General features: G+C 37.9%; 4 protein-coding genes and 1 long non-coding RNA gene across 7 annotated transcripts; 1 reads left to right on the top strand and 4 right to left on the bottom strand.

The window, feature by feature from the left end:
* Positions 1 to 2493: 2493 nt before the first annotated feature.
* LOC104445141 (anthocyanidin 3-O-glucosyltransferase 7) lies at positions 2494 to 5816 on the bottom strand. Of its 3 annotated transcripts, XM_039312361.1 has the most exons (3): positions 5757 to 5803; positions 4216 to 4431; positions 2494 to 4081 (listed from the first exon to the last, which is right to left on the bottom strand). In XM_039312361.1, the coding sequence occupies exon 3, from the start codon at positions 4038 to 4040 to the stop codon at positions 2643 to 2645; it is 1398 nt and encodes a 465-aa protein (XP_039168295.1). In that variant the 5' UTR covers positions 4041 to 4081; positions 4216 to 4431; positions 5757 to 5803; the 3' UTR covers positions 2494 to 2642. The 3 variants fall into 3 exon arrangements, with proteins under 3 accessions (XP_039168295.1, XP_039168294.1, XP_039168296.1); XM_039312360.1 differs by lacking the exon at positions 4216 to 4431 and having other exon boundaries at positions 5757 to 5816; XM_039312362.1 differs by lacking the exon at positions 5757 to 5803 and having other exon boundaries at positions 4216 to 4596.
* Positions 5817 to 7241: 1425 nt separating this feature from the next.
* Positions 7242 to 11644, bottom strand: LOC120293845 (serine/arginine repetitive matrix protein 1-like). Its single transcript, XM_039313618.1, has 2 exons — positions 11537 to 11644; positions 7242 to 8048 (listed from the first exon to the last, which is right to left on the bottom strand). The coding sequence occupies exons 1-2, from the start codon at positions 11642 to 11644 to the stop codon at positions 7242 to 7244; spliced, it is 915 nt and encodes a 304-aa protein (XP_039169552.1).
* Positions 11645 to 22854: 11210 nt separating this feature from the next.
* On the bottom strand, positions 22855 to 24471 carry LOC120294115 (anthocyanidin 3-O-glucosyltransferase 7-like). The gene has a single exon (XM_039314063.1). It carries the CDS (start codon positions 24398 to 24400, stop codon positions 23003 to 23005), a length of 1398 nt encoding a protein of 465 aa, XP_039169997.1. The 5' UTR covers positions 24401 to 24471; the 3' UTR covers positions 22855 to 23002.
* Positions 24472 to 33789: 9318 nt separating this feature from the next.
* LOC104457193 lies at positions 33790 to 34515 on the top strand. The gene is made up of 2 exons (XR_005550845.1): positions 33790 to 34057; positions 34144 to 34515. It is a non-coding gene; the product is annotated as an uncharacterized LOC104457193 (long non-coding RNA).
* Positions 34516 to 63443: 28928 nt separating this feature from the next.
* On the bottom strand, positions 63444 to 65098 carry LOC104446843. The gene is made up of 2 exons (XM_039313619.1): positions 63586 to 65098; positions 63444 to 63499 (listed from the first exon to the last, which is right to left on the bottom strand). The coding sequence occupies exons 1-2, from the start codon at positions 65096 to 65098 to the stop codon at positions 63444 to 63446; spliced, it is 1569 nt and encodes a 522-aa protein (XP_039169553.1).
* Between the last annotated feature and the right edge of the window lie 6991 nt (positions 65099 to 72089).

Here is a 72089-nt window from a genome sequence, read left to right on the forward strand (position 1 = left end):
GGGATTGTCCTTATGTCCTTGAGTATCTCTAACATACAAATATAGAGATTGGGAGATTCCATTGATTTTGACTTTTTAAATGTATGATCTACTTATTTGAATACTCGTTAGTAGATACAATGAATTAGCCTATGTAGTCTTCTTTTATATGAATATAAAGAGAACATCATTCTCCATAATGCATCCATAGGTGCACATGACATGATGTATCTGGACGGGGGGATTTGCTTATCCTATTCATCGGGGATCGTTGAGTCAAAAGATTTGACTAACCCTTTACTCTGAAAAATGAAACTAAGAGAGCAAAATGATTACTGACAGTGACGTTATATAATGTAAAAACTCTATAGTTTACTTGAAAAGAGAAAAAGAGGGTAGGTAATGATCACCGAGGAGTCTCCAAGCTCGTATAATTTTCTTCCTTTCCTCGTCCCCCGCAAAAAAGACGTTGTCAAGTCACCTCCATGTTCATATTTTTTTAATGCCTGAAGAGCGAAAGATCCACAACTAGCGGAATGTGATAATTAATTGTACATAATTTAGTCAATATATATTAATCATATCATTTTGTTAGTAGAGTACGATTTACGAACCGCCATCAAGTGTTTTTTTGTTTGTTTTGTTTTTGTTTTTGTTTTTATATAAATAACTAATGCAACTTCCTCGAGGAAAACTTCAACTTACCAAAAACCATTACAGAGTGTCTCCAAGTATCAGATTTTGCCTTGGTTAAGGCCCGGTGAATGAAGTGAAAAAAAAAAAAAAAGTTTGAATCCTATTACGATTGATAAGATATAATTTCCTTATCTTTTGATTCTTTATTTTGGGATATGTTATTCACAACAATTCCCTGGCCAGTAGCTCAAGTGTGTTTGTTTCAATTTTTGAGATATAATCTAAGTGAGAGATTGGGAGATTAATGCTATATCTATGGTATAAGGTTTCAAGGAAACACTCCCAGTGATGGTGTAGTTCAATCACTCCATGACGCCACAGGGGATGGCGGATCTGCACCCTACGACACCAAGGCAATTGAATCGAGACAGCGACTTCCTAGTTTAATTTTGGTCATCATCTAGATTTACGCAGTTTCCTATTTTAGTTTCCAAAATCTAAGAAATATTGCATGTATATCTCATCTAAATTAATTAGTTTCATAAATTCCATTTACACGTTACTTAGTAGTCATATGCTTTAGGGTCATGTCATAATTGCATCTCATGCATTGCGCACAGTTTAATTTCTAAAAAAAGAAAACACACAAATAAAAAATAATCTCACATAGTTGAAAAATTGGATTAATTCATATTTAACCATATTTTATGTCATTAGAATGGCATATAGGTTGCATTCAATCCAATTTAATTGACATAGCATACATGTCACTTAGATTTCATTTTAGTTCACAAATGCATGTTAATTAGGACATATAAATCAAATTGCATGTCATCTTAGATTAGTTCGTAATTATTCTATCCATAATTAGGATTAGTTTACTTATAAGGTGCGTTTTTTTTTATAGAAAATGATGATTTGGAAAACATTTTCCTAAAATGATTGGTTATATTACTTACAAAAATGAATAGACAATTTTTTTATTGTCCAAGAAAATGTTTAGACATAAACTTTTTTTCATTAATGAAAACATTTTTATTGACTAATTATTTCAAAAGATGAAAGTAATCATTTTTAAGAAAATATTTTTCTAAATTATTTATTTTCCGCAAAATAAACGGAGCTAGATGGAATTTAAATTCATGTCACATATCAATCATTTAAATTAAAATTTACATAGATATTATTGCGGTGGCTAACAATATCACCTAGAAGGGGGGTGATTTGGTGATTTTAAGAAAACTTGAATAACTAATAGAATTGTAAAAGCAAAGTTTGATATAAGCGGAATAACTTGACGTAAAAAGAATTAAGTTAATATAAGCAAGAACAAGCGATCATATCAAGTGCAATGCACTTCTATTAGATAGTAATATATAAGAGCAAAGACATAGAGAACGATATATGTAGAGCTTTATAATGGTTTGGCCCTTACATTTACTCATTGAGACTAATTGTCTGTTGGCTGGATTTCATTAGCAATCTTAGAAATTACAATAGTATGTGCCGCTTATAGTCAAGCACTTCTTCATGAAGGAGGTTCTACTTATACCCAAGTAGATAGATCTCACTATCACACACCTAAGCACAAGATATAATACCGATATACTTCTCAACTAGATTACACTTTCAATATGATCAATGAAAATATTCTTTCTATTGGTTCTCTTTTTCAGGATATGTTTAAATTGCTAAACCTCTATCAAGTATTGACTTAAGCCAATGATATTTATTTGTACAACTATAGTCTCAATTGTAAGGGTGAAGATTATTTCACAGTAACATGAACTATATACTTGTACCAACTGCCGAAAAAAAGCATTTGTTAAGGGCACGAAACCCATTTATAACTTAATCGAACCTGGAAAAAAAATTCCAAAGAAATCAACTTGGCTATCTATCATATCAAAAGATCAATTTAAATCTTCCACAAAGTAAAACAAACATCCTTTATGCAGACCGGTGTCTCCAACAAAGGATCACATCCCCACAAAGCATACTAAGCAAAATAGAAATGAAACATATCATTAAGTAGAAACCAAGTCCACAAGGGTCTTGAAATCAGCTTGAACACTTCCTCCGGGTCCGGAAGCATCCACCAATCTCTCTCTAAGCTCACCAGCCTTCTTCCTCATCTCCTTTCCGTCCTCACTTCTCAGCACCACCTCCAATGCCTTCACCATCCCACTCTTTGTAATGGTCCCTCCCTCCACTCCCACTCCAATTTTCCACCATTCCTTCACCAACCTTCCGTTCATCATGTTGTCCGTCCAAAACGGCTTGCATATCATCGGCACGCCCCCCGCCACGCTCTCAAACACCGAGTTGTACCCGCAGTGTGTCACGTGCACCCCGCACGCTGGGTGGCTCAACACCCGGCTCTGCGGGGCCCACGACACTATCTTCCCACGCTGCCCCGTCCTCTCCAAGAACCCTTCGGGCAAATGGACCATCATGTGCTCCTTCATAGACCATAGGAATGGGGTCCCGGTGGATTCCAGGGCCTCGGCAAGAGAGGATAGCTCGGTAGGCGACGGTACAGCTACCGTCCCAAAACAAACATATGCCACGGTCCGAGGGTCTCTGGTGTCTAGCCACATTAAGCAACCGGTAGGGTCTGAGTCTGAGCTTGTTAGCACCGGTGGTGGTGAGAAAGACACCGTGGAGCACCCTACGTGGAGGAGAATCTTGAACTTGGACTTGAGGTCTGCTATTAGAGGTGCCGGATTCGCTTCCACGTAGGAGTTCATGATGACGGCCGCGGCACATGGCAGCATGCGCCCCAACTGGTTAACGAAGTTTGGCACTGGCGACGTGGTCAGGTCTTGTTTAATATAGTTCGGGATATCTGACATTCTAAACAATGATAACCCTGGAACCATTTCCAGTGCCTTGTCGTCGGTCTCGGCCTCTGCCACTGCCATGCCGGCGCAGGAGGTTTTGTGGTAGAGTTGACGAAGGACCTCGGCGTGGACGTAAGCGGACAGAAAGCACGGAGACGGGACCCAGAACGTCACCCACGGAACGTGCATTTCCTCGGCGATTTCGCCTGCGAGAAGTAATAAAGCATCACTAAATAGACAACTCACCTTCTTCCTTGCATCTCGCTCCGCGGCATCAATGGCAGCTTGATAATTCTTCTGGGCTTGCATGCGGAACACATTCATTTGCTCTACCAGTTCCTCCTTCATCACTCCGTGATGACCAACCGGCAATCCATTGTCGATGTCATAGACCTTGATGTTGGGCGGCAGCTTGGCTCTCGACGAAGTGGGGAAGAGATCACGGTTGGACGTGGCCGTGCTTAAGAAAGAGAAGTGGACGTTCGTAACAGTTTCTGCCAACTTACGGAGGAGGTTGGCGAGGGGCAGGGGGTGGCAACCGAATGGAAAAGCAAGGATGGCGACGTGCTTTTCCGAGGACATTTTGAACCCAATCCAATCAAAATCTTCAAGATCACGAATATCTATGGAAAAGAATCGTCAAAAACAGGTTGAGTTCAATTTGGACGACCATTTTTATCAAAATACTTCCACAAAATCTGCTGAATATAAATGTATTTTGCAACTAATATATAAACACAAGAACAAGTTCACTTACTATCAACAAATTTCGAGCACAAAGTCACTTCCACAAACTTCTTTTCCCCGTGTTTTTCTTCCGGTTTCTTCTATGCCTCCTTTCAGTCTGTTTACTCTCTTCTTCAGTCCTGCTTCTCTCTTCTTTTATATTTGGCCGTGACCGTCTATTCTTTTTCTAGGACTTCTTTTTAAATCCCAATGCTACCATAGAAAGACCAGAGACACCACCCCTTTACTGTAAATTTACAAGTCCAACCACGTCAACAAAACTATATTTGACGTTCGTAAATTTATTAAAATGTTGTTCACATTCTAAGGACACTTGAGAAATTTGACAGATATTTCTATCTTACTATTTAATTTGACATTCGCAAATTTACTATAGTGCGAAAAATTTATTAGCCATACTTGTAAAATGTAGAAGTTGGTACACTATTGATTAATTTTTACTTAAATTGATGACAACCTACAGATCACACTTATAAAAATTAAAATATTATTAATTTATATGAAATCAATAATTTTATTACAGAGTTGATAACTTGCTAATTAATCAGCCGACAAGTAAATTACTGGTCATATTTTCTTTAAACCAAAAATATTTGAAATGGGCCGTAGAATTTCAGGCAGTTCATACAGGAACAATAACAACACAACCGCGACACCAAGACCAACCACTCATCGTCCCGCACACCCAAAAAGAAAAGAGAAAAAAAAAAAAAAAGAAACCGAACTGAACTGTTAGAAAAAAATTTCGAACCGAACTGAATGAGACCCAAACCGAATACAAACCGAACCGAAATTTCGGTTTGGTTCGATTTTCGTTTTCAGCTTTTGGTTTTTGGTTTTTCTTTTTTTTTTTTTTTTTTCGTTTTTCTTTATAATTCTCAGCGAGGCGTTTTAATCAACCATGGCCATCTAAAGGAGCCGAGAAAGTCAACAATCGAGCCGAGCATTTACCGAAATATTTCTTCATTTTCTCATCAATTTTGCATATCAGCCAAACAGCAAAAGACAACTAGAAGCTTAAATCGACATTCCAGCTGCAAAAACATCCCCCTCCTCCAATGTTTCCAGAGCTAAAGCAGCACGGGTATCACTTCACTATCACAGATTGGCAAACTAAACAGATAATCATGTCTAAATAAAAACCCGAACTTTGTTGGAAACAAGAACTCAACCTGAAGGTTGAACATCTGGCTAAATCTATTTTCAATATTTCCCCCAAAAAACAGATAAAGAATCCATCTTCATTGTGTACCACTCAAGGATCTCACCTAAATCCACAGAAAATCCTTCTGTACGGGAAAAGAAGAAGAGCCGAAGTAGAAAAACAAAAATCCGCAAAAATGGTACAGATCAGAGTTCGCATTGCAGCAGAAAAACAAAACCTTCGCCTCGACACCCACCAACAAAACATCTCAAAGAACAGAACAAATCGAGCAAAGCAAGAAAAAAGGAAAAAACCCTGATACCCTCTGCATGCGACCCAGCGACAGCACCGAGAAAAAGAGCAAAAGAGACAAAGATGAACGCAGAGCGATCAAAGGAGAATCTTACCGATTTGAACTAGCCCAGCTCAATGAGCAAGCAAGAGGCGTCGCAGACCTAAAGCCACTGGCGGCCCCTCAGTCCAGAGCAGAGCGTGCACAGGACATGCTCGGGCACGTGGCTGCTGACATGCTCGGGCACGTGGCTGCTATAAATTCTTCTTAGTCGCCGTTGCCGTCACAGTCGCAGAAGGAAGTCCTCGCAGAAGGAAGAGGGACGAAGGAGAGACTTGCAAAAGAAAGGGGCTCTGTCCCTCAATTGGTCACCGTCGCAGTCACCGATGCGCCGTCGCCATTGCACCTCCAAGCCAACCAAGACGAGACAAGAGAGGAGATGGAGTTGGGAGAGAATAAAATCGAATTTTTAATGGTTTGATTTTATTTGGTGGTTCGGTTTGGTTAACTAATAAAAATCGAACCTATAAAAAATATTAATTTTTAATGAGAACCTAACCTGACACCCTTAATTAATAATAAAGAAATGAACGAGCAGTCATTAATAATTTAATTGCATGAAAAAGGAAGCATTATTATGTCGGCCAACAGCACCAATTTTTCTCGTCCAATAAACGAATTAGATTCTTTCTTTTCTTATTTAACAATTTCAGTTGCAAATAATTACTATAATCGTGGCAAAACCAAGGGACTGATCAAGTAATATGTGTGTTTATCTTTCTTGTTCAAAATTTAATGTTGATACACCGCAGTTGCATATCTTTCTAGGGCCAATCATAGGAGCACAAGTATGTGTGTCTTCTGCATTTATTCTGTGTGTATGTTTCAATTTATAAATATTATAGCACGATTTTATTTAATAGTTAAAGTTTTTTGAACGATTAACAGTGATCTCATAAAATCTAATCTTATAAAATATAATCTGATAATAGAGCAAAATGTCCTTAGTTCAAAATAGAAACTACATTATCCTTCAATTAAATCAATTCATTAAGATGATTCTTTTAACACCGCATTCGTGGAACTTCATAACCAAATAAACAAAATAAAATAAAGACAAATAATTCATTAATTAAAGAAGAGACTGAATTTGATACTTATTGTACTTCATAGCCAAATTAACACATGGCATTCGTGAAATGTTTTTTAAGTTTTTTAATTTTTTAAATATTATTTAAATATTATAAAATTATAATATATTAAAAACGACCCGGGTCGGATCCCCGGGTTGAGTCCGACCCGGTTCGTTGAAAAGACGGCCCAAGCCCGGACCGAATCTAGCTGGGCCGCGCAACCCAGGCCGGCGGAAACCTAGCCGGGCTGGGCCTGATGTGCAGGCCCAGTCTGGTCTAACCTTTTAGAAAAAAAAAAGGAAGCCCACGTGCTAAACCAGCCCAAACCTGGCCCTGATATACCCGGCCCGGATTGTTCAAAACCCTACCCGGTTAGAGACCCGCACCCGACCCGGATTCTAAACCGCGACCGGATTCCTGAGAAAAACCCTACCCACATTCGACCCAACTCCGACCCGGCTTCCTCTTCACGGACCCAAATTCTGGGACCCTCGAGTCCGGCGATCCGGGGCGCCGGGGGGTCGTCTGGAACGTCGCAGGGCAGTGGTTCGGCGGCGGCGACGCGGCGGACGGCGGCTAGGGTTCCGGGTGGGGAAAGCGGCGGCGACGACTCGTCTGGCGGCTGCTGGCTTCTCGGAAAAAGGGACGGCGACAAAGAAGCTCTCACCTGATACAGCAGCGATGGGAGTGTGCAGCGGCGGACGACGGCGAAGATGGGCAGCTACGGCGTCGAGCCCAGGCGTTGCAGCAGTCGAGGTCGGAGGGCGGCGGCTCGGTGAGCAGCGGCGGTTCTGCTCGGTCGGGGCTTCTTGACGCTGCCGGTGGCCGAGGCGGACTTGCGGGCGGCCTTGGTGGCGTGTTGCTTCCTCGAAGCCTTGCCTCCGGTTCCCTCTCTCCCTCGGTTTGCCCTCTGCTCTCCCTCCGTTCCGGGTTCTGACGACCTCGTGGATCAGCAGCGTGGCGTCGCCGCTTCGAGCTGCAGGGGACGAGCAGGTTGCAGGAGCAGCGGTGGCGCGACGAGGAGGCTCGGGCTGCTGGCGTCGCGGGAGCGACGGTGGCGTGGCGAGGGGGCTCGGGCTGCAGGTTGCAGGAGTCGCGGCGCGGCAACAGGCGTGGCAGAGCTGGGCGGAGCTTCGGCTGCTGGCGTCGGCAGCCGCGACGGCGAGCCCGGTGGCCCCAGAAGAAGACCCCTCCTCTTCTCCTTTTTTTTTTTTTTTTTCCTCTGTCCACTCTCGCGTCCCTCCTTTCTGTGGTGCCGTCTGCCTCTCCTTTTCCTGTCATTTCCGCATGCTCTCCTCTCTGCCCGATTCCTGCTGTTGCCGCTTTTTGCTTTTTGCAGGTCTCCCGCGCGCGAGGATGGCTGGAGGAGGGAGAAGGCTGGCGCGGGCCGGGCCGGGCCGGGCCGAGGGGAGAGCGAGGCTGGGCCGGGCTGCAGCGCGAGAGAGAGAGAGAGGAAAAGAGGAGGGCCGGATTGGGCCAAGGCCAGATTCGGCCCGACCCTCTCCCTCTCGTGTCCCCTTTTTTTTTTTTCGTTTTTTTTTTTTTTTGTTGTTTTTACTTCTATCTTTTTTTTTTTTTTTTTGTTTAAAAATAGGTGTCAACAATAGCCAAATAAAAAAAATGCAATAAAGACAAATAATTGATTAATTAAAGAAGAAATTGAATTTGATACTACTTATTGTACTTTTTGATATTGATGTTGTCTTATATCCTATTTTTTAATCTAGCTATTCTATAGATAAACAGTTGAAACATCGATTTCAATTAGCTTGATTGAAGTTGCGAGACTTGACGAATAATCGTGCGAAGATTCTTCAGGGGAGATAAGCTCGTATAAAGTACTTTTGTCTCTTTCAATATTTGATCAATGCTCGCTCTCAAAATTCTAATGAAATAAAATCTCGACTCTTATTGACCTTTTGTATTAACTGACATTATGTCGTGCATGTTTGCATTTTGGGTTCTGTAGAAGCAACTTTTTTTTTTTTTTTTTGGTAAAAGTAAGAGATATATTAGCTAATGCAAAACGCAAGACAATAGTACAGCAAAGGAGGGGAGGAGGGGGGGGACCCCGGCACCACCTTGCAGTCAGAGAGAAAGTCGCAATGAGTGGAGGGATGCCAGGGGCGGGGGGAGGAGGGGGGGAGAGAAAAAGCTGCGAAAAAGATACATAGCAAGGGGAACACAAGCAGCGAAGATCACACAGACAACTGCGGTCTCAATTAAATAAGGAAGGGTGAGGCCCCAACTCAATTGAAGACTCCTATTAGCGGGAATATCTGGGATCTTGTCAAAAGTATAAGCCTTGTCTTTGATAGCTTTACGGAGGTGCTCTTTTAGCGCTGGGAAAGATAACCTTTGATTGCGAAATAGGATATTATTCCTCTCCTTCCAAATAAGATAACATAAGGCCCCAAAGGCAAAGCGAGCGAGGGAATGGTGAAAGGTAGCATCCGACAGGGTGATCAATAACCCATTGAGATTATCTTTCGCGCATTGATTACGCCAAGAAAGATTACAATTGGCCGCCCAAAAGGAGGCAAGGATGCTAGTAATAGGGCAATCAAAGAAAAGGTGGTCCACCGAATCTGCCTAGCCGAGCAAAATGCACAAGAAGCATTCGGTATTCGATATAAGCTAGCAACAAAACCTGGGTAGGCAAGCGATTGCGAGCTATCAACCAAAGGTGGGATTGGTAACGAGGAATAAGGGAAGAGTTCCACACAAGTCTTGACCAGGAAACCGTATGACCCCTCGGCCTTAGAAGGCTCCAAGCCGAGGCAGTAGAGAATACTCCTGAAGAATGGCCAATCCAAAGGAGATGGTCATTAGTCTCATTGAGGCTCGGTAGAGGATCATCCCAATTCACAATGGTGGTTACAACAGTAGAGGGTAGCGGCAATGATGTTAAGGCAGCTGCAACAGATGCGAGGCGAGGAATTCCAGAGCGATAAATTTCACGATCAGAGAAGAGTTTATATAGAGGCCCACGAGGGTGCCAGTGATCGAACCAAAAGGAAACCGAAAGACCATTTCCAATACGCCACTTAAAGTGATTCTGAATAAGATCACGGAGGCCAAATAACTTCTTCCACGCCCAAGAGCATGAGGTAGGTCTTGGGGCAATCCAGAAGTTTTTGCGCTTCAAGAAATTTGAGTGAATCCATTTACACCAGAGTGATTCCTTATCAGTAAAGAGGAGCCAAAGGTGTTTGATCATAACAGCAACATTGCTGATCCGAAGTGAGCGTATACCTAGTCCACCTTCCTCCTTGGGTAGGCAAACTTCTTCCCAAGCAACCTTTGCTCCGCCAGATCCCAGGTTAGGGCCTCTCCAAAGAAATTGCCGGAAGATCTGTTCAATTTGTTTAGTGACCGAGGAGGGAAGGATAAAGACAGTAGACCAGTAAACCTGAATAGAGTGGAGGACCGATTTAATTAGCTGAAGTCTACCAGCTAAGGATAGAAACCGATTGGTCCAGGATTGAACTCTTGCAGTTATTGCATTGACCAAGGAGATGCAATCTTCCTTGCCCAATCTAGATGAGATAATAGGTACACCAAGGTACCTAAATGGGAGAGACCCTAGATTGAAGCAACTTTTTCTATGTCTAGATTACTTTTTTTTTTTTTTTTTACATAGGAGTTAAAACTTCTACTTATTGTTAATTCATTACTTTCTTGTTTCTGTACGCATTGTCTGCTAAACAAAAGGAATAATAGAAAGAAAAATAATGACTCAAAAGTGGATACATCGATAATTGTTCATTAAATTGTATCAACTATTTTAAATTAATTATAGATGGTAATTTTAGTTTCAAAGTTTTTTTTTTTTTTTTATGACCCAAGGGACCTCGTAAGCCAACAAACTGGAGGGCAAACCTGGGGCGACGCTAGCGGAGGACCCACCACCCCGATGTCCCAATGTCACGCTTAAGATCTCGTGCGGCTAGCAGGATTCGAACTCCTCTCTTCCTTGCAAAAGATCATGGAAGCCTTATCCAACTGGGCCACTACAGCAAAGTGGTATTTAGTTTCAAAGTTTTGGCCATAAAAAGGGGAAAAATTCAAATAAGCGCATAAAATGAGGTCATTCTTTCAGAATAAAGTTTGAAGTGAACCTTTATTTAAAATAAAGGTTTGAAGTTGTTACTTTGTCTCAAATAAGAATCCGAGCTTGTCAGTTGTTGGTTGGCTAAATGTTTACCAGCCGGCAAGCACTTGATTTTTCGAGCAGCTGAAAAGAGGCATGTTCATCATAACAAAATTTGGATAAAGACTAAAAAGAAAAAGACCAAAAGAAATATGAGATCGGCACCACCTCCAGCAAACTCTCAAATTGTTTCATTTCTTCATCCTTTCTTCAATGCCACGAAGGTCCAATTAAACAAATTCGCAAAATAAGTTCTTAATATTGGTTGGGTTCTCTTGCTTCGTTTTCCTTTTTTGTACTCGTCTTACATGGGTTTAGTTCTTGAATTTCTGCAGAAGCATGCCCAAATCAGCTCGGGCAAAAGTGAATGGAGAGACCTAGCTTTGTTTTCGGCACATCCTATCTATTACTTCCTCTCCAACTTGATTGATATATAGGTAATAATAAAAAGAGAAAAGACGATTGACATCACCACAAGGACACACACAGACTCATGGATAGACTTTCTGCAAAAGATAAATGAAGGACTGAAAGCAGAGAGAAAAACGCAATCTCAAGTTCCTCGATTTATCGCTTTTGCTTCCCACGGCCATCTGCCACCCTAGTCACCTCCACACGAGCACAGGTAGTTGCTGGCGTCATCTTCGGCAGACTCAAAGCGAGAAGTTTGCGGCCATCCCCATGACTGCAGATCGGGAACTGAAATTTCCGCTTCATCTTCACTTCGATTAAGCCAAAACATTGATTGAGAAATAAAGAACAGTTGAGAAACAAAGAACAAGTGTGATGTTCTACGATACTTTCCAATAGAGAGAGAGAGAGAGAGTTGAAGATCTAATCAAAGCGGAAGCAAGGCAGTGATTTTGTAGCCTTAGTTCGTTAATTAGTGTGGTTTGTCTCCCGGTCGGTGAGCTCACACTTTTATTTTTATTTGAGACAAAGTGACAACCTTAGACCTTATTTGAGAGAAAGTCCACATCGAACCCTTTTAATATCAGTTGTGCCATGTAGGATGCCCAGCCGCTCACATGGACCATCTTTTATGAAATAATGCTATTTTGCAATTTTAAAAAAAAAATCTGAATTTTTTCTTTCTTATCCTATTCTTTCCTTCTACTATCCATTATTTTCCCTTCGTTGGTTGCCGGCCGGCGGCCACAACAAAGCCCTGAAAGCCTAGCCCGGCGTTTCTGAAGTCATCAACGTCCAAACTGAAGATTCTTTTTTTTTTTTTTGTGAAACTCACGTACTCGTCAAATCAATTTGGAGCCAAGCTCCATAACTCGAAGAAATCGTTCAGGAACAAGCTCATCAAGTGCCCTAACATGTACTTCGACGCGCACGACTCGTCGCCACATGCTTTCTGATAGCAAGGGTTATGACTCCCTCGCCCAACGTTGCTGATGTCCTCAACTTTGTACTTGACGATGCTCTCTCCGAAGCTCGAATACTTGTTGAACATACTCAAAGCAAGCTCTGGATGTCAATAACGCGCCTCTTGAAAGCGAGGGCAATTGACTTAAATTAAATTAAATTAAAATTAAAGGAACTTAAAAAAAATAAAAATGATCACTGCAGGCTTAATATGGGGCACGGTAAGGGGAACGAGCGCAGTTATGTTAATGCCAACCGGTCGGTTCGATTTTTTGGTCTCAATAATCGGAGAGGGTACGATTCCCCATTCAACCTTTAACAAAATTCAGGTACTTGTAAGTAGTAATATTATTATTATTCCCGTTTCAAATTAACTATAAAATCATTAGTAATAAGTTCCGTTACTATGATAATAGCTTAATGAATCTGCCAGCTATCGTGGTTTAGCAGTCGAAAGTGAACAATAATTAACCACCACTCTCCACTACTTTTTCATTATCTAATCTAGTAAGTCAATTGCCAAATAAAAATAAAATAAAATAAGCGATTGCATCTTTTGACGAGGAAACTGTTTACCAAATGAAAATTTTTGGCAGGCATCATCTGCCCTATCTAATGTACACGGTGCTTGTTATGCGCTTCTGATCTATATTCACTAAGAAAGTACTATTAGTCAGTTACTTTATTTATCTTGCGGCATATCTAAAAATAGGATTGCGTTAACTAGTATGTTTGGCTGTTTTAAAAATTAAAAAAGAAAAATTATAATGCAGTTACCATCGTCTTGCAATGAAGAAGACAACAACCATAGAGCACAACAATGTCGAAAATGATCTAATTATGTAGTTGCACTTAAAATATAGGGGAATTTATGAATGAGTACTTTTGGAAAACACTAGTTAAATAAGTACTATCGCGACCCTTCCAAAGTAGTCCGAAGATATGGGGTTAGAGGCAACGTTAAAGGTGGACTAACAGTTGTTGTGACACGCCCCGATTTTCCGAGCACGTGCCCATCCCTCATTGGTCAATTAAACAGCGACGTCCCAAGACGCATCGCCGACCCATTCATTTTAATGCATATGCAGAAGCGAATAATTAATCCCCAGACAACAACAAGTGGAATAGAAAAGCAGGACCATAATTCACGACAAAAACAAGCCTTTTATAAACAAATATGTTTATATACAATACCAGACTGTTTACAAAAAATATTGGCTCAACAAAAAGGGAACTGTCCTAAGACTCACTAGTAAGACACATTCGCTGATTCTTCGGTCTCCACATTCCCAGACTCTGGGGCTTCCGTCCTCCACGACCGCCATCTAGGGACCTGAAAATGCTATCCCACAACGGGATGAGACGATGTCTCAGCAAGTTCAACCCCCTAAGACCCAACTAGGAAGAAAATACACACCCCAAAGGCCGCCTAAGCACAAGCACGAGATAGAGGACTTACCTTTGCCTCAGATTCTTTCTACAAGTCAGTATAATTCAAATATTCACAAATCACATCAACCAATCAAATCAGATCGAATCATCGATCAATCGACTCAGTCGATTTCATGTCATCATGACCACTTCTCGATCAACCCACTCAATACTATCTATAATGTCCTATCAAATCAGGATTACTCACCCTAAGTTGAAGATAGATAGTATAGCTCGTTCAAAGCTAATAATAGAGTATATTGCTCGCCCAAAGCTGATGATAAAATATATTGCTCACCCAAAGCTGATAATAAAGTATACTGCTCACCCTAAACTGATATATCGTGGCCTTTAGGTTGATATAGTATACTAATAATACTCACCATAAGCTGCTAAGGTATACTGCTCACCTTAAGCTGATTTATTATAACCCGTAGGCAGATATAGTATATCGGTATACTACTCACCGTAAGCTGACATATCAAAGACCGTAGGTTGATATAGTATACCATCCTGACTATCTAACAAATTTATTATTTTTATTATACCCGATAAAAATAATTGTGTGTGGGTACACAGTTGGCCTTAGCCAAAATACAATATTTTCACTCTAGAAAATCCCACTAATTTCCACAGTTCAAAAACACAGTTTTAGAGTTGTAAATCGACACCTTGTGATTTTCTAATTAATTATTGAAATTACTAAATTTTGGGATAAATACCCAAAATTGCAAATCACACTCAATCAGTACAAAGTAATAGTCAATTAAATAAAAAGATTATACCACTGCAATCAGCATAAAATTCTGGTCACCGCCTATCCCGTATAATTTCCGGAAAATAAATAAATAATTAAATAATTACGGAAATTAATTATTAAATACTGAAAATGTACACTTAGGCCCGTAATGCCTAATTAAAAGCCAAGACGGATCCGGAAAATTTTTGAACCACTCTAGATAAATACTAGAGCTTATCTAGGCTCTAATTACACTATTCTAACCACTTAACATGCAATAACAATTAATTAAATTGCTAATCTATTCTAACTATCCACATAATCCATACTTAGTCTAAACTAATCAACTCTTAAACGTCATTAACTTACTAAGCAGGGATTAATGAGTTAAACTCACTTGATTAAAGATCCGCTCGGATCAAAACGATGGGGACGCGGAGGAGGTCCACAAACTCCAAAGCGGGACCGCCTTTCGAGGTCCGGAAGGCCACAAAAATCGGCCAAACATCTGCTTGGAGACCCACTGCTGTTCGGTGCTGAGCTTGGGCCGAGAAGGGTTGCTACAGGGCCGGTTGAGCTGGAAACGGGCTAAGAGGGCTGCAGTGGTCTCGGTGGGGCTACACGGCGGTAGGCGGTGGCTAAATGGCGGTTGACGGTGGCTTAAAGTGGCCTGGTGAGCTCCTGGACACGCGAGCTAGGCGGGACAGCAGCCAGGGACGCATGGCGACGTGCGACGAGCAGAGGCCCGCGGGGCAATGACGGCGACCGGTGGCGCGTGACTGCTTGCGGTGGCTCCGACGGGGCCGCTAGCTTGTTGGTTGGCTTTTTTGGGTTTTGTTGAGCTTCAAGCTTGGTGGAGAAAAGAGAGGGGTCGACGGTAGAGGGAGAAGAAGGAGGGGGACCGGTTGTCTTGGAGGGGATCACCTTGGTCTCCTCTTATCTCAATTGGTTTCCTCGACTTGGTCCCACCAAGTGTGCTGTCTTCCATAGCCAAATTCCAGCCACAACACTCCTTCTAGAAGCCATTGAAATGGTCCAAATGTTGTGGGCAAGGGGCATACGAATTTCACAACCTTTTCCCTCAATTCCTCCTCAAATCCTTCTTGAATCAACTCAAACCGACCTCTATAAATTCCATTATCGAACTCACGGTCAAATCGATATTTTTTTCTCACCAAAAGATCCCACTTGCAATCCAATTTCGAGATAAAAAACGGCCATCTGCATTTTCTGGACAAAAATGGCCATAACCCGACTTTTTCCCAAAAATCTCGATTTGCAGAAAACTCTTTGGAAACTAAGTCGACGTTTCTAAAATAACTCGTGACATGACAGAACGTTCAATTTTTGAAATCAAATTCAAATTCGCAATTAATTTCAATCTGGCGCGATTTTAGCGTGACCTAGACTATTAGGTAGCTTTCAGAAATTTTTAGTGCAAATGACCCGTGGTTGATTTTCTTCGAGCCATAATGAACCTCTTTGACACATTGGCAACTCTCGATTGTCGTGAAAATCTCAAGATTTCAAATACGAACATAGAGTACCAAAACGACAAAAAAATGAGTATAGTGCCAATCAACGAGAATTTTGTAATTTAGTGGAATCACCTACGTTTAGCCACACATCTCAGTCGAACCGACCGATCTCTGATTTCTAATCGATCTTCTTATGTCGTAATGATCTCTGTAGATGAGCACGGTTGAGTAACCGATTCATGGTCGAATTCCCAAGTCTATTGCATTAAAATTCCTTAAGGACTTCTCCAGGTAGTCTAGTTATCTCATGAGTGGCCATATCAGAGAAAAGCATTGTAGTTGCGTTGATGAAATGCCCAATTCATTCAATTGAAAATAGAACTGAATTTTCAGGATGTCACATGTTGGTTGGCATGAGTTTTTCCAAATCCTTATCTCGCGTAGCATTGGTATTTTCAATTTAATTGTACTAACCTTTGACAATTCAATGTGAATGAGTTGCCATAAGCTTATTGGAGTCAAACTAGAAACCAATTGACATATGAGAGAATAGCTCGCTTCCTAATCAATTAGAGAATCTAAATATGTGGACTTGATTACATTAGTTATCTCAACTAATGCCCTTCTGATGCCCTAAATCGATTGGTTTGTTATCTAAGGGTCTTTTGTTTCACGAAAAATTGGCAATTTCTGGAAAATATTTTCCTAGAAGTCATTTTCCAGGAAAATGACTATATTTTCCTGTTCAGCTGAAATCTGAACTTTGAGTGGAAAATATTTTCCACCATTCGTTAGCTAATTTTATTGTTGGGGAAAAATTATCAAAAAATTAAATTTTAATATTTTTAATAACAAAAAAATTAGTTTTATTTCAAGGGTGGTAGTGACTCTACTACTCATCCAGGTTTACTCCACCGCAAAGCCGCGCACGAGGGTTCCCTGGGTCACAAAAAAATTATTTTTTGGATTTTTTAAAATGAAATTTTAATTATTTGTATTTTTAAAAGATCAAAATTTTTATTATTTTTTATTAATTTTTCTTTTTTTCCTTTTTCTTTTCCTTCCTCCTTCCTCCTCCTTGTTCCTTCTTCTTCCTTCCTCCGCCGCCGCATGCTTAACGATGGCCGGGCCGCCGCGGCCGACCAAGACCTGCCGCTAGATCGGGCGAGCTTGAGGCTCGGCCGATCTCGCCCGAGCTCGCTGAAGGTTTGGCGGGCTTTGGCGAGCCGTAAGCTTGCTGAATCCGGCAACGGCTTGGGCTCGCTTGGATTGGGAGCCCGAGCTCCGCGCTAGATCCGGCGAGCTCGCGGCACACCATAGCCCGCTAAACCTCCGGTGAGCTCGGTGAGGCCCGAGCCCCGCCTAGCTCGCCGGATTTGGCAAGTTCGCCAAGCTTTGGCAAGGCCAGAGCTCCGCTCCAGTCGGCGAGGCTCGAGCTTTTCGGGCTCAAGCCAGCTTGACTTCCTCGATCAAGCTAGGCGGAGCCTCGTCGGCCTAGGGTGGAGCCCAAGTTGGCTCGCGGCCACGCCGCCGCCGCCGTTGTGGTTGGCGATCGACCAACTCTAAGGAAGAAAGATGAAAAGGAAAGAAAGAAAAGAAAAAAAGAAAAGAAAAAAAGAAAAGGAAAAAAAAAGAAAAAAGAAAAAGAAAGTATAAAAATAAAACAAAAATGTGTTAGTGAAAAGAAGGGAAGAAGTTATGGAAAATATTTTTCACTTTTGAAAAGTGGAAAATATTTTCCATTTTTGAAAAGTGGAAAATATTTTCCTCATCTTTGAAGGTTGTTTTTTCTAATGATGGAAAACATTTTCATTGAGTAGTTTATTTTCCGTAAAACAAACACCGGAAAATCCGGAAAACGTTTTTCTGGAAGTCATTTTCCGCAAAACGAACGGACCCTAAGTGTTGATACGGACTTTATCCAATTATAATTACTCAGGTTCTTTGTCCATTAAGTGACCATGCCATGGTCATGTGTAATCATTGGGGTCCTAATATTTACCCTAACCATTTCACTGAACTAGAAAAAGGCACAATCAAGAACCTGAAGGAAATTAAGAGCCCAAAAAGATTATTGACGTAATAAGATGTTATAGCGCCATAGTTTACTTGAAAAGAAGAAGGGGCTAGTTAAAGATCACGAGTATTCTCCAAGCTCGTATAATTTTTTTCACTTTGGCAAAATAAAAGTTGTCAAGTCACCGTCACGTTCAAATTTTTTTTTTAATTCAAGTATGATAAAAAAATCAACGATTAGTAGTATGTGATATTTAAATGTACTTTGTTCATTCTATATGTATTAATGATATCATGTTGTTAGAAGGGCATGATTTATGAACCGCCATCATGTCGTTAGTAGAGTACGATTTACGAACCGCCATCAAGTATAAAAACAGAATAACTAATGAAAATTCCTTGAGGACCGTTGAGTAAGAAACTTCAGCTTACCAAAAACATCATTGAAGAGTGTTTCCAAGTGTCATATTTTGTCTTGGGTTTGAGTAAAAATTGATTCCATAAGCAAAGTCATTAACACCGGTGAATAAAGTGGGGGAAAAAGTTTTAATCCTATTACGATTTGCCCCACATTTATTCTGTCTTCTTCTTTGAGGATGAATCCGATGGTGATTTAGTCCCTTATGATGCATCACTAATTTCCTAGTGTGATCGCATAAAACAATAATATTTGTCCAGTTTCGGATAAAATCACGTGGAATTACCTTTTTCTTCTCAAACAATGAGAAAATCCATCTTTAACTAGGGAAAGCGTTAGTCAAAATAGGATTGTTTGTACTTAATGGTAATGGAAGCAAAACCAATGCTATGCTCCTATATCTATACAAACAAATTTATCCCTGAACCGCTAATTTGACCATGGTTAAACTAGATTTGACTTTCGCCATCTGAATAGTGGATATGCCACCAAGGCATCCAGTTGGTTCGAGATTCCCACGATTCCCTCTCCGTGTCTCTTTCTCCCGCAGAATACTCGCTTTTCCTCTTGTTAAGAAAGTGATGCTAGATTTGCCGAAGTTTTAAATGCAAAGGTCGGCAATATCAAGAAGTGGAATATATGCATGGCCACGTGTGATCTGACAAAGGCGTGTAATGAAAGACCGGACGCAAGGTGGTGGGAGTAGTAAAACGGAAAATTGAGCCGAATTTCAATTAAATATGAGTAACTTACCCCGCGCATACAGGAAGGCCACGGGATTGAACCGGGACACGCACGCTTCGACCAAGACTCAAACTTTTCATTTCCTTCGCATTTCACTTTCGCGTAATATTTAGTTCCTATCATAAATTTTCATTTCGATGTACTGCGATTCCAGATTATTGCAGTTCCAGTCAATTAACATATCCTTACACTTAGTTCGATGGAGGATTCACGTTCCATCCAAGCCCCATTTGATCGGTTTGTGCTTGAGTATGAAATTATGGAATGATCTTCATTGCTTTTCATTCGCTTGAAGTCGGATCACCTTGGCGCCTCATTGTTTCATCGTCAAAACCTCTTTTGGCACACCCAAACGGATTGATTTTCTTCAACACAGAAACAAATTTTGATATACAACATTAGAGATAATTAGAGGATTCTTCATATTTTCCTTGATTTGGCATGTCCTTGATTTATGTAACTCCTTTTTTTTATTTTGGTCAAAGTAATAGTTCATTCATTTCTATAGAAATAAAAGAGAAAAACATCGCTGTCCAATTGAAAACCAAGACAAATTTCAGACAACTTCAAAACAAAAGCAGCTCTTGATAACTAAAGGAGTTATCCAAACAAGGTTAAGAATCACATTCAAAGAGCAGATTTATGATTTCTTCAAACTAAAAACGGTGGCCGATTACCAAATTCGTCTTTAATAATGATCATATACTGACATCCTCATTTATTGAGACAGCTTTAACTTTTAGTGGTGCATGCCTAGATTCATTGTTCCCAACATCATTGTCGTTTAGAAAAACAACATTGAATGAGGACATATTTGACATTTGTGAGAGCTAAATACTTACAAAACTCCTCTAATTTTCTTCAAAATTGGACTTGTATACTAATGAAATTTGAGAAAAGCGAAACCCCAAAATCATACATGCAAAAATCCCAAAATGTAGATTAGATTGGGATAGAAACCTCTCGAAATGGGTGAAAAGCTCCTAAATCTAGACTAAATCAAAAGAGAAAAACTCCACAAAATGAGAAGAAAGCAAGAAAAAGAGAATGGAGAACTAGATTAGCCAAAGAAAAAGGGAAAGGGGAGGGTAGGAGAGATCTGGCTCAAACCCTCCCCCATGGAGATTGAACCAAAAAGCTGTGTAAAAATTAAATCGAAAAGAGAAAATCCTAGACTTCCATAACGAAGGAACTAGAGCATTTTAATTTTTGGATTTATGATAATTGATTATCATCAATATTTCAATATATCTTGATAGAAATAATTAGGGATTGTCCTTATGTCCTTGAGTATCTCTAACATACAAATATAGAGATTGGGAGATTCCATTGATTTTGACTTTTTAAATGTATGACCTACTTATTTGAATACTCGTTAGTAAATACAATGAATTAGCCTATGTAGTCTTCTTTTATATGAATATAAAAAGAACATCATTCTCCATAATGCATCCATAGGTGCACATTACTTGATGTATCTGGACGGGGGGATTTGCTTATCCTATTCATCGGGGGTCGCTGAGTCAAAAGATTTGACTAACCCTTTACTCTGAAAAATGAAACTAAGAGAGCAAAATGATTACTGACAGTGACGTTATATAATGTAAAAACTCTATAGTTTACTTGAAAAGAGAAAAAGAGGGTAGGTAATGATCACCGAGGAGTCTCCAAGCTCGTATAATTTTCTTCCTTTCCTCGTCCCTCGCAAAAAAGACGTTGTCAAGTCACCTCCATGTTCATATTTTTTTAATGCTTGAAGAGCGAAAGATCCACAACTAGCGGAATGCGATAATTAATTGTACATAATTTAGTCAATATATATTAATCATATCATGTTGTTAGTAGAGTACGATTAACGAACCGCCATCAAGTGTTTTTTTGTTTTTTTGTTTTGTTTTGTTTTGTTTGTTTTGTTTTTGTTTTTGTTTTTATATAAATAACTAATGCAACTTCCTCGAGGAAAACTTCAACTTACCAAAAACCATTACAGAGTGTCTCCAAGTGTCAGATTTTGCCTTGGTTAAGGCCCGGTGAATGAAGTGAAAAAAAGAAGAAGAAGTTTGAATCCTATTACGATTGATAAGATATAATTTCCTTATCTTTTGATTCTTTATCTTGGGATATGTTATTCACAACAATTCCCTGGCGAGTAGCTCAAGTGTGTTTGTTTCAATTTTTGAGAGATAATCTAAGTGAGAGATTGGGAGATTAATGCTATATCTATGGTATAAGGTTTCAAGGAAACACTCCCAGTGATGGTGTAGTTCAATCACTCCATGACGCCATAGGGGATGGCGGATCTGCACCCTACGACACCAAGGCAATTGAATCGAGACAGCGACTTCCTAGTTTAATTTAGGTCATCATCTAGATTTACGCAGTTTCCTATTTTAGTTTCCAAAATCTAAGAAATATCGCATGTATATCTCATCTAAAATTAATTAGTTTCATAAATTCCAATTACACGTTACTTAGTAGTCATATGCTTTAGGGTCATGTCATAATTGCATCTCATGCATTGCGTACAGTTTAATTTCTACAAAAAGAAAACACACAAGTAAAAAATAATCTCACATAGTTGAAAAATTGGATTAATTCATATTTAACCATATTTTATGTCATTAGAATGGCATATAGGTTGCATTCAATCCAATTTAATTGACATAGCATACATGTCACTTAGATTTCATTTTAGTTCACAAATGCATGTTAATTAGGACATATAAATCAAATTGCATGTCATCTTAGACTAGTTCATAATTCTTTTGTCCATAATTAGGATTAGTTTACATATAAGGTGCGTTTTTTTTAATTTATAGAAAATGATGATTTGGAAAATATTTTCCTAAAATGATCACTTATATCACTTACAAAAATGAATAAATAAATTTTTTTATTGTCCAAGAAAATGTTTGGACATAAACTTTTTTCCATTAATGAAAACTTTTTTGTTGACTAATTATTTTAAAAGATGCAAGTAATCATTTTTAAGAAAATATTTTTCTAAATTATTTATTTTCAGCAAAATAAACAGAGCTAGATGGAATTTAAATTCATGTCGCATGTCAATTTTTTTTTTTAATTAAAATTTACATAGATATTGCAGTGGCTAACAATATCACCTAGAAGGGGGTGAATTGGTGATTTTAAGAAAACTTGAATAACTAATAGAATTGTAAAAGCGAAGTTTGATATAAGCAGAATAACTTGATGTAAAAAGAATTAAGTTAATGTAAGCAAGAACAAGTGATCATATCAAGTGCAATGCACTTTTATCATATAGTAATAGACAAGAGCAAAGACATAGAGAACGATATATGTAGAGCTTTATAGTGGTTCGGCCCTTACATTTACTCATCGAGAATAATAGTCTGTTGGCTGGATTTCATTAGCAATCTTAGAAATTACAATAGTATGTGCCGCTTATAGTCAAGCACTTCTTCATGAAGGAGGTTCTACCTATACCCAAGTAGATAGATCTCACTATCACACACCTAAGCACAAGCTATAATACCGATATACTTCTCAACTAGATTACTTTCAATACGATCAATGAAAATATTCTTTCTATTGGTTCTCTTTTTAAGGATATGTTTAAATTGCTAAACCTCTATCAAGTATTGACTTAAGCCAATGATATTTACTTGTACCAACTGCCGAAAAAAAGTATTTGTTAAGGGCACGAAACCCATTTATAACTTAACCGAACCTGGAAGAAAAATTCCAAAGAAATCAACTTGGCTATCTATCATATCAAAAGATCAATTTAAATCTTCCACAAAGTCAAACAAACATCCTTTATGCAGACCGGTGTCTCCAACAAAGGATCACATCCCCACAAAGCATACTAAGCAAAATAGAAATGAAACATATAATTAAGTAGAAATCAAGTCCACAAGGGTCTTGAAATCAGCTTGAACACTTCCTCCGGGTCCTGAAGCATCCACCAATCTCTCTCTAAGCTCACCAGCCTTCTTCCTCATCTCCTTTCCGTCCTCACTTCTCAACACCACCTCCAATGCCTTCACCATCCCACTCTTTGTAATGGTCCCTCCCTCCACTCCCACTCCAATTTTCCACCATTCCTTCACCAACCTTCCGTTCATCATGTTGTCCGTCCAAAATGGCTTGCATATCATCGGCACGCCCCCCGCCACGCTCTCAAACACCGAGTTGTACCCACAGTGTGTCACGTGCACCCCGCACGCTGGGTGGCTCAACACCTGGCTCTGCGGAGCCCACGACACTATCTTTCCATGCTGCCCCATCCTCTCCAAGAACCCTTCGGGCAAGTGGACCATCATGTGCTCCTTCATAGACCATAGGAATGGGGTCCCGGTGGATTCCAGGGCCTCGGCAAGAGAGGATAGCTCGGTAGGCGACGGTACAGCTACCGTCCCAAAACAAACATATGCCACGGTCCGAGGGTCTCTGGTGTCTAGCCACATTAAGCAACCGGTAGGGTCTGAGTCTGAGCTTGTTAGCACTGGTGGTGGTGAGAAAGACACCGTGGGGCACCCTACGTGGAGGAGAATCTTGAACTTGGACTTGAGGTCTGCTATCAGAGGTGCCGGATTCGCTTCCACGTAGGAGTTCATGATGACGGCCGCGGCACTTGGCAGCATGCGCCCCAACTGTTTAACGAAGTTTGACACTGGCGACGTGGTCGGGTCTTGTATAATATTGTTCGGGATATCTGACATTCGAAACAATGATAACCCTGGAACCATTTCCAGGGCCTTGTCGTCGGTCTCGGCCTCTGCCACTGCCATGCCAGCACAGGAGGTTTTCTGGCGGAGTTGACGAAGGACCTCGGCGTGGACGTAAGCGGACAGAAAGCACGGAGACGGGACCCAGAACGTCACCCACGGAACGTGCATTTCCTCGGCGATTTCGCCTGCGGGAAGTAATAAAGCATCACCAAATAGACAACTCACCTTCTTCCTTGCATCTCGCTCCGCGGCATCAATGGCAGCTTGATAACTGTTCTTAGCTTGCATGAGGAACATACCCATTTGCTCTTCCAGTTCCTCCTTCGTCACTCCATGATGACCAGCCGGCAATCCATTGTCGATGTCATAGACCTTGATGTTGGGCGGCAGCTCGGCTCTCGACGAAGGGGGGAAGAGATCACGGTTGGACGCGGCCGTACTTAAGAAAGAGAAGTGGACGTTCGTAACAGTTTCCGCCAACTTATGGAGGAGGTTGGCGAGGGGCAGGGGGTGGCAACCGAATGGAAAAGCAAGGACGGCGACGTGCTTTTCCGAGGACATTTTGAACCCAATCCAATCAAAATCTTCAAGATCACGGATATCTATGGAAAAGAATCGTCAAAAACAGGTTGAGCTCAATTTGGACCATCATTTTTATCAAAATACTTCCACTAAATCTACTGAATATAAATGTATTTTGCAACTAATATATAAACATAAGAACAAGTTCACTTACTATCAACAAGTTTCGAGCACAAAGTCACTTTCACAAACTTCTTTTTCCCGTGTTTTTCTTCCGGTTTCTTCTTTGCCTCCTCTCAGTCAATGTTTTCTCTCTTCTTCGGTCCTGCTTCTCTCTTCTTTTATATTTGGCCTTGACCGTCTATTCTTTTTCTAGGACTTCCTTTTAAAACCCAATGCTGCCATAGAAAGATTAGAGACACCACCCCTAGTCCAACCACGTCAACAAAACTATATTTGACGTTCGTAAATTTATTAGAATGTTGTTCATATTCTAAGGACACTTGATGAAGTTGACAGATATTTCTATCTTACTATTTAATTTAACATTGGCAAATTTACTATAGTGCGAAAAATTTATTAGCCATACTTGTAAAATGTAGAAGTTGGTACACTATTGATTAATTTTTACTTAAATTGTTGACAACTTACGGATCACACTTATAAAAATTAAAATATTATTAATTAATATGAAATCAATAATTTTATTACAGAGTTGATAACTTGCTAATTAATTAGCCGACAAGTAAATAACTAGTCATATTTTCTTTAAACCAAAAATATTGGAAATGGGCCGTAGAATTTCACGCAGTTGATACAGGAACAGAAACAACACAACCGCGCCACCAAGACCAACCACTCATTGTCCCGCCCACCCAAAAAAGAAATGATAGCAAATAATAAAGAAATGAACGACCAGTCATTAATAATTTTAATTACAGAAAAAAGGAAGCATTATTATGTCCGCCAACAGCACCAATTTTTCTCGTCCAATAAACGAAGCGTTCCAAGTGTGGAAACAGCGAGTTAGATTCTTTCTTTTCTTATTTAACAATTTCATTTGCAAATAATTACTATAATCGTGGCAAAACCAAGGGACTGATCAAGTATAAGTGTGTTTATCTTTCTTGTTCAAAATTCAATGTTGATACACTGCAGTTGCATATCTTTCTAGGGCCAATCATAGGAGCACTAGTATGTGTCCTCTGCATTTATTCAGTGTGTATGTTTAGATATAAATATTATAGCACAATTTTATTTAATAACTTAATTTTTTTGAACAGTGATCTCATAAAATCTAATATGATAATAGAGCAAAAAGTCCTCAGTTCAAAATAGAAACTACAATATCCTTCAATTGAATCAATTCATTAAGATGATTCTTTTAACAGATGGCATTCGTGGAACTTCATAGCCAAATAAACAAAATACAATAAAGATAAATAATTTATTAATTAAAGAAGAGACTGAATTTGATACAACTTATTGTACTTTTGATATTGATGTTGTCTTATACCCTATCTTTTAATCCGGCTATTCTATAGATAAACAGTTGAAATATTGATTTCAATTAGCTCGATTGAAGTTGCGAGACTTGACGAATAATCGTGCGAAGATTCTTTAGGGGAGATAAGCTCGTATAAACTATAAAGTACTTTTGTCTCTTTCAATATTTGTTCAATGTTCGCTCCCAAAATTCTAATGAAGTCAAATCTCGACTCTTATTGACCTTTTGTGTTGACTGACATTATGTCGTACATGTTTGCATTTTGGGTTCTGTAGAAGCAACTTTTTCTATGTCTAGATTACTTTTCCTTTTTTTTTAAAAAAAAAAAAAACATTGGAGTTAAAACTTCTACTTATTGTTAATTCATTACTTTCTTGTTTCTGTATGCATTGTCTGCCAAATAAAAGGAATAATAGAAAGAAAAATAATGACTCAAAAAGTGGATACATCAAATTCGCACGTAATGACTGTTGGAGTCCCGTGAAAAGCAATAGATAAGCTGTAAATAAGCTTTTATCAAAATTATTCACGGTAAGCTCTCACTACCTCCGTTCATCGTTAAGGTTGATATGTTTACATATCAAGTATTAAAAACCAAAAACAAAATATACATGCCATGTTAATAAGAAACTTATTTTCCTTAAGCGCGACGTTTTACGCACAAATTTACACACACACACACACACACACACACACACACACACACACACACACACACACATATATATATATATATATATATATATATATATTATATCACATTTTGAAAATGCAAGTTTTGGTTACTGTTTCCAATCTCTTTGAGTTTTCACATCAAACATATTATATTAAAATCTACATGGCTTTAATACGTATGATTCTAAAATCTTATTATGAAATATGTATTCAACCATTTCTAATTTAATGTCCCAGTTTCATGTGTACTTAACAATTGTCAAAATAACATAATTTTACCGACCCAAAAAAAATAAGACAATATAAATTTTAGAAAGTGCATTTAAAATAAGACACACCAGTTTCATCTATTCAATAATTGATTCATTAAATTGTATAAACTATTTTAAATTAATTATAGATGGTAATTTTAGTTTCAAATTTTTTGCCATAAAAGAGGAAAAATTCAAATAAGGGCATAAAGTGAGGTCATTTTTTCATAAGAGAGTTTTATGTAAACTTTATTTTAAATATGGGTCTGTAATTGTTACTTTATCTCAAATAAGGATCTGAGCTTGTCGGCTGTTGGCTGGCTAAATCTTTACTAGCTAGCGAGCACTTGATATTTCGAGCAACTGAAAAGAGGCATTTTCCTCATAACAAAATTTGGATAAAGACTAAAAAGAAAAAGATCAAAAGAAATATGAGATCGGCACCATCTCCAGCAAACTCTCAAATTGCTTCATTTCTTCATCCTTTCTTCAATGCCACGAAGGTCCAATTAAACAAATTCGCAAAATTAGTTCTTGAATTTCTGCAGAAGCATGCCCAAATCAGCTCGGCCAAAAGTGAATGGAGAGACCTAGCTTTGTTTTCGGCACATCCTATATATAGATAATAAATAAATAAATAAAGACGCTTGATTGATATCACTACAAGGACACACACATACTCATGGATAGAATTTCTGCAAAAGATAAATGAAGAAGGATTGAAAGCAGAGAGAAAACGCAATCTCAAGTTCCTCGATCTATTGCTTTTGCTTCCCACGGCCATCTGCCACCCTAGTCACCTCCACACGAGCACAGGTAGTTGCAGGCGTCATCTTCGGTAGACTCAAAGCGAGAAGTTTGCGGCCATCCCCATGACTGCAGATAGGGAACTGAAATTTGCGCTTCATCTTCACTTCGATTAAGCCAAAACATTGATTGAGAAATAAAGAACAGTTGAGAAACAAAGAACAAGTGCAATGTTCTTTGATCCTTTCCAATAGAGAGAGAGAGAGTGTGTCGAAGATCCAATCAAAGCGGAAGCAAGACAGTGATTCCGTAGCCTTAGTTTGTTAGCTAGCGTGGTTTGTCTCCCAGTTGGTAAGCTTAGGCTTTTATTTGAGACAAAATGACAACTTTAGACTATTATTTGAGAGAAAGTCCACATCGAACCATTTTATGAAAAATGACCTCACTTTAAGTCCTTACTTGGAATTTTACCCATAAAAGTTTCAGGTTATGCTCTTTATTATTAAAAAAAAAAAAATCACTTTAATGTTTTGAAAGATTTTCTGTTTTTTTCACTTTCTCCACTCTGTCGTTATCTCCATTAATTTCATTTTTATCTTTCGCAATAGACCTCCCATAAGTGGTAGCATGTTCTTTTACTTTGGAATTGTAATTTTTTTATTCGGTCTTATTTTACTCCTATTCTAACTTTCAATTTCAAATTTTTACCTTGCCTCCTTACAGGACGTGGAAGTCCAAGCTCACATTTGAAGTTAAATCATCCCCACTCCGACTTCTTAAGAAAGTGAGAATTTGAACCTCCCACTTCTGGCAGCCACTAAGGCAAGTAGTTTAAAATTATAATTGTGATGTTGTAAATTTGGGGAAAATTGTCTAAATTTTTTTAACCTAATGTGTAACTGCCAATTCAATTTTAAACTATTAAATTTGGCCAATATAATCTTAAATATTTTGATGATTTTTCAATGTAATCTTTTAGACCATTTTACTTCGGAAATCGCTGACTTGACGATTTATTTAATATCGGCTGTGCATGTAAAACGGCTAGTGGCTGACATGGACCATCTTTTACGAAATGCCATTTTGCAATTTAAAAAAGAAATTCTTAATTTTTTTCATTCTTTCCCTATTCTTTCCTTCTACTATCCATTATTTTCCCTCCGTTGGTCGCCGGCCACAACAAAGTCCTGCAAGCCCTAGCCCAGCGTTTCTGAAGTCATCAACGTCCTAATTGAAGATATTCTCTTTGAAACTCACGTACTCGTCAAACCAACTCGGAGCCAAGCTCCATAACTCGAAGAAATCGTTCAGGAGCAAGCTCGCCAAGTGCCCTAACAAATACTCCGACACCCACGACTCGTCGCCACATGCTTTCTGATAGCAAGGGTTGTGATTCCCTCGACCAACGTTGCTGATTTCCTCGACTTTGCTCTTGACGATGTTCTCTCTGAAGCTTGAATATTTGTCGAACAAAATCAAAGCAAGCTCTGGATGTCAATAACGCGCCTCTTGAAAGAGAGAGTTTCAGGCTCTCAGCTGTGGCTGACGAGGGTCTCGGACCATTGCCAAGGCACCCTACCAGCCTTTCTAGAAAGATGAACAGTGAATAAAAGGAAAAAAGAAAAGAAAGAAAAGAAAATTTAAAAAATAAATAAAAGTAAAGGAACTTCAAAAATATTAGGGGTGTTCCCAAGAACTACCCAAACCCGATCGGACCGGCTGGTTTTTGGCAGTTCCCAAAGAGGGTGGCCTAGTTCTCAATTCCAAGGTGGGAATTGGACCAACTAGACCGAACTAGTTAATTATATATATATATATATTTTAAATTTCTTAAGAAACAAATCCTAATTTCTCTAGATTTCTCCCATTTTTCATTTTATTTTTGGCCCAAAATAGTAAATTTACCAATTCCACCAGACCGATTAGTCGATCCAATTCCCGGTCAGTTGGTCCGGTTCCCAGTTCTGGAATTTAGGGACTGGTTTAGTACCGGACCGGATTGGGAACCGATCAATCTTAAAAAATGATCACTATAGACTTAATACGGGGCACAATATGGGGAACGAGCGTAGTTATGTTAATGCCAACCTGTCGGTTCAAATTTTCAGTCTAAATAATCGGAGAGAGTACGATTTCCCATCACCCTTAACAAAATTCACGTACTTGTAAGTAGTGATATTATTATTATTTCCGTTTCAAAATAACTATAAAACCATTTGTAATAAGCTCCTTTTACTTCGCACAAAATTCGATAATTTTGAAAAATGTTTTTCAAAGATATTATATATCAAGACAATGACAATCTTTTCTGATATTTGACTAAAATTCGAAAATGAGCTGCATATTTTTTGTTTGCGTTGTTTGTAAAGTAACATTGTTTACTTTAAAAATCACAACTTCTGTGAATTTGATTAAATAAAACATATTATTGCTTATTTTTCTAATTTATTCCATTGGATGAAGTATATTATTGTCGTTTCCATATTTATTAGTATAACAGTCCATATCTGAAGCGTAAACTTTTGATGTTTGTTTGATTATACATGTGTTGGCACCAAAAGTTGGCTTATCAGGCCCAAAGCTTAAAAGGAGTTCATTAGGCCAATTATGTAACGAGGCCACCAATTATCAGAAATACTGAAGCTTTGGATTAGTAACCGCTTGGGAGATAAAAGATAAGAAGGGAGACAGTTTGAGAATTGGTACCAACGATAAGTATGGAGCAAAATAGTTATTAGTGTATATCGAAGTCTCTAAAAGCAATTTAAATTCAAAAAGTTGATAACTGTCAAGGAGCGATTATTCGTAGATTAGCCTATAAATAGCCGAAGGAACAAAGTTTTGAGGACCTTTTGACAAATTTACAAAAAGAAGCATAATTGTCTTTTGGTTATCTTTTTCATTTATTGCCCATTTATTTTATTGCATGTTTATCTCCTTTTTATCCTTTAAAATCCACAAAAGAAGAACAATTGTCTTTTGGCTATATTTTTTGTTTATTGCGCACTTATTTTATTGCACGTTTATCTCCTATTTATCCTTTAATTTATTGCAAATAGTGTAGAACTTTTCACTTCCTTTCTGAAACTTCACATAACCTTGTCTCAATAACTAAAAGAACCAAATAAAAAATAAAAAATCAAACAGTTGATGCTTCGAAGAAAGATATTCGCAATGGAACACTTTCGCGCCGAGCATCTTTTACATGCCAAATGCATCCAAATCCGAGGCCAAATGTCCTATCAGAAAGGGAAATTCTTAAGCTTCCACCTCTACTTGCTTTTAATGATGGCTTATGTTTATGGACAGATCCATTAAGTTTTGCCAGTGATCGTATGGACATCTGTTGACAGAACCAAAATCTGTCTTATCTCTCTCCTGATAAGACCTACCAGGGCTGTTGAAACCATAAACAGATTACCATATTCAACTAATAATATGGGCAATTCTTTCAATCGCATAAGATTGGGATAAACGATAGTAAATTAATTGAGATCGCAATGTGATGCGACATGAGAATGCAGACAAAAATTAAGTCGGCCTTCTCGCTGTGATTTGGAATCGTATTAGGTGCTTTCAGTGGCTTTCATTCTGAATTACAAATGGGCATTTTAATCACCCAAACACCGACTTAGATATTTAAGATTTTTCTTTATCATTCCATTTGGTTCAATTTTCTATGTTCAAAGATATTCTACGTTTTCCTCTAGGATTAATTAGAAAAATTAGATAAACGTTGTAGTTAACCAAAATAAGGCAGTGGTATCGAAAGGACATCTTGAGATGCTAATAAATTGCAGAAAATGCGATTCCATGCGGAAAAAAGTTCCCAGACAAATATTCTGAGAAATTTATGATGCCCGCTTAATTATCCTGAAGTAAAAGCATGCTGACAATCTACATTCTACTACCCTATAGTACATTGACTCCAGATTCATCCTTTAAATAAGAGAAAATTGCGCTGTTCACATGTTAATTTTGTAAGCTCATATGGTATACATATGAGCAGTCATTCTTCTTGGGATCATATTTTCCAAGAAAGGCCTCTTAAACATGTATACCCATGCGGAAATAAATTAATTAAGGAGGAAAATTACATCATCAATCTTGAACTTATTGTATGTATCTCACTATAGTCATTACGGGTGAGCAGTGGTCTAGGGTCGACCACTGACCAACCTCGGGACGTTCCAACCCTGCCGGTCCTGGTCCGGTTCCCAAAGGGACTGGGTCGGTCCTTGGTCCTAAAATTCCAGGACCAATACTGTGCGAGTTGGTTCTCGATCCTAAGAGTTTTGGGTCGGTTCGACCTTGGACCAACCCTATATATTATATTATATTATATTATATTATTTATAATTCTCTTATATATTCAAACCTAAGTAAAATGTATGTTATATTATATTATATTGAGATGTTCTATCAATAGCACTACGGCTGCGTTTGTTTATATTTCTTTTTTTTTTGTTTTTAAACACTTTTTCTGTTTTTTTGTTCTTTTGTTCCCAGGAACAAAAAAGAAACAGAAACAAGAAACACAAATTTTGTGTTTCTTGTTTCGAAACACAAATCGAAACAAAAAGGAACAAAATTGTGTTCCTTTTTTATTTCTTGGATAGTGCTCGAACAATGCCTCTCTCCCCCGCGACGAGCTTCTCCTCCCCGCAACCTGCGACGAGCGACGAGCTTCTCCTCCCGGCGACTGCGACGAGCTTCTCCTCTGCGACTGCGACGAGCGACGAGCTTCTCCTCCTGCGACCTGCGACGAGCGTCTCCCGCGACGAGCGTCTCCTCTGCGAGCGAGAGAATTCCATCGTCTTCTCCGCGCCGACGCGGCCTCTCGTCTCGACAGCCGCTGCTCCTTCACCAGGTAAACGTGGTCACTGATTGTCTTCACTTCGGCGAGAGCTCGAGTGTTAGGGCTCGCTCGAGCCAGCGCTTGCCCAGATTTGCGAGCCGCTTGCTCGAGCGAGTCTCGCAGATCTGGGCGGCGTTGCTCACCCGTGATCTGTGACAGCTCGTCTCGCTCGCTCGAGATCCGGGCGAGCGAAGGTCGCTGCTGCTCGTGCTCGAGCGAGCGAGCAAATCGAGCTGCTGCTCGAGCTTGAGCGAGCAGAGCAGCGATATCATTCATACTCACGGTGCGTTTGATTGTCCTTACAATAGGGTAGAAACTTTTCTTGATGAACTAGTTTGCGTGATGAGTTCAGGCACTGTCGAACACTATCGACAAGTTCGAAGATTGATCATGCACCGATGATGTTTGCTATTTGCTAATACTTTCTGTAATGACACTTCCAGTGTGTTTTGTTATAATGTTGTGTTATTTGCTAATTACAATTGTTGTGACACTTTCTAACGTAAGTTCTTTAAAAATTATCAGTGGAAACCAATCATACCACAAAACTCGAACTCCATGGAAGAGTCGGTATGGTCACCATGCGATTACGGACACTCGGACAATCTGGGTGCGGTACCATCCAACGGTGAGGATCGGTATCAAATGTTTGAGTAAGAACTTCAATTGATCTTTTCCTTTAAAAAATTAGATGACATTCCTTTTTTTGGGAAATTGGGGTTCTAAATATGTATCGTGCAGCAATATAGTCCTGTCTTTCTTGCTTCCATTTCAGTTTTTGCAAGAAAAGCATACAGAATTTGAAGGATTTTCTGCAGCAATACTGTGAGGGAAGGAGGCTGGCTGGCTACATCATGTACCAGGACCCGCTCGCCATGTTCTATGAAGCTGTGTGCGTCGGAATAGATTTCAATGGCAATGTAAATGCCGATTATTTTCAACTACCTCCGCTCCGACTGTTTCGGTGATGCATAGCCATTCTCACTTCTCCATGTCACAACATTATAAGCCTCACATAGAGAATCGATTCAAGAGCCCATCGATCTTTTGAATAGCTGGAAGCGGTAGAATGCTTTTTGTTTATTGTTTTGTATTTTCGTTGCTTGAAAGCGAGAGAATCCCGGGCAAACAGACAACAAGCCAAAACCTAAGAAACGACAGCGAAGTCTCTTAAAACTGGGCTTGCGGCACAGTTCTGTTTTCTAGAATTATTAATTGTGTATGTGTGTCTGTACAGCCTTTTATGCTACGATAAACAATCATATTTTCTTATCTCTTATGACTGTTATAAATGGAAGCGATATCCGGAGTTCTGTTTTTCACCAAATTATCATCGCAAACAGTTTACGTGTGGATTCTCGTTGAAATATAGATTACTCCGCGCCTTTATCCTCTAGGACTTGGCCTTTAGAATAATGATATGGTTCAACAGACGTCACTTGTATTGCACTCATTATTTTCTTCCATTATTCTGAAACGGCTGTATTTATGTGCTGAGATTAGTGCGGAGGGAGAGAGCGGGAAAGATGACCCTGGCAGATGTCGGAGGTTACTTCCATCTTCCGATCGAAAAGGCTTCTGAAAGATTGCATTTGTGTCCTACCGTTGTCAAGAAAATTTGCCGAAAAGGTGGAGTGGGGCGGTGGCCTTATAGAAAGGTTACACTCCCTTTCGTTTCTCTCGCTCGATTTGAAATTTGCCCTTCCAAAATTTTCCACTTCAGCCAAATCTTGGTTTTCTGCAGATTCAATGTATTGAGAGAAAGATCTTGGAATTAAGGGAGCAGCTAAAGAGAGAAGATGAACCGAAAAGGAGTCGCACCCAAGCAGAGATTGACGAATGGCAACGAAATTTGGACAAGATCCGCTATGGAGTCGCTAGAGCAGACTAGTACGGCGTTTACTAAGTTGGATACATTTTATATGCTGCGAGACTTTGAGACCTTGATGAGTCATATACTTTCGTCTTTCGGCACATTTTGGTTTGTGTACAGTGGTGCTGTGAGCAAAGCGAGGACAAAGACGAATACTCTTTCTTGCATTATACACTTACATCTGTGATCAGAATTTCTTGTTGCCTCGAAAGAGAATATAATATTTTTGTGTGAAATTCTGTACGGTCTCTATATGGCTGTTTAGTGCAGAGCACAAATTGGTCAGTCTATTATTATAATTTTTAACCTAACTCAGACCGCTCGCTTGTCATTATGATAATGAGAATTCAAAGTCAAGTTTACACTTTATTTAAAAAAAAAAACAAATGGGAAATTTTTGGTACAAACTTAAAAAAATTTCTTCCGACTAAACAAATATGATCAAGTTTAGAATGTTTGTTTTCACTTAATATGAACAAAATTAAATTGATGAGCATTTCATAAGAATGATAATTCAATACCAAGTTCACATTTTATTAAAAAAAAAAACAATTGAAAAAAATTGGAACATAAATTTTGTACATTACCAAACGTGTTTTTGTTCTTTTTTATTTCAGAAACAGAAATTTTTACAGTTACCAAACGTGTTTCTGTTCTTTTTTATTCCAAAAACAGAAATTTTATACAGTTACCAAACGCGTTTTTTGTTCAGAAATTGTTCCCGTGAACAGAAACACTTTTTTTCTATTTCTGTTTCCTGGAACAATTTTTAAACAAAACGCAAACAAACGCATCCTAATAGTAATTTCAATTTAAAAATTTTGTTGAGTATTAATTAAGTGTCGTTTGTTTTGTTTTAGGTGTTTAGAAGTTCAAGTGAATTAACAAGATGTGAAGTTATATATTCATGGTTTATATTAAGTATTTTGAACTTTTTATGGTTTAATTGTATTTTACTAATGAATTTCAGCTGCACTTTGCTTTTCAATTTGTGTCAAATGGTAAAAGTTTTTGAAGAGTAGAGTAGTACTGTAGTTGCTATGGTGATTTGCTAGTTAAGTGGTATGAAGCTTATTTTTTTGGTTGAGTGGACTCTACATGATCAAATGCAGGAAAACACTTTTTGCATATGGTGTTATGAATATTAAAGATAGATGATTACAAAAACTTTCTATCTTATCCCATATCTCGATGAGCGGTTAGCAGGTACGCAATTTCTATTATCGTGTCATCTTAAATTTGCTAAATATGTATTGGTAATTATAGTTTAGTTGCACAATGTCACATTGTTGATGGATGTGTAATTTGAATTTGTAGGTTTGCTTTTTTAGGTAGTATAAAAATAAGACGAAAAAAATTATCGATCGGTCCCGGGTTGATCCTAGAACCAGACCGAACCCATTGGGTCGGTCCGGTCCTTGGTCCCAGGCTCAATAGGATCGGTCCTCGATCCTAAAAATTGAGGACCAACACTGTACGGGTTGGTCCTAGGGTTAGGGGGTGGCCCGGACCAACCCAGACCATGCTCACCCCTAATAGTCATAATTTTTTTTTTTAAATTTTTCAATTTATTCATCAACCTATGTGCAAAATTTTGCCAATTTGTGGGAGCACCAATAGAAAATCGGGATTGAGAGCTTTACACTGGTCGTGATGTTGCATGGCACAACAGACGCAATTGCTTGAGCGGATGCATATTGTATTGAGGTTTGGGTCTTGAGTATTTACGAATGGCAAAAAGAATATGGAGTAAATTAACTAGGCTGACGCAATCTGTTGAGGAATCAGGGGAAGTCTGATTCAGAAGTTGGAGATAATCAACTTTGTGGAGACTACTAGGGGTGACGATTGCACCACCGACAATTTAGATTCAGTTGATTCTTAAAACCTGTAATTGTTTCGCGATCCTCAAGGTAAATGAGTTCTCTTTCCCTCTTTGAAACATTTTTCTTCTCTTCCACTTTTAGAGGGGAGAGATCCCTCCCCTCCTAGTTCTTTTGCCTTTTCTTTTCTTTTGTTTCTTTCCTAATTCTCCATATCTAGTTTTAGATTTAGGACATTTGCTCTCCCAATTTTATATCTAGAAATTTTTCTCTCCGATCTAATTCTAAATTTTGGAGTTTTAATGAATAAATATTCCGCCTTGTTTCAATGGTGTTTACAGTAGTTTTGGTGTCAAATCTATGCTTATTCAACGTTTTTCACTTAAAGTTTTGGCACTTCGCATTGACTACAGCTCGCTCTCACAGGTGTCAGATATGAGATTTGTCAACATGTTCATATTGTCTCTGTATAGTGTTGGTGTTAGGAATGCTGAACGTAAGTGCATACTATTGAAAAGCAAAGTCATAATTATAGATGAAGATCTTGGCATGTGGTTATCACCGATAGTGCTGTGTGATTCGGTTGCCAATCCTTTTGCTTGGATCCAGTTACAAATTTGTTTTTGAATGATGAGCTTGTGATGATTTCTACCAACCATGCTCTAAATGAATCTAAAGAGTTTTTATTTATTTATTTTGGATATCTATGGGTTTGCTTTGTTATTGTGACCTTTGATATTCCCTTGCATGTATCAATTTGGTAATGAGTAAAAAATTATTTTTGACCAAAAAAAAGGTAACTGAGTTATTGCACTCACTTCTAGATTATATATCACAAGTTTTAATTCCAAGCATTTTTGTGCCCATTACTCAAGGTTAAGACATGAGTTTCTTGATTTGGTTATTCTTTATGGAATCATCTAGAATCATGCGCGGCTATTCACCGAGGCTTAAAAAATCAGTCTCTTTCTGCATTTTGACTTTCAGCATTTTAGCTTAAACTTGTTTGCTCAATGACTTGAGGAAGAGTCTTTTAAGAGAAGGCTAGACCAAATTGTTTTGACAACCGCAACAAAACAGAGTAAAGAAAAAGTGAACATTATAATCAACATGCAACTTTTAATAGTGTTAATGCATAATTTTATCCTTTTATTATATTTATAATAATTAAATATGCTGCATCTATTGTAAGGGCCTAACAAAAAGATATTCCAGAAAATAGATGGATGGGGCATGAATCATATCGGCTATGCAGGAAAATTTCAATTGGCCAAATCGAGACTTTTTTTTTTTCATTTGCACTTAATGGATACAAATGTTTCTCCCACCAAAGCAAACTATCTGCGAGATTGAAAAGAAAACTAGGCAATTCTTCTGGTCAGGAAATGTACATCCAGAATTTCCGTATTCATAATTGTGTAATATTCGAAAATTTGTGTTCTGATAATGATACTTAGATTTTGAATTAAGTATTATTTGTCTTAGGATTCGGATAAGCACATGGAGACTTTAATCAAATTGTAAATTTTGTGGGACGTGACGGGTAATTTTGGTAAACGTAAATCGTCTCGGATTCAACATGTAAATCGAATTATGTGTGTACAAATAATAGAATGATATTAATTAAATTACTATCGTCTTACTAGTTAATGGTTGTTATTAGTTACGTAATTTTTAATTAGTTGATAATAATAGTGAATAATTTGTATTAATAGTGCTAGAAGAAAAGATTAAGTTTTGCTTGCTACATTTCCCTTGCAAAATTTATTAATTAAAATTAGAAGTGCCACATGTCCTTGTACAAAGCTTTGCATGGCCATGTGTTCTGACAAAGTAAGATTTTGTGGCTAATTTTTCTTACACTTAAATTAAGAGATAACTATGTTAAGATAACTCATTATCTTCTTGCAGTTCCCTTGGCCATGTGTAAGGGCTTGTCTTGCATTTGTGCCATATCAAGCTGAAGATTAACATACACAATTACACCTAGTAATGAGAGAAAATCAAATTATCTTAATTAATTTAATAAAACTCATTCTATCTTGCTAAAGAACCAATTTTCATTCCTTCAAACTCAAACAAAAGTTACATGTGTTAATTCCACTATCCAAAAATTTAAAGAGCAAACTTAATATTCAAGAGCTACTAAGATGGAGAAGGCAATTGATAGCTTGTGATTTGTGGTTGTGTTGAGGTAAGTGAAGTTTCTAGTAGTTACTTCTAACTTGATTGGTTGGGTGAGAAGTGAAATTTTGATGTGTGTATGATGGTCGTTAAGTGACTTTGATAATTTATGGCAAGTTCATTATGTTTCATTTTGTTTTGTTTTGGTTCGTTCTGTGTGATTTTGGGTAGTCAAAACACGGTCATTTTACCATATTTGCTTTGAAAATCCATTGCATGTTTGTTCTATTTCTTTCTACCTCATTCTGAGTACTTAGAATATGGTCATTCTATTATATTTGCATTGAAAATGCATTACATGTTTGCTTTGCTTCTTTCTGTCTCATTCTGACTAGTTAGAATTTGATTATTCTGTTATATTTGTTTTGATAATCAGCTGCATGTTCATTCTACTTCTTTCTATCTTATTATGAGTAGTTAGAATTTGGTCATTCTGTTATATTTATCTTGATAATCTGTTGCATGTTCGTTTTGCATGTTTGCTCTGCTTCTTTTGACCTCATTATGGGTAGTTAGAATCTGATCATTCTACTATATTTGCCTTGATGACCCATTGTATGTTCGTTTTGCTTCTTTATGCTAGAACTCTACTAATCAAAATCTGTTCATTTCACTTGTTTCTGCTAGAATTCCTTATGATGGAATCTATCTATTTGTGAATGCCCTTTAGTCGAATATGCTCACTAGTGAGTCTGTTCATTTGCTGAATTTGTTAACTTGTGAATATATTCGTTGATAAATCAATTTATTGGTTCAAATAGACTTTACTGAATATGAATCTATTCCTTGTTGAATCCATTCATTTGTTGATTTTGTTCATTACTGAATCTGTTCATTTGTAAATTTGTTCATTGTTAGATTTATTCTTTAGTTCCATAAGCTCTTACCAAACCAAAATATACCATTTTGATTGTTCAAACTTTATGACCAAAATGTCCTTATTTCTTCAGACTTAGAATATACCCATTTGATTTACCAAATTTTAATGTCCCAAAATTGTTTAATGTCCAGACTTAGAATACATCTATTTTATTTATAAGATTTTAATGTCAGAACCTGCTCAATGTCAAGACTGAAAATGTACTCATTTAGATGTCCAGACCGTAACAACCAGAATATGAATTTATCTTATTTCATATGTCATATGCAATTATTTGACTAATGCATAAACTTGAGTTGAGATATGTGTGCTATGCTTGTGAGTATGCATATATCATGACTTGAATAAAATTAATGTGATTCCGTCACTCGTGTAAAGGTGAGTGACGTTATCCCGTGGTGGAATTTTATGGAATACCCCAGTGGTTAGGATGCCCAAGGAGTGTTTTGGGATGCCTCAAGGGTTGAGATGTCCCTATGGTGAGGATGTCCTATGGTGAAAGTTTGCAAGATGCCTTGAAGTTGAGATGCCCTAGTAGTTGGGATGTGCCCTGGAAGTGTTCGAGAAGAGGAAACATTAATTAATAAAATGAATTGTCATGTGTGAAATTAAACATTACTTAAATTATTTGTTTATGTGAAATATGGTGTGCATATGCATGAGTCTGAATGGACGTGTTGTTGGTTGACAATTTATGTGGTAAATGAAAATAAAAAGGTAAAGTTTATTTATGCTTGTATCACACTTCTCGATGATTATGCATTCATTTTATATATACCGGGTGAAGTGGTAAGAGGACTTTTCTAACTTTAAACTAGAGATTTTATTTGCTGGGTTTCGACTCATTCCTTTGCAATATGGAGTCCTTGTATATAATGAAGATTTTTATGAAAGTGTGCTTAAATCAGAGTCTGAAATAGTATATACAAAATGTAGTTTTACGATATGGGTTGATGTAGGAGGTTTTGCGGAGTGGGTTTCTTTTCAGTTTGTTGCCTAGTATCGGAACCTTAATGGTGAGTTAGTCGGTCCTTCGCATGGCTTCAATCTAGACAATGGAGACACAGCAAATCAAGAAGTTATCAACCCATGACTTTAGTCTGGACATTTGTATAGGTAGACTTTTGGAAGTATAGTATAGTATGGAGATAGATCTCCTTACCATACCCAAACTTATGTGTTTTTGCTCATGGTGTAATGAACATATGAACTCATATGTTATATAAATAAAAGAAGCATAAGTATGTTGATTATATTTGTAAGGCTTCAATTGTTAAAAAGAATATTTGTAAATTTTGATTACGCTTTTGCACGTAAAAAGAGAGTAATAATATAATAAACATGTGTATGGTGACATTTTGGACATCAAATCACAGATCCCACAAAGTTGCATGGAAAATGGTATGCTCACTAAAAAAGGAGGGAGACCTAGGCCAACTCGATATGAAATTCTGAAATAAAGTATTGATGGGGCTTATGCTTTGGAGCCTCAGATCGAGAGCCATTCGTTGGCATCCTTCTTGTTTCTACAGAGTGGTCCAGGCCGTAAGTCCCTGAGTGGCTGTTAGACCGTTGGTTTAGCTCTATAACGGTTCTGAAGAAGGAATAGTTCCGATCTTAAGTATGAGTTTACATAGAAGATCTACATCTTCCTCTAGTTCTTTATCACAAATGGACTCAGATCCAAGTCCTATACATAGAGAAGAAGTAAGGATAGAAGATTTCAACAAATCTATAGAAAATTGGGAAATTCCTAAAATACAGCTTAAGGAAATATACGAACAATCAAAATTGAAATTTTTCAAAAATCTGATTATGTCATATCCACCGAAGAAAGAGATATTCCTCTTTCTAATTCATATGAAAAAATACATCTTTTAAACAAAGAGTCCATTCAAAAGCATAAACAAAAATACAATTACATTCATATAGGATTAGTACAAGTAGGAGTCAAACCTCTCACAAAAGAAGGTCTTAATACTTCCATTCTCTTAGTTTTAAGAGATTCACGTCTCTTAAATTATGATGAGTCCATTCTAGGTACTGTAGAGACAAGTCTCTGCAAATGACCTATACATTTTGACTGTTATCCCAATTTCTCCGTTTCCCTCAAAGATAGGAACATTCTTAGAGCTCTAACACTCCAAATCAAAACCCATAATTATAAAGTAGCAGATGGATCTATTCCTTTAGCCCTTGTCTATAGAATTCATTATAAAGCCATGTCCTCCGCTTTTGGAGAAAATGCTTTCAAACATAGTCCTCGAGGAGAAACACTTCTCCTTCAAACTGACATTTCCAGAGCAAATACAACAATTCCTAGATCTATTAATTGGAACCAAGTTACTTTACCAGAACAATGGGAATTAGAAAACCAAATTCCCAACAAGTTGTTCAAAATATAGATCCTACTAATGTCATTCAACATCCGAAGGAAGAGTGACCATTAGATTTCCTAGAAGATCATTCGATTCAAGATCTAGTTCTTCTTTTCACAATTCTTATACAAGGTCCGTAGATCTTAATCCCAATCTTCCTCCTATAATCACCATCCCTCCGAGTACTCATAGAAACACTCCTCCTCCTAGTGTGCATAGAAACACTCCCACACATGATACAACACCTTTACCTCCTTCCACCAGTAGAAGTAATAATGAGTTACCTCTTGAACCTGAAATTAGTGGATTAGATAATAGATCAGGGGATTTCCGGCCGGTTTATCAACAAAACCAGCCTGAACCAGTCCTAGAAAATACAGATTCTCCTCATCATTCTCCTACTTATTCACAAATGATAGATGCTGAGCTTAATGTTTTAGAAAAACATTTTAAGCCAAACAAAACTTTTCTTAATAAAGAATTCAATTCCGAAAATAACAAACAAATCAGAGAATGGTTCTTCAAAACCTTTGCTAATAAAGCAAAAGATATCAAACAAAAATATTACGACTACATATATGAATATGAAGTCCATATATTTTTCTTTGATTGGTTAGAAGAACAATTCCTCGAACCAAAAGAAATATTTGTTTTAGATCATCATTACAAATGGAAACTTGATAATGGTGAAACCATAGAATCCAATCATCCACCCCTTAGAAGAATAAAAATTCAGCATGGAGATAGCGAGGTTACAGCCACTCCCTTTAGGCTTCCAGACAAAGGAGACTCTCTATACACCCACAAAGTTATTGAACAAAACAATTTTACTAATCAACATTTAGTAATCCTAGGAAAACAGTTGAATAGGATAGAATCCACCATACAGAATCCCACTCAGCTTATTTCACCTCAAGTTGACACACTCAAAAAACCCATTTTTAAAGCCTTTGAATTTCCAAAAAATCTTAGCCTAGAGTTTGCCAAAGCTATAGAACAAAAGAAAAAACTCTTAGGAAAATCAAAGTTAGAACCTAATCCTATACTAGACACTCATAAATTCCAGAATCTTATCATTAAAGACACTCCAGACCAACCCACTATTAGTACCCTGACCAAACACTCTGGCAATTCCGATAATGAGTCTATCAATGAGATTAACAGACTCAATTGGAGACAACCTCATAAGCTTTATTATAGTAGAGCTACCCCACCAAACATTGCCCAAGAAGAATCATCGCAAAAAATACATAATAAATACTCTCCTGACGCCATCTATGAATGGAACATTGATGGTGTTGCAGAAACCAATATTATGAACATTCTTAACAACATGGTAATGCTTGCTAATGCTTACAAAACACAGCAAGATATTTCTGACCATGCTGTTGCTAATCTTTTAGTAGCTGGATTTACTGGACAACTAAAAGGTTGGTGGGATAACTACCTGACAGATGAACAAAAGACACAAATTTTAACTACTTATAAGGTAGATGATTTTGGTCAACGCATGGATGATGATCAAGGACATCTCATCCAAGATGCGGTTAATACTCTTATCTATTCTATTTCACAACACTTTGTAGGAGATCCTTCACACATTAGGGATAGAAACCAAGATCTCATTTCCAATATGCGTTGCAAATCCTTAGGAAGATTTAGAGAATACAAATAGCTTTTCTTTCAAAGGGTTCTTATTAGACCCGATTGCAATCAACCCTTTTGGAAAGAAAATTCTTAGCCGGTTTACCTCAGATTATAGGTGACCAAGTTAGAGATAAAATTAGAGAAGATTATAGCGGTCAAATTCCTTATGATCTCCTTTCTTATGGAGAAATAGTCTCTTATGTTTATAAACAAGGAACCCAAATGTGTAATACAATCAAATTACAAAGACAACTCAAGGAAGAACAATCCCTCACCAATAGAAGTCTAGGAGATTTTTGTGCTCAATACGACCCCTCTTATAATGAAAAAACAAAACCAAAATGTAAGGGAACTTGTCCTCCTAAGAAAGAATCAAAGAAACATCACAAAAAACCTCCATTTCGTAGAAACAAACAAAGACAAGAGAATAATCAAAATAGACCTCAATCTGATAGAAATTTTTTAAAGACATTAAATGCTATTCTTGTGGTAAAAAAGGTCATATTTCAAAATATTGTAGGATTAATAAAAAATTGAATGAACTTTCTTTAGATGACAATACTCTTAATCAGTTAAATAACATCTTCATAGAAAATGATGATACTTCTTCTGATGAACTTCTTGAGGAAGAAGGTCTTCAAATTAATGAGATAGAGTCCTCTTCAGATTCCGAATACGAAGATGCTTCACCAGGAAAACCCATTCCTGAAGTAAACGTCTTAACAAAAGAAGAAGAATTCCTTCTCAGCGCTGCTGACAAAATACTTGACCCTGAAGCCAAAAAAGAATACTTAGATAGACTACACTCTTCTATGAATATTACTTCCAAGCCTAATACTTCTTACAATCTTAGAGACATTCTAAATAGAAACAAAAAACCCCAATCTAGACCCATAAATATTAATGACCTTCAAAACGAAATAAAACAACAAAAATTAGAAATACAAGCCTTAAAAGAAACCCAATCAGAAATGAAATAAGAAATTTCTGATATAAAGTCTCTTGTCATAAAAGGAAAAACAAATATTGATGACCAAAATGAAATCACTAGTACCCCAAATACTTCTGATCCAGCCTTTCTTATGTTGTTAACAGAAATCACATCTAGGAAATGGATAATAAATATTAAAATAAAAATCAATAATGAGTATATTATTGAAACAACGGCACTCTTTGATACAGGGGCTGACCTCAATTGTATCAAGGAAGGCCTTGTTCCAACAAGATACTTTGATAAAAAAACATCTGAATCCTTAAAATTAGCCTCATGAGACAAACTGAATATACAATACAAGTTACCCGAAGCTCTAATAATAAAAGACCAAATGTCTTATAAAACCTCTTTTCTTTTAGTTAAAAATATGAGGCAACAAGTAATTCTTGGAACTCCTTTCATACAACTAATACAACCTTTTACAGTTACTAACGAAGGTATTGAAACCCATGCTCTAAACAGAAAAATCACCTTCAACTTCATAACAAAACCACAAAAGAGAAGCCTAAATATTTTACAAGAACATTCTATTTCAGAAATAAATTGCCTCATAAAAGACAAAGAAAATCAACTCGAATTCTTAAAAGAAGATTTAGAATTCAAAAGGATAGAAGAAAATCTTATAAAACCAAACATCATAGAGAAAATAGCTTCCCTACAAAAACACATAGAAAAAACTATATGTTCTACTCTACCCAATGCCTTTTGGGAAAGAAAAAGCATATCGTTGATTTACCTTATGAACATGACTTTTCTGAAAACAAAATACCTACCAAAGCTCGCCCAACACAAATGAATCAAGAAGTCTTGAAATTCTGTCAGCGAAATACAAGATCTCTTAGATAAAAAACTCATAAGAAAAAGCCAATCACCTTGGAGTTGTTCTGCTTTTTATGTCAATAAAAATAATGAACTTGAAAGAGGAGTTCCCAAATTAGTCATTAATTATAAACCTCTTAATACAGCCCTTAGGTGGATAAGATATCCTATACCCAATAAAAAGATTTGTTAAACAGACTTTGTAGATCAAAAATATTTTCAAAATTTGACATGAAGTCGGGATTACGGCAAATACAAAAAGGTCGTGATAAGGATAAATACAAGACATCCTTTACAGTCCCTTTTGGCCAATATGAATGGAATGTTATGCCATTCGGCCTCAAAAATGCCCCTTCAGAATTCCAAAGAATTATGAATGAGATTTTCAATCCGTATTCAGAATACATCATAGTTTATATAGATGAAGTTCTAGTATTTCTTCCAATATAGAACAACATTTCAAACATTTATCTACTTTCATAAAAATAATAATACAAAATGGTCTTGTAGTTTCTCCCACTAAAATTGCACTCTTCAAAACCAAGATTAGATTCTTAGGTCATTACATTCATTTAAATACTATAACCCCCATTGAAAGATCAATCTCTTTTACCGGTAAATTCCCTGATGAGATCAAAGACAAAACTCAATTACAAAGGTTTTTGGGTAGTCTCAATTATATTTTAGATTTCTTTCCAAATATAAATATCCTTTGTAAACCTTTACACCAAAGGTTACGTAAGGATCCTCCACCCTGACCTCTGTCCATACGACATTGTCAAACAAATCAAAATGCATGTAAAAGATATACCATGCTTACACCTTGCTGACCCTTCCACTTTCAAAATAGTTGAAACAGATGTCTTAGAATTAGGATATGGTGGTATTCTCAAACAAGTCAATAACAACAAAGAACAAGTTGTTCAGTTCATTTCAAAACATTGGAATTCCACTCAACAAAATTATTCGACAATCAAAAGAAATACTTGCTATAGTTTTATCTATATCAAAATTCCAATGAGATTTATTAAATCAAAAATTCCTCTTGAGGATTGATTGCAAATCAGCCAAAGACGTTTTACAAAAAGACGTTTTAAACATTGCATCAAAACAAATTTTTGTCCGATGGCAAGCCATACTTTCAGTATTCGATTTTGACATTGAATTTATAAATGGTTCTTCAAATTCATTACCTGATTTTCTCATAAGAGAATTTTTACAGGGGATACAATCATGCCAAGACCCAAAAAAGACAAAGATAAAGGCAAAGGCAAAGGCAAAGCCACTGCCGAACCCTCAAATACACCACCAAAGCCAAAAGGCTTAACATCCGTCAAGACATGGCTCCAAATGGCAGAAAACAACCAGACATTCTTACAACAAACACCTTTGACAACATAACCCATATCATCTGAACCCATGATAGCCTTTAATCAGTTAGCCAACATACTACCAAAAGAAACAATATTGCTACTTGCCCAGTCTTTACAAAACGTAAAGAAAGAGCCATCCAAAGGCCATAGAGGTAAGTAAAAATCCTTCCCGCTTGCTACACAAAAACAAGCGGAATACAAAAGAATTTCGAGTGAGGTGGTTATTAGGCCTCGGGCAACCCCTCATTCTCAAAGATCAAAATTTTCCCCAAAACATCTTTTCAAAAATATTGACTCGTGGAAGACGGATTCTTCGATGAAGATCCAATAAAATTTGCAAAAACATATTTCCAAAAAATTGGCTTTTCAAACCCCACAATACAAACAAAACCCTTGCTTATTATGAGCAAATTTTAGTGGAAACAGAATCGGCAAGGTTTACTCACTTTGCTGATAAAAACAATACATAAAATATCCTTTATTCCACTATATCCATCAGTAAAGTCATACACCCCTCACACTGGGGAGCCTCACCCCATACACCCAGAAAATTCCAAACCAGACTTACCCAAAGCCTGCCATACTCCTCCTCATATACATACTGGGACTACCAACAAGCTTGGTGGAACGTCTTTTTCAAACAGAATACAAATTTCCAACACTCCTGGTTATTATTCTTCAAAGACAACTTCCCAAGACAAAGCTTACCAAACTGGTTTGACTCCTTGTGGGATCTCTTTGGTCCTTTAGACATAATATTACACCCCACAGTCAAACAAGGATACAAGGTTTTCAGTGAACACTTCATACCAACACCTCATGATATAAGGTTCCCATGCCTTATGCATTTCTTCATAATATTCAGAATCTCTTGGGTAACAGCATGGGAATTTGAATACAATACATCCAATAAACCAGGTGTACCAAACATTTGTCCGAAAATACAAAACAAAATGGTGGGATGGATTCAGATTTTTTGATCAAGGATCCGGCTGCGGTTAAAACATGGCTAAATAACCAGAAAACCCAAATAATCGCATCCCCATCAAATACATCGTTCTTACAGAAAAATCCATGACAGTGCAGCACTTGCGTAGTCCAAAACAGAGAGGAATACTGCAACATCCTCGGACAATGCTCTCGGCGAAGAATCACAATGTGGATCTTCCAAATCTCAAGACAATCAAGAAGGATCCTCCCAAATCCACATCACAAAGGTGAAACACTAATGAAGACGATTGCTACGAGATCAATCTGGACAGAGATTAAACTCAAGACATCACATGCCAACACTATTACGAGCGGCGCAAAGGCTATACACCGTACCGTAATAGACATACACTGTTCATACACTGTTCATTATTCACTATTCACTTTACACTGTTCACTCAGTACTGTTCACTTTACACTGTTCAGCACTGTAGCAATTTCACTGTAGCACCCACTATAAATACACCCTCTTAACATAGAAGAAGTGGCTCGAAATTTTCTAGATTTCTCTCTTCTTCTTCTCCCTCTCTCACTTGTAACCCATCACCCCTTCCATCTCCAACCTCATCTCTTCCATCTCTAAGCTCTCTTACCTTGTATCCCCTGGTTTCAAAGTAAGTTAGTTTTCACATACATAGTTTTATACAGGGTTACCAACTTACATGATAGTTGGTTAACCATTTCTTGTAATACACATCAATACTCCCCGAGTGTGGATTACCGCCCTAGTGGATGACTTGATGCTTTAAGTTTCTACATCTTTCAATACATGTAATTTCAGCTTTTCAGCTTTATTTAATACAAGTTCAGACCACCTTCATGGTTGGTTTTTGTTTATGCATACTCTTACTTTATATCTTATATATTGCTTTCGGTCTTTACATTATTTTTAATTCTCGCAATTTTATTTAAGTCATTTACTTTCTTGTTCTCATACATCATTCTCCTTTTAGATATCTCTACTTTCATATAGATCTGTTAGTCTTTGATACTTCTTTGTTCTCTCATATAGCACTCCGATCCTAACCCCTTTATGGTCCCTATGGAGTACTTGGGTTCATCACATTAAATGTAGAGGTACTATCATTATGCAACTCGACATGAAGGGCGATATGGCTTGGAGTTGGCGATGTATTCTTAAGCCAAGATTTGCTCTAACACTTATTATTTCTAGCCGAACATACTATTGAAAAGAGATATAAAATGAATTTAGACTGGAGGGATTGGTCGTGGACTGATATCAATTAATTTGAACCAGCGGTATTCCCAAGCAAAATTTTATTGGCCGGCTTGTTTGGAGATAGACTACCCACATTTCTAGCCATATCATGGTGGTTGTCTTCAATAGATACTAAGTGTAACTTTTGTATGACTAGTATAGAAGACAAAAATCACTTATTATTTGAGTGTAGCTGGACAAGTAGTGTATAGCGTAGTATTTTGGCACAAAATGGAATATGGCGTTATGCAAGAGGTTGGAACCTTGAATTTTAGTGGATGATCAGGGCCACCAAGGGCAAAAACTTGGAAGCGAGACTCCTCAATTTGTCTTCCTTAGCGACTATCTATTGCATCTAGATGGAACACAACCACAAAGGGTTTCAAAACAAATTGACTAAGCCTCATCATTTGTTGGCTAAGATTTGAAAAGTTGTAAGAGGTGAGACGTCACTCTACCAACAGTGTAAGCCTTCTTGGGCAAATGTTTTATTGGTTATTGTATGGAGGCTTCCTTCCTCCATATTCTCGCATAATTATTGTACCTCATATGATTAATAATATTCATTTATATATATATATATATATATATATATATATATATATATTACATCTTGCTATAACTTCCTGAATTTACTAACAAATGCCAATCTTAGCGATTTGTGTAGTTTTACCCTTCATGAGAGTTGTTCTATATAGAAATGACTTGGAATAAGTGATAGGATTCTAGGTTCTTCCGGTATGACTAAGATATTTTAGAGAGCTTTGATTAAATAGAATCAAAGAAGGGCTCGTTAAGAATTCAGCCTACAATCTAACCCTTTTTAGGGTTGGGATGAAATTGGAAAATATTACTCAAGTATAAAAAATTATGAAAAATCTGCATGTGAATCTACATATGTCAACTGTTGCATATTTCAAATGTTTAGAGTTAGAAAAAGTGTCAATGCATGTAACACAAGATTTAGATTAGAAAAAAGTGCAAAATTAAAAATTGATTTAGATGGACCCTAAGTTCATGCACTTATGCAATGTTAACATATCATAGCATGTGAATAAAATACCAAGTCGATCCATTCTCAATTATTGTGACACTGGTGTAATTACCAAGCAAAGAAAAGTTTTATTTCAATGCCAGGTCAAAGCTATAAAAAAAAAAAAAAAAAAAAAAAAAAAGGCTGAAAAATAACTCTAAGAAAAATTACGACTACGTGCAGCATGCACATATCGGTAGCCCCCGATGTCTTGGCACAATGAGGGGCATAAGCGCAATTTTACCGGTGCCACTCCGGTCGGTTCAATTGTTCGGGGTAAATACTCGGAGGGTGTATCTATTTCCCATTTCTTTGTTCTGTTTAGCAACTTCCAACAATATTAAGGATGACACTCCCAAATTTCAATTGGTTTGTTGGGATTTAGATGCAAATTGAATTTGAACCTGGCAATCTATTTATGACATTTATTCAACTATTAAGTGAATAATTGCCATGCGAGACAAGAACATGAGCGAAAATTAATTTGGCCTTTTTATCACTATGATTTGAAAAGGTTATTAGGCCCTTTTATTAGTTTTCATTTTTATTTCAGATGACGATTTAAATCAATCAAACATCTAGGTAGATATCCAAGGTTTCGAACTGTCTTTCCATGTAGTCCAATTACCTATGTTCAAAGAACAGTTTATATTTTCTTCTACAATTAATTAGAAAAATTAGATAAGCGTTGGAATTTTTTCAGCCGGTTGCTAAGTTCTATTAATCTATTGTTATCTATGTCTATCTTTACTATATGTAACCGGTTTTCAATGACCAAAGTACCCTCATATCATCTCACTATATAAAAGTAGAGAGAATGTAAGGTATCACTTTATAATTAAAATTTGATATCTCTAGACGATTACCTAACTAATCTCACATTTTCAATTACGCACATGTCCTTGATTTTGAGATGTATATCCATAATCTTCCGCTAAAAACACGCCAATCCATGTCGTGCCAAGAAATTAATTAATCAAACATTAAGTTCAAAAATCAGGTTGGAACCATTCGGCTTCATAGATATGACGCCTGCTAGTTGCATCCAAGAGACAATTGCTGGTAGGATCAAAGAGACAACTGCTACTTGCATCGAGGTATGTCACGAATTTTCTGTCCTCCATGCTGTAACACTTCATTTGATCATCTTCATAATCCGCGCAGTAGACGCGGTTCGGCTTGAGCCCAGGAAGGCAAGACTCGGCATTGAACTCCACCGAGAACGAAGAGTTGCCATTCAAGAAGAGAGATATATTCCCCAGGCTTTTGACCTCTTCCTCAGTTCCCTTCTCCATATCAACTTTGAAAACTCGAATCTTTTCCACGTGTCCATCATACATTTCGCTCCGGATTGTCCAAGCCACTAGCAATGAGCCAGAACATTCAATGAGACAAGGATTCCCATCATCATAAAAATTCAGTCCTAGAATTAGTCCCGACTCCATGCGACTCTTTTTCTCGTTAAGAGTCATTATTTGACTCTCCGAATCCAAGGCCACAAATAGCCCGTGGTAACAAATTAGTTGAAGGACGGTACACCAAGGCATAGGCATAGGGGAGAGCGCGATTCGGGGTAGAAGAGAACCGAACCGGAGGGTCCTCACTGCTCAGCCACTCGCCGTTGACACCGCCGCTGGACACCACTCATTTCCTCGGTGGAGGCCACTTGCTGCTCGCCCAACTGCCCTCGACACCGCTTGCCCAGTTGGCCTGACGCTCGCCGCTCACCCAGCCGCCCTCACTGCCGCTCGCCCACTCACCTCCAAAGCCACTCACCCAGCCGCCCTCGATGCTGCTCACCCAGTCACCCTCGACGCCGCTCGCCTAGCCTCCCCCGAAGCTGCTCGCCCAGCCTCCCTCTTTGAAAGGTTCCCCGATCTAAGGGAGTTATGTCATGGCCGATCCTTCAATCCTAGACCAGTTGCCCTACAAAGTGAATAGTTCATTGCCGTGAACCACAACCCACATTGTAGGGTGGGCCGGCTTCAATCCGCGGTAAAATCCGTTCTTGCGAGGTCCTTCTGCTGAACTCTCTGTCGTCTCTTAGTTTTGATGCCACGGGGCTTTAGGCTTCGCATTGTACGTCTCCTTGGCGGCAGTGGTCCGCCATGAGGTGCACACCTGTCGAATTGCCAAAAATTCTGCCGTGGCTAGCCGACGAACAATGAGTTCTAGGATCATTTGTGGGAGTTCTTCCCAATTCGCCATTTCTTCGTCGTAGATTGAATGATCAATTCTCCTCAGAACACGAGGAGGGTCCTTTCTTATGTGAGGAAAGACAACTTTTGGGGATTCAATTTCCCTATCCGTGAGGATTACCACAATCTACTTCCGATTATGTTTTTTTCACAAATCTTACCCTACCTTTTCACTTTCTTGAATAACTATTCCTTTGTGGTTTTGGCAAGATACAGTTTTCTCTTGGTTTGAGGTTTTAAAATTCAAATCATTCTATAAAATACAGTTGATCTAAATGATAGTTAATCTCCGAGCATTTTCAAATAAAATCCATAAAGAACACATATATATTATTTAAGTAAATGATAATTTTATTCAAATATATGTCATATGTTTTTAACCCTTCTTACTTTGTAAAAAAATTTGGGTCTATTTTCCTAAATAAACGAAAAATTTCAAATATTTTTTGCCCAGAAGATTTTTCTTATTTATGTTTCCGTATACGTGCGCTCTTTCCCTAGGCAAAATTTCAGTAAGCAAAAGCTACGCTTCAAATTAAGTAGTTCTTTACCAAAACAAGACGAAGAACAAAAAGAAAGGGTAAACAAGTAGCGACCCGCTATTATTGGACCATAAGATCAGTTGGGGCGAGACAATGATGTTATCCTCTAGCAAGATAATTTTTTTCAAGGGGAAAATAATACTAATACTCCTAAATTTTTGTTCCATGTGCAATATTATCCTTGAATTTACAATTGATGTGACTAGGTCCCTCTACCTCTCTTCAATGCCCAATGTTGCATCTTGAATTACTTTAAAATGTTCAATTGTCACCCTTCCATTAATTAGCTTATTGAAATTTATCATCATTTACACCGTCCAATTAATCTACCACTTCAGAAAAATGCCGACGTATTTACGATAAGAGGTTGTTTCCAACATTTTCTAATTGTTGAAAATAACTCTCTTTTGACCAATCAAATAGCTTTTTCACTATTATCTAAAATATCTCTGTTGTTTATCCAATCAAATAGCTTTTTCACTATTATCTAAAGTATCTTGGTCGTTTATCCAATCAAATAGTCTTTTCACTATTATCTAAAGTATCTCGGTCGTTTATCCAATCAAATAGCTTTCTCCTAATTATTTATTCTCATCCATCGCCATTTTCTTCCAACTCATTTTTTCTCCCCCTTTTTCTCTTCAACAATACGAAAGACCATTTTCAGGAATTTGGTTTCTTTCAACAAATTGTTTCACAAATCTTGTTACTTATTATTATTATTATTATTTTATCTTAAATGAATATTCCTTTGTTGAGTCTGGCAAGATACACTGCCATCTTGATTTTGATGTTTTAATATTTAAATCTTCCTATAAAATACAGAAATCAAAAGGCTAGTTTGATGTTTTAATACTTAAATCCCATAGGAAGACCATACATATTATATAAGTGAATGATAATTGTACCACAAAAAAAATCATGGAAGTATAACTTAAATTTAAATTGACTAAACACTTAAAAAAATTTCTTTAATATAAGAAAACTATACATACCATTTTAATAAGAAACTTGTTTTCCTTAAGAGCAAATATATTGCAATTCCTATTTTGAATAATTCGACTTTTATTCAATGTTTCCAATCTCTTTCAGTATCCACATTAAGAATATGAATGAATTATATTAAAATATACATGGCGTTAATAATATAATACTAAAGTATATATTGTGGTATTTGTATTGAATTGGTTAAAATTCAATTATTCAATATCATCTGTGCTTATAATAGTCAAGTTGAAATTAGTTTGTAAGACAACATAAATATGAAAAAGTGCATTTAAAATAGGATATGTCAATTTAATCTCTTTGTAAGAAAAATATTTAAATCATATTGATTATTTTAAATTTATAATATAAATGGTAATTTGCAGTTATAAAATATTGTCCACAAAAAGTTCCGTATTAAAAATAATTCACATTAACAAATATTTTCTATGTTTTTCACTTTCTCCACTATTAACAACTAAATTTTGACCTTTTTTAAAGATTTAATCGCTTAGTAACTTAGGGATTAATTTTTAACCCCTAAATAAAAAATAGTTTTCATTAAATTGCATCACATATGGAAATTAGGAATATTTTCATTGCTAGCATTAATTATCAAAATTTTCGGAAAATTAATATTTTAAAATTAAAAAAGATAAAAAAAAAATTAAAATTAATTAAAATTAGGACACTTTTAGCGGGCTGGGCTAGGGCCAGCCTTAGCTCGGCCCCTTCTTCTTTGCCCTTTCCTTATTCCCCTCCTGGGCCGGCCCAGCCCATTTCTTCTTCCCTTTTCCCTTGGCCCGGCTCTCTTCTTCTTCATCTCGCCCCCTTCTCTCCCTTGGACGACACCTCGACAACAAACGCAGCGAAGGACGGGACGGAGAGGAGGAACATAGACAGGGAAGCAGAGCAGGGATCTCTCTCTCTCTCTCTGTCTTCTTCCCTCTCTCTCTCTCTCTTCTTCGGGAGGGAAGAAGACAGAGAGATCCGAGCGAGGAGAGAGAGGGGGCTTTCAGAGAGGTTGAGAAAGAGGAAAGAGAATCGGAGAGAGAGCTCGAGGGAGAGAGGGAGAAATTGGAGGAGGGAAGAAAGGGGTCTGGTTCTTCTTCTTCTTGGGGGCTGCTCTGGCCCTTGAACCTGAGAGTTCCGGGCATCGTTCTGAGGAATATACAGAGGGAAGAGAGAGAGAGAGAGAGGGAGCTCGGAAAGTGAGCTGCCGGACGGAAGAGAGCTTCAGCGGGAATCCGAAAGAGAAACGGGGAAGCTAGAGAGTGAAAGAGGGCGCTCAAGAGAGAGAGATGGAGAAAGGAGAACAGAGAAAAGAAGCCAGAGAAGAAGCGGTATTCCTTCATCTTCTTCAGGACTGTTTCCGCCACTGTGCGGTCCTCGCGCTTGCACAACCCGTGCGCTCCCCCCCTCGCGCACCGACGCTCCGCCAGCATATGCAGTGATCTCCGGCGACGCTCTCAACGATGGGGAGCTTCAGGTTTTCCGACGCGGGTCTGGACCTTGACGCACCTCATATCTCCAAGGCGTCTCCACAAGGCTCGACGCCAGAGCCGCCGCAGCAACAAGCTGTCGTCAAGCTTATCCCAGCAACCTCGCCGTGACTCGCCCCTGCTCCAACTCGTTTTTCTTCCACCACTCAACGCGGACGCCAGATTCGCAAGCAAGCATGCCTACGGTCATCACCTCAATCAGGTCGACATCGCTTCCTCTCCGGGACCCTGACGTTGGCATCTCGCTGCCGCACCAAGTGAGCCAGCCGCGCGTATTCCACTACCACTATGGTCGCGTTTCATCGATAGTTACCCCTGCGTTGCACCTTGTCAAGCATCGCTTCGAGCAAGTACCACCACCACCGTGGCCGAGAGTCGAGCAGTAACACGATACACACACGGAGACGTGCCAACGCGAGGCGACGCTGCTAAACCAGCACCTCGAGCTTGCCCCGTTTTCCTGTGTTTAGCAGATCGTCCGCAAATTCCCAGTGATCTCGGTGGATATCTAACGTGCCGCAAGCCTCCACATCACGCCGTGATCCCCGACGTGTGAGATCGTCCTTGCCTAGCCGCCACAACTGGATCTTTCTTGTTGCCGGTTTTCTTCAGTCGAGTTGGAGTCCAACCCGGCGACTTCCGAGGAGAAAGATACGAGAAAAAGAGAAGGGGAGGGTAACGAGCACACTTGAGCCGAATAAATTTTGTGTTTTGCAGGTTCGCGGTGGCGTTGCTCCTACGCACTGCCACTTGGACCTCTGCAAGACTTGCTGTTGCCTCTGGTTGGGGATAGCTCCTGCCATGCCACGAACTCTCAAATTAGGTAACGATTTCGTCTGGTTTGATTTGAAAATTTAATCGCTAATTTCGGATTGATTTCATTTCTAATTACAATATTTGAGATTTTATGCATCATCGAGTAATGGCATTGTCGATAATAGTAAATTTAATTACTAATTTGATTCATAAAGATTTTGGATATTTTTCTTATTACTTAGACTTAATATTGGATAGCTATTGTGCCTAAAGATTGTGATAACCTTTCATTTAATCGGTGAGAGAAGGGTTGTTTTTTAGATTTTCGCAATCTTTTAATTTGAAATTTCTGTGAATTGCGCGTGTGGATTAAGTGAGATCCCATCCTTAATTCGGATGACTGTCGTGTTTTGAAAATACCCAGAAAAATTCATCTTAGAATGGATTAAATTCGTTTTCTTAGTTCCAACTACATGTTTAAATTAGGGCATTTTTAAATTACGAATTTTAATTAAAAATGCACAAAAAATGTCATGCGCATATTATATAATTTTAATTTCATCATTATCTGTTATGTCATGTTGTATCATGTCATATAGCTTTTAGCTACATCATATGTCATGCCATTGTGCCACGTCCTTATGTTGTGTCATCGTGTCTATCATGTCATAAATGCCGCGTCATGTGCACTACCATCGTCCATGTCACCACACATGTCATGTCATCATTGACATAACATTTAGTGATTGTATGTTAGGGTCATTAAATCAAAATACATGTCATACTTGGATAAAATGCATATTGGTTATTTCCCGTCCTTAGAATTAGGACACGTAGTTGAATGTCATCACTTCTTTACGTCATCATATTTAGAGTAAGGTCACGTTGCATAAAGCATGTTTTCATTAAACAAAAGAAAACCCAAAAGTTGAATATGTGTTTTTTCTAATTAACATTGTAGATGCTTATGTTGCTTCAACGTAAGTACCTTCCCTTTCCCTGCAATTTATTGACTGCTTTGAATGTTTCATTAATGATTGCGCACTCATATAATCACATCATATGTTAGTGAATAAGCTTAAAATCAATCTAGACTGCCAAAAAAAAAAAAATCTTGAATTGAACAAGATTAAGTATTGAAAGGGTTATAATAATTTAATTAGTATAATCAAATCCCTGACCCTAAATTCTTTGATTGCATAGGATGTGAGTTATATTTTCATAGCTCACTTAGTTTCGAGCTGACTCCAATAGATTAGTGGTGACTTCTTATTAGAAAATTATTATAATGTCAATTTGAATACCTAATGTTGCATGGGATATGGGCTTGGAAGAGCTTGTATCTAAAACTAAGATTTTAGGCCCATCTTTTAGACAGTACCTTTAATCCTATTCTCCCTAGTGAGGGGCAGGTTGCGAGATCTAGTCTTCCATTATCTCCACTAACTTGTAGTTTTCTCTTCATGAATTCCCCTCACATAATTTGGTGAGGGTGTAGTCAATTTGTACGTGCACTCCGACCCCCTTTCTTCTTTTATGAAAAATTTCTACCCTCTTCAATGACCATATCCTATTTTAACATGCAAATATTTTTCAATTATTCCGTTTAAACTCCATTACTAAATAAGAAAATACTTTAATTCCATCGTTCTTATTTAACATTGTGTACATTAAATCGCTATTAAACTAAAACCTTAGGAAAGTATTTTTGACCAATGACATATAGTTATGCTTTTTTATCGTCTTCACTCACTCACAATACGGAAAAAGAAAAGGATGGTCTAGATAGGGAGAGAGTGGACAAAGTAGGGGATTGTATCAATAATTGAAGAGAAAATGAAACTGATGAAGATATTGGGAGACTAGAGAAAGTGTGAAAATATAATCATTACCACAATATCCATCAATTCAATCAATTCATTAATTAAAGTGATTATCTTAACTAAGAGCACAGCATTTGAACCGCACCCCCAAAAAAAAGAACATAGCATGAAATTTTATGGCCAAATTACGAAAAATGGTCAAAATAATTTAATTGATTTACTCCATCCAAACTTCATTACAATATAGAAAATATTTTTACTCTATCATACTTATTTAATGTTATATATATGATTTCATTTGCATATACGTAATATTAAACAAAAACCTCTAATAATTTTCTTAAATAAATTCCATTTTCTATGCATTCTTATCCTCTTCACTACTCATAATATTATGACAAGAAAAAAATTATACACTATTAGAAAAAAAAATAGATTTAGATATTGAGAGCAAGTGAAGAAAGTACGGGAATGCTTCTTTAGTTGATGAAAATAAAATGAACTTAATGAAGACAGTGGAAGAGAGAAGAAAGTGAGAAAATAGAAAGATTGCCATAATATCCTTCAATTTAATCATTTCATTAAAGTGACTTTTTTAACGCGTGTCATGGCACGGAACATTATAGCTAGATATACAAGAGTAATTCGTTACAGCCTCACATAACGACTGTCTAAAAGAACAAGTCAATATTCATGGAGGATAACATACGGAATAGCATTTGGCCGCCGGAATGCGTCATTGGAGGGAAAGCCACCGACCGACCCGGTCCTTATCATTAGTGTTCTCAAGCGAAAGCCTTGGCTTGTCGGAGCACGGTCCTGGAGTGAAAGTCACCGGTCGCCTAGACCCATACCATGAGTTTTATCAAGCGAAAGCCCTTGGCCGCAAAGTTGACGGTGAAGGAGTAGACGTCTTCAACCGCTCTGACTCGCAAAAAACTATTGGTGAAAGCCATCGGCTATCCCGCTCATGGTTCTTGCTGACAGCGCTCGGCCAGATCGAATGCTTAAAATATATACATGCATATACATACTTATATCTATATATACACATGAAAAATCCGTTCTAAGGACAGGGGGCTTAATCAAACTAAGAAAGTGAAAACTTCTGAAAGTAAATAAATAATTAAATGATCTTTATACTGTAAATAGCACCGCAAGCACTCTAGTCTCCACTGCAATTAACTCTTAGGCTCCTAGAGGACTCACCTAGTCTGAAGTGTTCTTTATTTATTTTTGGATAGGAACTAAAATGCAGGAAATCGAAAGGTATGACATAGGCAAAAGACTATTAGATCCAAAAGTGTTGGCAGTAGATGCGGTTAAGTCATTCTAGTTTCGAGTGGACTTGTGTTCCTTAAACTGATCAAATGCCTCTTCGGTGGAGTTTTCTCCTCGAATGAGGGTGTAGGATCAATCACCATCCAAATCTCTATAGTTCATCAACGACCCAATGCACAAATTGATCGGGTTCACTGAAAACATCCTTCATTTCCTTACAAATAGGGGACATTTCCATCCTCTGTTTTGACAGAAACTTGTGAATGTCTGCAAGTATAATTGGGAATGGAAAATACAAACAATATTTATGAGTTTTCACCTACATATCCAAACCCTAATAAAGCGCACGCACACGCAACACTTGCTTTGCCACCAGGCGAATCGCCTAGCCTTCTCTGACATCTCCACAACCTCAGGAGCGGTCGTTGTGCTCAGTCTCCTCGTCGATTCAATCCCTGTCTCGAACAAAGGCAAGCCACCGTGACTTGCCTGGAAACCAATCACGGTCAGCCATGGCGTCGTAACCTCGATTCAGGGTCGCAACTGCCACCACAGATCTCGCCGTGGCTGGCGGTGACCTGCGAATTAGAGAGACAAAGCTGCAAACCAGATTTGAGAGGGGTAGAGAGAGAGGGTGGAAGGAGGTACAAAGGGAAAGGGAAAGAGAGAAATTTAGCTACGACCGCATACAGCGACGGCAGAGGTGTGAGGCTAGCCGGCTAGGGTCCAAAACTCAAGCCTGTTTTTGGTATTTTCCCTAATTGGAAATTGTCCAGTTTCATGTCAAAGCCAAGAAGAGTATGTAGGATCCTCCAGCGTGGTTTTCTGCGAAATAATCTGCAAAGCAGGTGACACTTATTAGACAGAGGCGAATCTATGGTGTGACAAGAAGTACTGGCAGGGCCTGAAACTACATCATTTACTCTGCTGCAAGCAGCTTCTTGTGCGTCACCGAAGCTCCTGCTCACCATGGGGGGCCGTTCCCAATCTGGCAATGAATAGCTTTATGGCGTCCTCTTGGCTAGAGGGAATAATGTGCCATTGGGAATCTAGCATTATATGTATATAGTTCCAGAGAGAGGCAATGGGCATCAGCATTCAGCAAGACAGACAAGAAGGTAAAAAATAACTGGTAATGCCACATGACATGATGAAGGAAATGATATGCAACTATTGCAGAGAAACTCAAAATAGTACATTCTTTGCGGGGTGAGATAAATAATATGTTGTCTTATACATGCTGCACAGAATAAGGGCTTCAAATTCAAATTGCCAAATGTGATATAAGTGGCCAACCCTTCCCCCAGTCACCTTGGAGCACATGTAACCTCCGGAAAAATGAACATCAACTAATTTAAATAGACTATACTCAGTCTTTTGGTATATAACGCCACATAGTTTGGATTGTGGATTCTCCATGATCTGTCATTTCGCCACATATGAATTGTAAGGTATATATTGCCAAATCTCAATTATTTTACAAGGTGCGTTCGTTTTTGTGAAGAGTGAACGATTTTTTTATGTTTCAATATTAAAAAAGAAAAACAGAGTAATCGCTGGAGATATTTCTGCTCCGCAGGTGCACACCTGCTCCCGAAGATATCATAGCCGTTGACACCCCCCTCGTGACGATACGCAAGCAATAACGTGGATTTGTTGCCGAAACTTTCTTTTCTTTTAATAAAATATCGAGAACGAAACTTTTGGCTGTAAAGCATCGAGGAGACGACATAGAAAGTGATGACAGGCTTCTACATGTTTCGGTTTGATCCTCGTGTGGATAAAGGAGTTAAAAGGACACATCGTAATCAAATCATCATGACCTTTTTTCTTTTTCTTTTTTCTTTTTTTTTTCCTGTCTTCTGTCCTTTGCAATGCAATCTGCTATGAGAACGAGAGGCAAGATTACAAAGAGAAAGCCAAAAAAAAAAGGCCTAAAAACAATCGCGTGAAATTATTTTGTGTTCACTTTTGTTAATCAAAAGATCCAGTATACAAGTAGGAGTCTAGGACTGTCATGAGCCAGTAGATGAAGGGTATTGGCCCAAACTGGGCCACGGTCGCGATGGCGTTGACGCGACATCCATGCCACCACTCCCCTGATCTTGATTGCCCGGCAGCAACGGCTGCTGGCTCCAGTAGCTGGCTCACTCATGCCTCCCAGAGTAAAGCAGAGGAAAAGCAGAAGGTGTTGGAATGGAGGCTGCCTAAAACGACCTCTGCCAAGAAGATGATCGTGAGGATGAGGATGACGATGACGATGAAGATGATGATGAACTGCAGAATGAGGCCGAGAATGACCTGGGAAGCGTCCAGCAACTGTTCCACAATGCCTGCAGATTGTTGCTGAAGAAGTCTTGCAATTTACCAATAATCTCTGACCACATCGGTGGCCTGAACAGGTGGATAGTCTCCCGCCGCCGCCGGCTGCAGCTGCTTCTGCTGCCACGGCGACAGCAGCATCAGCTCCTGCGGCAGACAGCTCCTGCAGCTGCCGCGCGCGGCTGCAGCAGTGGCAGCATCTGCAGCAGCAGCGGCAGCAGCAGCGGCCTTAGAGGAGGAAATGGGGCTGCCGGCAGTGTCATTTCAAAGTTATGCGAGCAATGAACAAAGAAAATACAAATAGAGAAATCATATTTTCTGATGCAAAGAAAAATGGGCCATGTTTAATGCATTGACATAGATTTCAGTGAGTTATCATCGTATTGATACAACTGAGCACAATTTAAAGTTGAATACCACATTCTCTTATTCTAATAAAATCAAATCCGGACACATCATAACATATCTAACAAGCTAAAATAACAATTAAAGTTTACTAAAGTCAGCTTCCTCTAAACAATAGTCACCATCAATTCAATGGCCATGAATGCTGTCAAGGTGATTCCATTTTCAAAACTTATTGCTGACGCAACTGGTTCGGAAAGCACACTAGAAACACCAAATCTATTTTGTTTGTTATAGGTTTCATGAGCTCAACTTCACCGAATTAGAAAATAAAGATAGGCAAAGCACTGTCTGCTCATTTTTTGTTGTTCCTTTCAAGCATACCCATTTCTAGGATTATGGATTCTGCAAACAGCAACCAAACCTGAAATTTAGACAACTACAGAGTCTGCTCTGCTCTAAAATTGTTTTAAAAAATCAAAGCATACTAGATTCTGATGAAACACAATACTGCTGTTGCAAGTCTCTTAGCCTAGCCTATGTATCTTATAATGTGGTTCCAGACATGTCAAGAAAAGAAAAAACAGAAAATCGTAAATGTCATCAAGTGTCTAAATCTGAATCATGGCTTAACATCCCCAACAGTGAAGGCCAACGAAAAAAGAACATAAAAGCTGTCATCAAGAGTTTAAATTTGAATGACTCACCATCTTCCACAGTGAAGGCATTAGATGTGCCCTCAAGGACACGGATTCCCTCACAACAACCCAACGCAGTTTTGACTCCAAGCCTGAATTTTCCACTACTCGTCCAGCTTGATACATCATTGAAAGTGATAGCACCCAATCTCCCCAAGCCTTTATCGAGGGTCACAGAGAGATCATCAATCAAGAGTGGCATATTCCCTGCTTGCCCCTTTAGTTCATTGCTATCAAAGAACTCTTTAGTCCAATTTTTACCAGCTTTGTCATCAAAGTCACCTCCAATCACTGTCACCATCAACTTTAGCATTGACAAGGGTCCAGATTGCACAACCCTACCTGTACTGGAATCTACCAAGATGACATGAATAGGAGTTCTTGTCCAACCTTTAATTTCACTACCTTTAAATTGGTTCGATAGTAGTTCAGTTATAAATTGAAGACGTAAGTGCTTTTCGCTCTCACCGTCTTTACTCACCGATGCAGACCTGTTAATAGAAAGACGAATTTAAGGATTCATCGAGAGACATTAACACTGCAGACGATAGTGCCTAGTACGCCCACCATAAGGACAGCCTTCTCGCCAAACAGCAGTCTTGCAAAAAACAAAATCATGCTGGGGGCCAAATCCAACATATGAAATCATTCTAGCAGGTCATTCGGATTACCATAATAATTGGATTCAATTGACTATCAAAACCTAAGACCTTTTAACAATCACTCGCTTGAACACATTGATCTCACTCAGTCTTCGAAGTACGGAAATGAAGCACGAATACTCATACTCATGATAAAAAGAAATGATGCCATCGTCCCTATCTATGTCATGGATACATAGATATACTTGGTATGAATTCACGAATTCAAACAGTGTTGCAAATAAACTAAAGGTGAATTCCTGCGGAAGATCAATAAAAAAATGCAGAAACATTCTCAGTGATATTATCATTCACCACTGTCATATTTGATTTTAACTCTACTAAATCTAAATCATCCTGCTTTGTTCGTGAATCAGCTTGGCATGCATTTAAATTGCAATATCTCTAAAGTGTATCAACAAAAAAGATTCTTACCAACAATTTAGCTTTCCATCTAATAAAGGAACTTTGGTCTCATTCAGTAGATCACAAGTGAAATTCTCATTCATAAACTCTGTAAAATCTGGAAGTTCACCGAGTTTCTCAAGATCAAGTGGCTTCCTAATTTTTTCTTTCATGGTGTTGAAATTCTGCATCAGTAATGCATTTGTCCTCAAATATAGATAATCGTCCATCACTGCAGGCATGAATGGCTCCCTCTTCTCAGTTTGAGCACGGAAAATCTGCCTGCAGAACGAAGTGCTGCAGGGTTGGCTTAGGATTCGAATTGCGTACTTCCTCAATACAGGAAGGACATAACCGCAAGAGTTCCACCAGTCACCTTCATATGCAACACTATCAGTATACAATTTTCACATTGAAAACAAATAAAATATGAAATTAAATTAACACGGTTAATTGATTAAAGAACAGATGCTTACAGGGGTGAGATGTTCGTAACACTGTCTTTGCGAACAAGTTTGGCAGTTTGTCACGATAGCAAAGCATTTCTTCCTTAAAATTTTCCTTTTCTTCAACACCTACCAATATTTTCAACATGAAATCCATGCCATCTTTCATCGCATCATTTTCTATGAACTTCTTGCCACACATGTAAGCAGGGTTGAGAAAAGCAGCAGCAGCATATAATGGATGACTAATATCATCCCGCCAAACCTCGAACATCTCCCATAAAGTCTGATATTTAGGAACATTAGTCTCATATATTTGTCTAATAGCCTCATCTGCCATTTCCACAGCTGCATACAAGAACCCAAAAGTAGCGCTGTAGCCATCAACTAGACAGAGTACTCGAAATATTGGTTCCAGAGCACGCAAGACTTCTCTCCCTTCACTCCAAAATTCAGAACTGCGAATGATTTCACCCACTTCTATGCCTGATTCATCCTTTTCAAAACCCAACGAAAGCCACTCGGGTGATGAAACAAAAAATCGCAGTTCAGTTTCAAGTCTCATGATTGATTGAAGCATATAATAGTCAGAGTAAAATTCTATCATTGATGATTGTTGCAACCCTACGTAGTCTGTGAACTGCTTCATCGATGATAAGACGCCGTCATGCTCTTGAGTGACAACTGCTCTTGCTTGATCAAATGCGTTTCGAATCCATAATATATCTTCATATATTTTCTTGAACAAATGTTGTGTTTTATAGGCAACGCATGTAGTCTTGTACACATAGGGATCGTCGTCATTTGGCATACTTTCAAAAAAATATTTATCATTTCCGGCTATGTGCTGCACGGCGTTGTTGGCCCCAATTTCTTGAGTGACAAAATATGAAATCTCGTCCACCAAATCTAAGGTTGACTCATCACTGGGGATTTCCAACGCATTCAATAGGACCACCCCTTCAATTGAATAAGCAAAGATATACATGAAGGATCTCTTCTCACCCTGCCAAACATTATTGATGAGCGTGCAGCCAGTTCTAACCCATGATTTCTTCACATTTGCCACATACTCTCCAATTTCCTTTTGCAAATCAGGCACTAACTTTGTTTTGACAACCGAACAACATGGCAACTTATAATGAGAGCCATGTTTAGCCACAGCATTCACAAAGTCAATGAAGGATGGCCTCTGCACAATGTTGACATCAACACCATTAAAGAGGATGAACTTAGCGAGCAATTGATCCGGCATAACGCCATCCTTACTGATAAGCATTTTTGGCAAAGTCTCCTCGGTCTTAACTGAAAGGGCTTCAGCCTTGGCTCTCTTGTGAGGATTAGCAGAAATTGCTTCAGCAGCGGCACCTCGAACATCTTCAGAGACCTCGGTGCATATGTCTATACCACCACCTCTAATCCCAGATAAATGCGACTTAAGTCTTGAAACACCGCCGGGAAATGTTTTGTGGCAGAAATTGCACGTAAATTTGCCATCTTCTTGCTTTGCATGATCCCAAAATTGATCTCTCTTTCTAACCATGTCTACTTCCTCAGCCTATATACACAAAAGAAGAGCAATTAATTGTTTTCCCACGGACGTGAATGAAGTTGTTGATAGTCACATTATTGACAACACCAAGAACTATAACCCACGACTTCCAATCTATGCAAGTAGGTTTTAAGGTTTAGCGGCCACATACTCCCTTAACATCTTCACTGAGCAATAATTAAACCCCTTGCAATGAAATATCATGCAATTGACATTCACGCTAAAGTCCCTCTTTCATCAAAGTAAGGGAGTTTCACCAGAATTGTCCGTGGGTCGACAAGACCTAAGCAAGCTTTTTTTACCACGACTAGTATACACACATATTGCTATGAGAGCTCCCAATCATAACACTAATATCTAAGCTGACCTTCAATTGAACAGAAATAAAATATTAAGTATCTTGACAGATGAATGAAATCCATTGTTTTGAGATCAAACTCAATAAGAATTGCTAACTTTATATATATATGTATGTGTGTGTGTGTATTCTGGGATATTCAGAAGAATGGAATAGACAAATTAGTCAAAGGCCACTTTACTCAACAATTGTGAAAATCGAGGGGTATTTATACCCAAGAGACCCAGCTATCTTGGAAATAATAAACAAATAAAGCCCTCGAGATCAAATAATATCTCTAACAAGAAATTATCTACTATCCATGATTTTACTTCAACGCTGTACACTAGCATGCTTCCTGAGAGCAATACAGAGTACCTAGAATAGCAACTGTCCCTTCAGAAATGCCCAGAACCTGTTAATCGTCGCTCATATTCACATACACGGAAGTTGAGAGAGAGAGAGAGAGAGAGAATGTGACCTGATTATAGCACGAAGAAGACGCAGAGGGGATCGATATTTCTCGCGAGGCGTGAAGCCTGAAGAGGGAAGAGCGACCAAATCACGAACTTACGCTGAATCGGAAGCAGAGGGAAGCGAAATCTCTCGCGCGGTGCGGCACGTGGAGTATGAAGAATGACCAAATCACAACTTATGCAGTGTTGGGGAGAACGAGAGGAAGGTTGCATAGGTGCTTGAATTTTACCTGTTTATATAGGTGCCTTTTTCTTCTTTTTTTCTTGGGGTGTTGTTCTGTGGGTCAATTTTCTGTTTCTTTGCCTTTTCCCGCGGTCTTTGTCTAATTGGCAGGGGCACGTTTCTTTGACTTGCAGGTGTGCGTACGCGAATTATTGCAAAAAACAAAAGTACGCGTTCTTATCAAAGATACGTGTTTTACGCTTAGTTAATTGTCATGAGTCCGAGAAAATGACATGGTGTGTTCCAGTACATAAATAGAACAATTACGGTTCGAACATTATTAGGGCAATAAGTTGAAGGGCACATTTAAATCCAAAACTTGTATAGCTGATTCCTAAAAGATTAATTTGCTAATTAGTTTTTCGAACTTTCATACATTTATTTCATTTGAAATGGTTAGTCAATAGAAAAATATTTTTGACTAAAAGGAGACATAAAAATTAGGAAAATATATTCTTGATCATTGGATTTGAACAGATTCTTAAAAGGCTCAAGAGGAAAAAATATATGGAAGATCTGTCTTGTGAGAGATCTCATATTCTTTTTCTTTTCTGTTCTTTTTTGGAGTGTTGCTCTGTGTTCAATGTTCTGCTTTTTGCTTTTTGCTTTTTTCCGACGGTCTGCCTTAAATTGGCAGCGCACGTTTCTTTGATTTGCACGCGCGCCTACGCGAATTATTGCGAAAACAAAAGTACGCGTTCTTTTCAAACATACGTCCTTTACGTTTTATTTAATTGTTATGTCCTAGGGAAAGTTATGGTGTCTACAGTACATAAAAGAGAATAATTGCAGTCCGAGTAGTATTAGGGCAACATGTTGAAAAGGGCACATTTAAATCCACAGCTTGTATAGCTACTTCCTAGAGGATTGGTTGCTATTTAAATTTCCAAACTTTCATGCATTTGTTTTGATCGAAATGGTTAGTTGATGAAAAATATTTTTGTCTAAGGAAAACACATACATAAATTAGGAAATATAATCTCCGTTATGAATTAAGGATACTGAACATAAAAGCATTTCCCGACAAAAACTCATCAGCTTCGGTTTTACACGCTTTTCCACAAACCACCAAATAAAACAAAACTAACAATTTAAAATCCATGGAAAGCATTTCTTTTATCAAGAAATTTATTGTGAAACAAATGCACCATAATTACCTTTCATCTTTGCATTTTTGAATGAGGAAAAACACCAAATCTACTTTCAATTTTCAGATTGATAGATGAAAACTTGTTGGCAAGTTCATGGCTTCTTGTAAGGCCATCCATCCCTATCCAATTTTAGCTAAGTATAACAAATTTCTAACGTGAGTTCGATAAAACTTACTCCATTGAATATATATTCCTCTTTCTAATTCCTATGAAAAAATACATCTTTTAAATCAAGAGTCTATCAAGAAGCATAAACAAAAATACAATTACATCCATATAGGATTAGTCCAAGTAGGAATCAAACCTTTTACAAAAGAAGGCTTGAATACATCCATTCTCTTAGTTTTATGAGATTCACATCTCTTAAACTATGATGAATCCATTCTTGATACTATAGAGACAAGTCTCTACAAATGACCAATACATTTTGACTGTTACCCTAATTTCTCAGTATCTCTTAAGGATAAGAATATTCTTAGAGCCCTTACACTCCAAAGAAAAATCCATAATTACAAAGTAGTAGATGGATTAACTTCCAACATACTTGGCTAGTATTTTTCAAAGACAACTTCCCAAGATAAAACCTACCGAACTACTTTTACTCTTGGTGGGATCTTTTTGGTCCTCTAGAGATAATACTACACCCCACAATCAAACAAGGATACCAAATATTCCGTTAATACTTCATACCAACTCCACATGATACAAGGTTCCCATGTCTTATGCACTTTTTCATAATATTCAAAATCTCATGGGTAATGACATGGGAATTCGAATATAATACATCTACCAAACCCGGTGTACCTTCACTTGTTCGAAAATACAAGACAAAATGGCATTAAATGAAGGCACCAAAATAACCAAAATAAACCTCAGACTGATAAGAAAATTTTTAAAGACATTAAATGCTACTCTTGTGGTAGAAAATGTCATATATCAAAATATTGTAGAATATTTCCGCATCTTTCAATACATGTAATTTTCAGTTTATATTGTACAAGTTCATACCACCTTCATTGTTGGTTTTTGTTTGTGCATACTTTTACTTTACATCTTATATGTTACTTTTGCTCTTTATATTATCTTTAATTCACAAGATTTTATTTAGTCTTTTACATGTTTAGAACTATATACTTTTTCTTAATCCTAGTCTTAAGTATACAGTTACTTTTTGATATTATACATACATTCTCAGAAACTCTTAGACTAGCAAACAACAACAAACGTAGATGTTTAGATTAATCTTCTCTTAGATCTGTTAATCTCTTATACTTCATTGTTCTCTTATATAGTACTCCGATCCTATATATTACTTGTAGATGAAATGTAACTAGCCACATAAATTTGTTATATTTCATGCTAGGTTTTATCGAAAAATTAGGCTTCATTCGTTTAACAGAAAATAACTTTCAGCAAAACGTTTTCGAATTCTTCGATATTCGTTTCATGGAAAATAAATTGGTTGGGAAAACATTTTCTATCAACGGAATTTTTTTTTCTAAAATATGGAAAAATATTTTTCACTTTTCAAAAACGGGAAAACATTTTCCGTATATTCTTTCATCTCACTTGCTTTCACAAAACACCTTTTCCTTTTATATTTTTCTTTTTCATGTTTTCTTTTTTTAATTATTTTTAAAATTATTTTTAATCTTTTTCTTTTTACTTTTTCCTTTTCTTTTTCTTCTTCATTGGTTGGTGGTCCATAAACAAGCTCGAGCCACACTTGACACCGGTGAGCTCGAGCCCCGCCCGAACGTCAACAAGGCTATGGTAATGTTGGGCAAGGCTCAAGCTCGGCTGCCCAATGAAGAAGGAAAAGGAAAGGAAAAGAAAAAAAAAAATAATTAAAATAATTAAAAACTAGATTTAAAAAATTATAATAAAAAATTTATTAAAAGGGGTGCGTGGAGGAAAAGATTTTACTTATCGAACAATGGAAGATATTTTCTATTTCTTTTCAAGTTTCAGCCAAACACCAGCAAAAATGATTATTTTCTTAGAAGATAACTCCCTAGAAACGCCACATTTTCTGCAAAACGAATGGAGGCTTTTATACTTCAATGGCCAATTTTGTCTTCCGAACGAACTTATTATATTGTATGAAAAGGTAATATCAACATAGAAAATTTGCTAACCATTGAAAGGTCTAAGATTAATTTTTCTAGTTTTAAGTTACTCATCACATGAAAGAATACTAGCTATCAGTAGGCACAAGTTTTTCAATTGGAAAAAGTGCCACACAAATGGAAATTCAAATACATGATTTGAAAATGTGAAGCAAACGAATGACTCTATGCTAAAAAAAATTTGAACTTGCATGTATCCAGGATTCAAATATGGACATCATCGACGCATTGGTCAAATCATTTAAATTGAAGGGAATTATTGACACTTGAATTTTTACCGACAAATCGAATATACATTTTTCATAAAAAAGAATAAAATAAAATAAAATGAAGTAAAGAACATACTTAAATGGACCAACAATTAACGAATAAAGATTAAGAGAAAAAGAGAGAAAGTAATAAAAAAAAAAAGGGGCTTCAAATTCAATTCGGTCAATACGGAGAGGGCCTGATCTAATCACTTGGACTTGGTCCAATTCGCGCAGCCCACTAATTCATATTTACGGCCTGTTAGTCCAGTTCATGTCCGCTTCAGTGGGCTTGCCCGGTCATTCAGTTTATCTCAGTGCTGCCTCTCCTCTCCCTCTCTCTCTCTCTCTCTCTCTTGCTACCCCGGGAGCGAAGCGAGCAATCCAGATTGAAGTGGAGGTCAAGCGGATGGAGGTGACGAACGGAATAGCGATTCCTCTCTCTCATCTAACCAACCGGATTCCCTTATAAAGAAACGGAATTCATGCTCGAGTTCTGGACAATTCTTGGATGGTTATCCTCTTCCATCGCCTTCTGATGTCCTCGCCACCGCCGGTCAACGCCAATGACCGCTCCTCATCTTGCTCTGTCGAGCATTGTATATTGGTCGAGACGTTCGAAGCAGTTCATTCTCTTGTGAAGCTCTTTCGTGGCTATTGATTTTCAACGGAGAGACTTCCTGGACTTCCTCTTGTTAGTTGAGCAACCCATCGTGACCGGTACGCGCTCCTCACTAAGGTAAATTATCGATGCTTTGTTTCGGTTGTTCTTCACGCATAACAGAGGCCGAGACTTTAGGTGTGTTTTGTACGAAAATAAGCTTTACTTGAGTTATGTTTCTAATTTGTCTATTTTTTTCTATCAGATAAATTGTTTGAATTTGGTTTCCTTCGTCCAGTAGTTGTCCGTGTTGCAGCTCCTTGACTTCTAAGTTTCAGTTTAATTCAATAGCCGAGAATCAATCATACGAAATAAGTTTGAATCCGATGTGTTCTGTCGATCCCAAATGAAACTGAGTTTGATTTCAATGTTCAAATTGTCATTTCTGAATTAAAGCATGTTCTGTTCATGATTTCCTGATTGATTTTTGCTGGATTAATGTTGAATTCTGAACGTAAGAGTTTGTAGTGCTTTTTACTGTGGATGAATGCTAATTGTCTTTGCATACCATGAATGAACAAAAACGGGAGTTTGTGCGTAAAAGAAATGGAGGGAGCTTAACACATAATAATATCATTAGCTCTGGAAGGCATGGGCGTGGCAATAGGATGAAGAAGAGGATGTTTGATTCTTCCCACTGCCGTCGCACCGAAGCCCTACTGCCGCGCCTACACCAGCATCCGACGCTTACCTCACTGTGATCAGTCCTCTGCTCGGGCATCCGCAATATCTCTGCCATGCCTCCGCCACCGCCGCCTCGCCGGACTTGCCCCTGACGCACAGCAGCATCGCCACCGCGCTCGACGCCGTGGTCGCGTTCATGCCTCCACCTGAGCCCCGCTCCGAAAGCGCCTCTGCCGACGCCACCGCCAACACCCCCATCACTGCTTGCCACCGCACCGGAGCCCCTCCCTCAGCCGACGCCGTATCCGCACCACTACACGACTAGCAGCCCAAACCACATCCGATCCCCGCGTCGCTCGTCGCTGTCCTTCCTGCATTCCCCGTTTAGGTAGTTTGTTTTGTTTTCATTTTACTTTATTTTATCCATTCCTTTATTTTTCAAGTTTTCTTATTATTAAGTTAGAATATGGTTTGTCAATATTAATATTTGTGCATTTTGTAAGCATTATCCGCTAGAATTTTTGTCTGGAATTAATATAATTATTAATTTAATCCAAGAGACATCGGATTATTTTTTTAATTATACTAATTTTTGGGCTTTTGGTAGAATTTTAATGGTTAAATCATTATAATTATTAATTTGATCTGTAAGACTTCGGATCAGACTTTTAAATTATTTTGATCTATTTGTCGTGATAATTAGGGTTAGGATAATCGTTAATTTGACCTGTGAGACAACATGTTATTTTTTCGATTATTTTAATCCTTTATTTTGTTGATAGCTTAGATTTAATATTTATTTAATAATTACTTATCTTTAAAAAAACAAAAAAAATCAGAAAATCAAAAAAATCAAAATTTTGCATGAGCATATATGTTTGGTAAATCAGACATTTAGGTTTAGTAAATTAGAATTTTCTTAGAATTACATTTTTAGGATTGCATTTTTAGAAATAAGTTAGGGTTGAACCTAAATAAATTCTTTAGGGTTTTAGATAGTGTTCGCACATTTTAATTATCTCATTTTTCAAAAAAATAATTTTCTAAGAAAGGATAGGGGTTAAGTCAAATTAACCCCTAGAATAAATTAGAAAATTATCCCTTTTTAGATGGATTAAGTAGGGTTTTCATAA

The sequence above is a fragment of the Eucalyptus grandis genome, chromosome 5 (genome assembly GCF_016545825.1).
Source record: "Eucalyptus grandis isolate ANBG69807.140 chromosome 5, ASM1654582v1, whole genome shotgun sequence".
Lineage (NCBI taxonomy): Eukaryota > Viridiplantae > Streptophyta > Magnoliopsida > Myrtales > Myrtaceae > Eucalyptus > Eucalyptus grandis.

Excerpts from the sequence above, each read along its gene's own strand:
- LOC120294115 (XM_039314063.1), bottom strand. The coding sequence starts at position 24,400 with ATGTCCTCGGAAAAGCACGTCGCCGTCCTTGCTTTTCCATTCGGTTGC.
- LOC104446843 (XM_039313619.1), bottom strand. The coding sequence starts at position 65,098 with ATGGTTAGAAAGAGAGATCAATTTTGGGATCATGCAAAGCAAGAAGAT. Across the intron at positions 63,500-63,585 it reads GTTACGAACATCTCACCCCT|TGTTGCATATGAAGGTGACT; the intron begins GTAAGCATCTGT and ends GTATACTGATAG.
- LOC104445141 (XM_039312360.1), bottom strand. The coding sequence starts at position 4,040 with ATGTCCTCGGAAAAGCACGTCGCCATCCTTGCTTTTCCATTCGGTTGC.
- LOC120293845 (XM_039313618.1), bottom strand. The coding sequence starts at position 11,644 with ATGAAGCGGAAATTTCAGTTCCCGATCTGCAGTCATGGGGATGGCCGC. Across the intron at positions 8,049-11,536 it reads CTACCTGTGCTCGTGTGGAG|GAAAAGGAGAGGCAGACGGC; the intron begins GTGACTAGGGTG and ends CGGAAATGACAG.